Below are 60,948 nucleotides of genomic sequence, written 5' to 3'. Positions count from 1 at the left end.
TTATATTCTGCCTGTTATACAGGAATCTTCCCAGGCTGTCTGCTTTCTCCTGGAAATAGATAGATAATGTTCTAGCGAACTTAAGCAGGGATCAGTCCTGAGTCTTTTGCAGCTGTGCAAGGATGCCAGGCTAATTCTCTGCTTGAGACCTCCCTCCTTGATTGGGTATTTCCCAATATAACCCTACTCGATAAATCTGTTCTCACCAATTTATGGCACTTCCGTCGGCACCAACTATGGGTTTTTGGCCTCTCCTTTTTCAGCAGCCCAGGCGGAACATGCCAGGCAATGGCAAGAGTTTACTCATGGGGAAGTGACAGGCCTCTATCTTGCCAGCTGCTGCAGTATTTTTCTGGTAAGATTTCTGAGAACTTTGAGTATATCCTTATAGTACCCAAGGGAACTTCCAATCATGACTTTGGGTAATTGCCCTGCCTAATTTTACTATTGGGAGGGGAGGAGCAAAATCCCCTTAGGATATGAGAGAGAGGAGAGGGAGAAAGAGAGAGGCAGAAGCAGAGACAGAGAGACACACAGAGAGACAGACAGACAGGCAGAGACAGAGATAGAGGGGGAGCAGAGAGGCACAGAAAGAGAGACCGACAGACAGAGACAGAGACAGACTTACTTTCATTTCCCTTCCTCACTCCATATCCATTCCCCCCTCCCTCCCTTTCTCTTTCTAGACTAGTTATCTGTTCTGGAAATAAAAGATTGTACAGAGGTTTTCCCACAATCCAGACACTTTATTTCCAGCAATTATTGTGCCACATTCTTCAAGCCTAGAAAGAAAAATCCATGCCATTTGGAAGCATGAGATTTTCTGGGCTGTACCTAACAGATTTATGTAGCTGAACATGCTGATGTCCTTTGACCTGCTTAGGAATAAATACAGCTGACCAAATTGTCATTTTTATGGATATTTACAGCCAAGTACTTTTGTAAACCAAAGAACTAATTTCCCCCAAAGGAAATCTGTACTCTATAACCTTGATAAACTGTCAAAAACACGAACCACGACTGGACCTGCCATTTCTCTTGCCAACAATGTGCGCTTCCAAGAAGCTTATGAAGATTCAGTGTGACAAATGGATGAGATGAACATCCTCCCAGATGAGTTGGAAATGGTGTACAACGGGAGGGTCTTTCTAGCTTCTCAGGTCCAGTAGAGAACAGTTATGGCCAGAAGGGCCAATGCACAGACCCCTCTCCTACATCAGGTGCGCCCATTCTCAACCGGAGGCCCCTACTTGCAGATACATTTGGGTTGCCTCCCAATTAGATTAACAACTGCATTAGAGGTGGTATTCAGCCAGTTCTGACAGGTTCTGGAGAGCAGGTAGCAGAAATGTTGAGTAGTTCGGAGGACCGGCAAAGAGGCTGGCCCCGCCCCTGCTGCCTCCCAGCTGATCTTCTGTTATCCTGAACAAGAGAACGGGTCTGGAAAGCAGGTTAGTGGGTTGGGAGGGGGATGGGGATTTTGCAGTATCCTTCCCTTCCATCAGAGGTGGTATTCAGCCAGTTCTGACAGGTTCTGGAGAACTGATAGAGGAAATTTTGAGTAGGTCGGAGAACCGGCAAAGAGGTTGGCCCCGCCCCTGCTGCCTCCCAGCTGATCTTTTGTTGCCCTGAACAGCAAAACAGAGCTGGAAAGCAGGTTAGTGGGGTGGGAGGGAATGGGGGTTTTGCAGTATCCTTCCCCTGCCACACCCACAAAGTCACACCCACAGAACTGGTAGTAAAAATTTTTGAATCCCACCAATGAACTGCATCTCTTAGTAACGGAACCACCAGTTCAAATTTGTGGTCATAAATCAAGGATTACCAGTATATACACTGACAAAAAACTCTGAAGACGTAGGATCATGGCTTCCAGTGCTTTAATTAGGAGAGAAGAGAGAGTAATCGTACCTTTTGGTTGACGATGTTGAATGTTCATGTCACCAGTTAGAAGTCACGGATTCAGGTTCTATTTCTCGGAATGGCATGGGCAAGTGTTTTCTTTTTTATTTTGCCTCTTGTAATAGCTATAACTCTGCCAAGGACACACCTGTAATCTATCTGATCTCAATCATTTGGTAGTTGGAGCAGCAGATTCCCAACTTAAAATACAGGGAAACTTTGCATTTTTACATGCTTCTATGCAGCAAACTTCGGGTGTAACAGACAAAATCGGAGTTCATCCGAAATTTCAGCAAATGTTGTTTATTGGTAACTCAATCTGAAAAATACCTGTACGTTTTATGTACACGAATTACTACAATTTACACAGATAATTTTAAATGTTACCTTTTATTAATGTAAAAGTATATATAAGTATTTTTCCTTCCAATTGGGCTATAAGGCTAAGAGTTTCTTGTTATATGGACCCTGGAATTTTATCAGCTTTCCATGTGATCTACTCTCATAATATTTTCAGAACCATTCTCCCTATATATTTTTCCTCCAGTGTTCCATCTAATACAGGGAGATGAAAATATATTTGTGCTTCACGTGTGCCTTTACTTTTGAATTCAGAAAAAAAAATCCTCTGTCTTAAGTATAAAAAGACTTGGAAAATTGCAAGATAAAAGAGGTGGTACAGTTATGCTTCAATTGTAAACTGACAGCAGAAACGAACAAATTTACACTCTTAGTTTGCCAATATAATCCATAAACTTCTTCACACGATCCAGATCGATGCCATTTGCCCAATGTCCTTCTTTCTTGAAATAGGAACCAATGATCAAGGCATTTGCAGTTAAGTAGTCCTTCACATTATCCAAAGTCACACCAGACCCCACCAGTACTGGAATCTTCACCGCAGATCTGACTTCTGGAGAAAGCAAAGAAGAAAATGCGTAATGGAATTTAGAATAAAACTTGTTTTACTCTCTCCAGCAAAACCACCACCAACAGCCCAATGCTCTGACTCTCCTGCCCTATGACTGGTGCCAAAAACAGCATTACCCATGCTGGAAATGAGATAATATAATCTCACCCCTTTTCAACGCAGCTCTCATAGAGACAAGTGCGAAAATCAAAAAAAAGCCCATCGGTGTAAGCTGCTCAATGGGCTTATTCGGTCAGATGATGAAAGGCACCCAAACAGTCTATGCTTAAGCAGCTGCAGGAATTCCAAAGGGAGAGTCAGGATCAATTTGCTCGCGTAGGACGATTACATGGCCATTTCTTTTCTTTTCTTTTTCCTTTTTCCTGAAGAAAACCCTGCCCACTAAGCCCCCTCTGATCTATTTTCATCGTACAGAACGGCAGCGTTTAGGGTTTCTCTAATCTTGGTTACTTGTGAGATCATTCTTGTCGCTGAAGAAACACTGAATGTCCTCAGGCAGATGTAACTCTCTCTCATTCCCTTTATCTTTTCATCTATCTATCTATCTATCTATCTATCTATCTATCTATCTATCATCTATCTATCTATCATCTATCTATCTACCTTCCTTCCTACCTACCTACAGTATCTATCTATATCTATCTATTATCTAGCTATCTATCTATCATCTAGCTATCTAGCTATCTTTAATATCTATAAATCCATTTTCTCTCTCCACCCATATATCTATATCTCTTTCTGTATCTCTCTAATCTATACATCTATCATCTATCTATCTATCTATCTATCTATCTATCTATCTATCTATCTATCTATCATCTATCTATCTATCATCTATCTATCATCTATCTATCTTTAATATCTATAAATCCATTTTCTCTCTCCATCCATATATCTACTTACCTATCTATATCTCTTTCTGTATCTCTCTCTCTCTAATCTATACATCTATCATTCTCTCTCCATCCGTATCTATCATCTATATATCTATCATCTATCTATCATCTATCTATCAATCTATTTCATCTCTCTTTCTTTGTATCCTCATATCTATCTTCTCCATACATCTCTCCTAGCTACCTAGCTACCTACTTACCTACCTATATCCACCCATCTCCTTTCTCCATCCATCCATCCATCCATCCATCCATCCATCCATCCATCCATGTGTATCTTCCTCCATTTCCATCTCCATCAGTCTGTCTCTATTTCTATCTCTTTCCCTGTCCTGAAACAAGCATTTGCCCTGTATTTCTGTTATCCCTTTCTCAACTATTTCAAAAGAAAAATAAAACACAACGAACCTCCAATTGAACTGTTTGCATTCATGTTTAGACCTTATCGCTGGTGCAACATTTCTGAAGATGTTGTTTTTCCCAACGGAGCATCCATTTCCGAGCTATATATAGTATTTCCCACCTTCTGCACTTTAATATTTTTATTAGTCAAAACCTTTCAAAAGAAGGTTTTGAAAAGATTATAAAGAGCGCCGTTATTAATGCCTTACAGCTATCAGTAATTAGACCTTTCTATTTCCCCCCCTTTTTATTTAATTAAGAAAAATGAGAAATATATACCCTCTATTATACAGTTATATACTTCAAATTAAGTTCAAGCATGTCATATGAAAACCAACATAGCTGCCCTAACTGGTTACGGCCAGAAAAGGTGCTAATAATATTTGCTTTTAAATGAACTACTTAAAGATAACCTATAAAGAACACGCTCAAGAAATATTTTTCATAGTCCACATAAGTAGAACCAATTTTATGTTGCAGCTACCAAAATTTAATTTAAATAGGAGGAAAAGCCTCAGGAGATCCAATAGTGAAATAATCTACCTATAGAGGTTGTAGATTCTCTGTTGCTGAGGGTTTATTTTTATTTATTGATCAGACTTTTAAAACCACCCATCTATCCCCACAGAGAGACTCTTAAGAACATCCTGGATGACTGTCTCCCACAGATGGTTTAATTAGTTTTCCTGCATATTGCAGAGAGGTGGACTAGTGATCCTTATGACGCTTTATACAGTTCTGACATTAAAATGGATCCAAATGAAATCACACAGTGGAAGACTCAAGCAGCTCACTATAGTTTATATTTTGATATTTGGAAATATTTGCTTTTTCAGTAAAGATTGGGAGGGAGGGAGGTAGATGATAGACTGATAGAAGAGATAGATAGATAGATAGATAGATGGATAGATAGATAGATAGATAGATAGATAGATAGATAGATAGATAGATAGATAGATAGATAGATGATAGATAGATAAATAGATAGACAGACAGACGAGATAGACAGACAGACAGATGAGATAGATAGATGAGATAGATAGATAGATAGACAGACAGACAGCAGACAGATCTATCTATGGTATCTATCTCTATCTACAGTATCTACCTACCTACCTACCTACCTACCTACCTATCATCCATCCATCCATCCATCCATCCATCCATCCATCCATCTATCTACCATCATCTATCTATCATCTATCTATCATCCATCTCTATCTATCTCTATCTATCCATCTATCCATCCATCTATCATCTATCTATCTATCTATCTATCTATCTATCTATCATCTATCTATCATCCATCTCTATCTATCTCTATCTATCCATCTATCCATCCATCTATCATCTATCTATCATCTATCTATCATCTATCTCTATCTATCTATCATCTATCTATCTATCTATCTATCTATCTATCTATCTATCTATCTATCTATCTATCCATTCATCCATCCATCTAGACCAGGGGTATCAAACCAAGGCACACAGGCTTGATCCAGCCTATGGGGGTGCTTAGATCTGCCCCCTGGGGCCACCCTGGGAACAGGGATGAACCAGCCCACAGTGCCTCTGCCAGTGGAAACAGAGCTCGGGAGGGCCGTGTGTGCCCCCTGGGCTCCGTTTTCTCTGGCAGAGGGCTGCAGTAGGCTATCATGACCGAAAACAGAGCCTCAATGAGTGAATGTGGAACTAGTCCGGCCCCCAGGCCCCCCAACGTCAAACACAACCCTCAATGAAATTCAGTTTGATGCCCTTGATCTAGACAGACAGACAGATTTCAGCAGATCTGAAGAAGCAGCAACGGGATTTTGAAAAGTAAGGTTTTACAAAGATGACAGGAGCAGAGCGGTGTCTTTTGAGGGAGGTGATGTAGAAATGTCCTCATACATAAATAACCAAGCAAACAAACAACCATTGGAATCCCTCCGTGTGGCCTTTACAGTTCTTGCCTTCTAGTTCTTTGGGATCCGCCTCTGATCCAGTTGCAATCCCAGTCAACACAACCCCATCGGCCAGAAAGAATTCAGCAGCCTTCGCGGTTTCCGCCACCGTGACGTCAGCTGTCAGGGCATGAGCACTGGGGAGAACACGGATACAACCTTTGTAAAGTTATCAGTGGTCACTTTACTCATGAGGTCTCTTCTTATACCAATTCCTTATAATTTCCTTGATTTGATATATCAAGGGCAAGTGCAATGGTATTTCCTGATTAGTCATTGTCAAAACATAAGATTGCCAGAAGGTGCTGGATAAAACCAGGAGTCAGTGAGTTCTAGGCCTCCCTCAGGTATGAAAGCTGGCAAGGTGTCTTGGAGCTCTGTCTCAGTTCAACCGATCTCACAGAGAATCATGAACATAGGAGGTAGAAATATTAGATACTCCTTAGATATGAGGATATGTTTGCCACTTTGAAACACCAGTCTGTCTATATATCTCTAGATCTACATCTATATCTCTTTATCATCCATCCATCCATAACTTCATTTTTATGACCTTGCAATCCCTTAATTCAGGGTAGAGTTAGGTGAATGGATGGAGCTGAGCGTTTACTGGCCAGATGCCCTTCCTGATGCCATGCAGAGTTCACAGCAGATATTTTTTTTCTTTGTGCCCTAGGAAAGAGAAAATCTGTCACTGTCTAGGATTGAACTCTCAACATTCCTAATAGGAAGTGAACATCTTCACTGATAGGCTACTACACCACTCTGTGTCTATCCATTATGTCTCTCTCTCTCTTTCTCTCTCTCTCATCTATCCATCCATCCATCCATCCATCCATCCATCTCTATCCATCTATCTATCTATCTATCTATCTATCTATCTATCTATCTATCTATATCTATCTATCTATCTATCTATCATCTATCCATCCATTCATCCATCCATCTATCTCTATCCAGCTATCATCTATCTATCTACTGTATCTGTCTGTCTGTCTGTCTGTCTGTCTGTCTGTCTATCTATCATCTATCTATCTATCTATCTATCTATCTATCTATCTATCTATCTATCATCTATCCATCTATCATCTCTTCAACATGTCCAGTTTTGGGGGACTGCCTAGATTAGTCTCTGCAGTTTACTAGGTTTTTCAGAAGGGGTTAGGTAACTCTATGTGGGACTAGAACTCATGATCTCCCAGTTTTTAATCTGATGCCTTAGGCACTACACCAGGAGTGGGGAACCTTGGCCCATTTATGACTCGTGGACTTCAACTCCCAGAATCCATGCTGGCTGAAGAATTCTTGGAGTTGAAGTTCACAAGTCATCAAAAGGCCAAAGTTTCCCACCCCTGCACTATACCAAACTGCCCCACATTATTTATCTATCTATAATGGGATAGAATGGTGCTGATGATGACAGCTGGATTTGTGTATTCACAAAGTTGTGGTTCAACTGGCTCAGTTCATATGTTGCACAACATCATCTCGTACTGTGTATATAGTATATCATGACCAGTTCATGCAATACTCCAAGCCAAAATTGAATAGGTTATGCTGCAGCTTAATGCACTGCATAAATACTAAAACAGTTCCCTTTATTGCTAGATTTGTGGCAGCTGTTCAATTTAATCAGCGATGTGGTCAGAAAACAAGGACATTGTTGTATTCACATGTATTCACACATAAGAATGCAAGGGCATTCCACGCTGTTTCAAACTCTTCCAGAGTTTCTTTAACTAATGTCCTTCGCTGCCATATCTCACCTAAAGATTCACTTGGTAAATAGGAACTTTGTCATTTGTGAATGATGTGCATGGAAACAAGAAGGTCACCACAATACACACACACAAAAAGATGTTGAGATCCTAGAAAGAATGCAGAGAAGAGCAACAAAGTTGATAAGGGGCCTGGAGTCTAAACTTTATTATGAACAGTTGAGGGAAGTAGCTAATGTCTAATCTAGTGAAGAGAAGGGTTTGGGATGACTTGATAGCTGTCTTTCAATACTTTGAGGGGCTGACCCAGAGAAGATGGGATCAACCTGTTCTCCAAAGCACCTGAGGGTAGGACAAGAAGTTACAAGTGGGAGGTCTTTAAAGAGAGATCTAACCTTGAACTAAGGAGAAATTTCCTGGCAGGGAGAACGAAGAGTCAATAGAACCCCTTGCTTCCAGAAGTTATTGGGGCTCCATTATTGGGGTTTTCAAGAGATTGGACAACCAATTGTCCAGAATAGCATAAGGTCTCCTGCTTGAGCAGGAAGTTGGTCTAGAAACCCTTCAAGATCCCTTCCAAGCCTATTCCCTGTGCCAGAAGGAGGAGGAGGAGGAAGAGGAGAAGAAGAAGAAGAGGAGGAAGAGGAGGAGAAAGAAGAGGAGGAGGAGGAAGAGGCAGAAGAAAAGGAGAAGTAGTTCTTATCTTAAGTGGCTCCTGTGGCCAAGTAAATATTGATTTATTTATGAAATTAGTTAATATTTTGCTCACCATGATAGTGCCTTACTGTCCATAGCAGACAGTATATGATAAAATAATAAAAAATGAACATTTAAGAGACTTTAGAAATTAAAGCCACACAGGTCGGAATGCAGTTTTCAGGCATATTGTTTTCAGAAGGCATCCCGTTTACCTGTGCTTCTTTTTAATATCAGCAAAAACCTGGATGTGTTCGGCTCCGATTTGCTTGCGGTATCTTAGCAAGTTCCCAGCGCAAGCGTTCAGAATCCCTTCGTCAGCCACCTGAGAGAAAATGAAGCCTTCAACTCGAACAAAATCCGCACCTAGAAATAGCAATAAACAAATAAATAATCAGTGCTGTTGATAAAGCTAATTAATTCTGCTTGGTCCCCAATTATGTCTAATTACGTTTCCCAGATGATGCCCAAAACAAAATAGGTTATGTTAGAAAGACCAAGCAAGCTAAACACAGATAAAGATGTTGTGGGAATAAAATGTCAGTTCAATCTTTCTCTTCTTCCTTCTTCTTTTCTTCTTCTTCATTTTCCTCTCCTCCTCCTCCTCCTCTTTTTCTTCTTCATTTTTCTTCTTCTCCTTCTCCCTCTCCCCCTCCTCCTCCCATCTCTTACCACGTAAAGTTATTTTAAGAATGCATGTGGTAACCTCGCAATTCTGCATATAATTTTAAAAGAACACCCCCCAAAGGAACACCTCTACAAAACAAATGTGACCAGGCTGTGTTTCTAGGATGCAAACTCAAGAATTGTCAATGAAACAAAAGATAAATGTTGTAGCACAAGGAGATTTCTGACATCACCCATTTTAACAAGCCAGTGTCTCCTCTTTCAGCAGCTTGTATGAACAACTTCTTACTGTTTTATTTTGCTAAAAGGTTGCTCTTTAGCGCAACACGTTACACTGTCAGGTTTCAAAGAAAGGGAGACTTTGGTGTATTGTAAGCCCAGCAGTCTCATTTGATTGCTGGAAACTCTCGGATCATCCTAGAGTTCTCCCACCATAGAGTCCCCTCCTAATGCAGCATCCTTTTCCCTCTACCTGTCCTAACCGAAAGCCCTATCAATGGTGGAGGCGACCGGTGACAGGGAGCCACAGCAGAGGGATGAAAGAGCCACATGTGGCTCCAGAGCCGCAGGTTGCTGACCCCTGCTTTAGATGATGATCACAATGCAGGCAACTTTATAAACCAGATTACCAACTGCAGCGCATTAGAAGAGCAGGATACAAGTCATTAACGTTAACGTGGTCTAATTTTTCAATTACAACATCAGATAGGAAAGAAACAAGAGAAGGGAAGGAGGAGAAGAAGAAGTGTTTGTAAGAAATGGGACCGGAGTGCTTTTGAGCATTATCAAGAAGTTAAGCAAAATAATAGCTGCCGAGCAGGAGACATTTATGGTTGCATATCTTTACCGATGCCAGGAACAGTCCGCAAGTCAACAACGCACATTATTCTATGCAGCCTCAAACAGATGTGGTAAATTAAATCAGGAACTCTGTGCAGGAAATTATGCACTGCTGAAAAACACATGGTACACCTGTTAATAATGAAACAGTTGGGAAGACAGCTTGGCAAACGGTTCCAGACCCAGGAGAAACGCTCAGTGTGTTCCCGCTCAGAAACAAGGAAAAAAAAACACCAAGAGGAAACACACTTCCGGATAAGCCAGTGAAATATATTAACACTTGGGGTTAAAGACAAATGATTGTCCTCTATAGGCATCCCTAAAATCAAGAAAGAGATCTGGAGTCCCTCAAACTCCTTGCGAGGGCAGTAATTTTAAGACAACTGCCCATCCTTATGAGCTTCTTTTATTTCTTTATTCCTGTTCCTACTCTTCCTAGCAGTAGGATTGATCACTTTGTTCAGAATCGGAACAGAGCTGGAAGGGACCTTGGTGGTCTTCTAGTCCAACCCCCTGCTCAAGCAGGAGACCCCATGCCATTTCAGACACGTGACAGTCCAGTCTCTTCTTAAAAACCTCCAATGATGAAGCACCCACAACTTCTGAAGGCAAGCTCATCCACTGGTTAATTGTTCTGTTAGGAAATTACTCCTTAATTCCAGGTTGCTTCTCTCCTTGATTAGTTTCCAACCATTGTTTCTTGTCCTGCACTCTGCTGCTTTGGAAAATAAGTTGACCCCCTCCTCTTCATGGCAACCTCTCAAATACTGGAATGCTATCATGTCCGCCCTCGTTCTTCTTTTCTCTAGACTAGTCAAACCCAAATCCTGCAGCCGTTCTTCATACGTATGTTGTCAGATGCTGAAAACAGAAGCTGCACATTTTTGGATTCGGGTGGATTTTATTTTTGGATTCTTGACTTGCATAAAATCAAGAATCCAAATGGCACCAAAAGTTACAGAAATCTTCGTATACTTCACAGCTACAGGTATTCGTTGACGTACGACCACAACTGAACACAAAATTTCTGTTGCTAAGTGAGACATTCGTTCAATGAATTTTACCCCATTTTATGACCTTTCTTGCCACGGTTATTAAGTGAATCAGTGCAGTTCTTAAATTAGTAACACAGTTGTTAAGTTAATCTGGCTTCCTCACTGACTTTGTCAGGAGGTCGTAAAAGGAGACCACATGACCCTGGGACATGTCATAAATATGAGTCAGTTGTCAAGCATCTGAATTTTGGTCATGACCATGGGAATGTTGCAATGGTCATAAGAGTGAAAAACATCACTTTTTTCAGGGCCGTTGTAACTTTGAATGGTCACTGTTCTGACCCCCCTCCGTCCAGTAATGAATGCCGACACAGGCTTAGCTGGATGCCACACTTTAATAACAGGACTACAATCTTGGTGGCTGAAAGTCCAAACACGAACTCACAGATAAGAACCTTGGCAGCAACCCAGACTCCGACCCAATACAGATAACAGCTTCTCCAGCGTGTTACAAACGGAAACAGATCAGGCCAGATGTACTGCAGATTACTTTGAACGGTTGTGTCCTGCAAGAAGTCTCCTCCCAAAATCTCTGTTTATATAAGCTCTTGGGAGGGGCCACGCAACAACCACCTGAGCTTCATTATCTCTTAGGAGCTTGTCTCCGGAGCAACTGTTGCCTTCGTTTCTCTGCCTTTCTTAATCTGGCATCAGAGACAAACTCCCTCCGGTTTTCCCCACTGCTCCATGCCTCAGGCACCTCCTGGTGGCCAACCAGCCTCTCTGGTCCCTGCTCTGCGTCTGAACCCTGCCCAGGGTCCTCCACCTCCTCCATAGCCGACTCATAGGGTTTGTCGCTATCTGAGTCGCTCAGCAGCTGCAAAGGATCCTGCTGGGTCACAACAGGTCACTAAATGAACTCTTGTAATTCGAGGACTGTACTAGAAGTTGCACAAATGTGGAAAAAAATGCTCAGCAGTCACCTTAATTCAGAGTAAATGAATACGAAGAGCCACCCCTAAGTTCTTTTTTAAAAAAGCACATTTGCATTTAAAGTCTTTTTAAAAATTATAAGAAAAATATTAGAGAAAACAAAACAGCCGAGTTATAAAGTGCACTTTAATATGAAGACATATCTGCTGTCTAATCAATTTTGCTTATTGACTGAAGTGCCTAATTGTTTAAGTAAAGCAACCATTGCAATCATCTGCAACGCTAAAGGGGGGAAAATGCCATTATCGTTTCTGAAAACAAAATGTAATAGAAAAAGTAGTGCCAAAGCTAGAGAACAGATGTTAGATATAATAGACAATTCATCTGTCACAGTCAACATCAAGATACTTTTAAAAAACGTATAAAAGTAATATATGTTCTCAATATTAATCATCTTTTATACATACGCCATATACCGTACAAATGAAACGCTTAAATTTTAATTCACCGTGCCAGCCAAGCACAGCCAAGGCTCTGTGGGTAGAATTTTTCGATTATTAATGCTCCAGCCATAAAGTAAGTCAGCTTCGTTAAAATATGCAGTCAACCTTTCTGTCTGAAATGCACCTAAAGCAAATTAAAGTCTAATTATTGCTTTGACAAAGGATGTCTGACTGGCATGGTGCCTTCAAATGCATGTTGTCCAAAGCGCTAAACGTATTTCCATCAGCCCTACAATTTTCACATCTTTCATGTGATAAAATCTTAAATTTTTATAAATATATGGAACTGGATCTTAACCTTTGTTGTTGTTCGTTGCGAACTCATGTCTGACCCATCACGACCCCATGGACAATGTTCCTCCAGGCCTTCCTGTCCTCTAACATCCCCCAGAGCCCATTTAAGCTCACACCGACTGCTTCAGTGACTCCATCCAGCCACCTCATTCTCTGTCATCCCCTTCTTCTTTTGCTCTCCGTCTTTCCCAGCATTAGGCTCTTCTCCAGTGATTCCTTCCTTCTCATTAGGTGGCCAGAATATTTGAGTTTCATCTTCAGGATCTGGCCTTCTAAAGAGCAGTCAGGGTTGATCTCCTCTAGGACTAACCATTTGGATGGACTTGCAGTCCAAGGGACTTGCAGGAGTCTTCTCCAGCACCATGCTTCAAAGGCCTCCAATCTTTGGCGCTCAGCCTTCCTTAGTTCACACCATACTTCACAGCCATCCATTTCAACTGGGAAAACCGTAGCCTTGACTATAACCCTACAATAAACCTGTGAAAAAGGTTGGTGATTTATTGTTCCCCTTTTGCAAAGACTAAAAAGTCTATCCGTACCAAAGTCCACCTCACTGAACAGGTTATATCAGGTTATAATGAAACGCAGTCATATCATCCTGGTGTGTGTTTGTGTGTGTGTGCGTGTGCGTGCAGGCATCAGAGCTCCGGAACAGGGTCATCGGTAGCTTTCAGGGGAATCTTTATAGCTTGGAATAACAATAAGCACTTAGATGTATTAGTCCTATATACTACTTCACGGTGCTTTACAGTCCTCCATAAGTGGTTTACAGAGTCAGCCTATTGCCCCCCAAAAATTTGGGTCCTCATTTTCCCACCTCAGAAAGGATGGAAAGCTAAGTCAACCTTGAGCCGGTCAGAATCGAACTCCTGGCTGTGGGCAGAGTCAGTCGGCAATACTACATTCTAACCCCTGTTCCACAATGGAAAGAAGGAAGGAAGGAAGGAAGGAAGGAAGGAAGGAAGGAAGGAAGGAAGGAAGGAAGGAAGGAAGGAAAATAGCTTTAGACTTATATACCACTTCACTGTGCTTTATTGCCCTCTCTAAGCGGTTTACAGAGTCAGCATATTGCCTCCAAACAATCTGGGTCCTCATTTTACCCATCGTGGAAGGATGGAAGGCTGAGTCACTAAGCAACTGATTGCAAGTCAAGGACTACCAAGATCAGTAAACTGAGGATCCAGATTGTTTGGAGGCAATAGGCTGACTCTGTAAACTGCTTAGAGAGGGCTGTAAAGTGGTGTATAAGTCTAAGGGCTATTGCTACCTGTACATGCAAAATACAAGTAGTTCTTGACTTACAACAGTACAACAGTGACCCTTCAAAGTTACAACGGCACTGAAAATAGTGATTTAAGACCGCTGTCTCACCCTTATGACCATTGCAACATCCCCAATGGTCATGTCATTTGACATTCAGATGCTTGACAACGGACTCACGACGGTTGCACTGTTCAGGAGTCATTTTGCGACCTTCCGACCAGCAAAGTCAATGGGGAAGCCGGATTCACTTAACAACCATGTGACTCATTTAACAATGGCAGCGATTCAACTTAACTGGGGCAAGAAAAGTCGTAAGATGGGACAAATCCGCTCAATTATTTTTTTTCACTTCACGTGATTAATTTTAGGGTCCGTTGTGGTCTTAAGTTGAGGACTTACTTGTAATGCCTTCGGTTCCCCTAATTATTTTCCATCCTCAAATGAAGAACTGAGCTCCATTGCACCACTAGTACCGGTAACACTCATGTTAATATTATCCGCAGTCAGCTGTGAAATGCACCAAGAAGAAAGTCACTTTGATGTCCCGATAAGACGTATTTACACTGAGTTTTCAATCTGCTACTAATAAAACTCTGCACCAACAAAAGTTGTGCAAAGGGTGTGCAGGACGGAAGGAGGAGGAGTAGGGATCAGAAAGCTTACGGCACAATCCAGGCCTTTGAACTGTGTTCTCCTAGAGCTGATTTTTGTTTTCTTTTTTTGTAAAGTTAGGAATTATGCCAACATCAGGAGAATACAGAGGCCGGGAGAACGAGCATTAAATAATCACAAAGAGAAAGTCGCAGCTCTCAAGTTGGTGCTATAACGTAATTTATTTCATGAAAAGACAGCAAAATGTGTTGCAACTTGTGTCTTTCTCGGGACAAAGTTGATATATTATTTTAAGTGAATTGCTTTTGTTGTGCTGAAAAATAGGAAGGGCTGCCGGAGAAGACGGGAGGGTAGAAACACGACAAACGACAATCATAAATACAACTTTGCAGCTATTCCATCTGTCACTCCTTAATGGATTTTTTTTTTTGCTGGAAATAATAATAATAAAAAAAGAGACCACAGTGGTAGAAAAACAAAGGTTAGGAAATGAAAAACGACCCTGCTCGCATCCCTCTTGTGTACCATGCTTGAAGCAAGCAACTACTCCATAAAAGCCATAACGAGAAGCATTTGAGTCATATGAAGCACTTGCTCCTCTAAGGAAACCTACAGTAATGTGTGTGTGTGTGTGTGTGTGTGTGTGTGTGTGTGTTGTATTTGTGCTGATAAATAAATAAAGGCAACATTAAAAATATGGTTTTCTGCCTGGATGGTCTCCTGCAGTGAGCCGAAAGGGGGAGTAGTGAGTTCCCTCCCATATAGTGAGGAGGTTGGGGAGGAACATGGGCCAGTCCTGAGGTCTGGGGAAGGCTCTGATGAGGGCTCTGTATCAGAGGCAGAGAGGGAGCCAGAGCAGTGTGCCAGTTATCAGCTGCCTTCAGAGTCAGACATCAGGGAGGGAGACGAACAGCTGTTGGGTTTTACCAATTAGATAGGTTTGCTGTTGATAAAAATAGGATCACCAACATCTGATGTCAGATATGGTAAAAGGAGGAGGAGGAAGAGGAGGAGAAGAAGAAAAGAAGAGGAGGAGGATAAGTAGAAGAAGAGGAGAAGGAGAAGAAGAGGAGGAGGAGAAGGAAGTTCCTTCATTTACCTGACGCAAGGGCAACAGCTAAAGCTTGCTGATTTGCAGCAGAAAGTATCTGAACCCCAACAGGGAGGGTGGGACACGCCCGTTTTACCGAGGCACAAATCACCGCCATAGCTGCTGTAACCTCTGCACCAACGTCGAATGTGTAAGGCCGGTCGTGCATATTTTCAACAATCAAGCCGTCCTGTGGGAATAAATGCAGAAGACGCTATTTCAAGTCAGAAGAACTTCGGAAAACGGCTCGAGAAAAAGGAATCAGAACTACTACGAAGCAGATAGACAGGAAAGGTACTTCCTGACTTATGACCGTAATGAAGCCTGCTTGTTATGCCACAGTCTTTAAGCGAAGCAATTGTTCGCTATGGGGCAAAACTGGGAATCCAATACTGGTTTTTGGCAAAAACGTAATAAATTGTAGCCATGGGACCCCCGATGCTGTAAACTGTTGTAAATGCAAGCTGGTTGCCGAGGGTCAAAAATGCAGGTATGTGTTAAAGTTATGGAGGTTTGGGGATGAAACCACAGAGTCAGGTAGAGCATTCCAGGCGTTGACCACTCTGTTGCTGAAGTCATATTTTCTGCAATCGAGTTTGGAGCAGTTTGTGTTAAATTTGTATCTATTGTTTGTCCATGTATTAATGCGGTTGAAGCTGAAGTAGTCATTGATAGATAGGATGTTGTAGCAGACAATTTTGTGTACTACACTTAGGTCAGATCTTAGTCGGTGTAGTTCTAAATTGTCCAAGCCCAAAATTTCAAGCCTGGTGGCATAAGGGTTTCTGTTGCGAGCAGAGGAGTGGAGGACTCTTCTCGTGAAATATCTCTGGACCCGTTCAATCGCATTAATGTCCGATGTACAGTGTGGATTCCAGGCAGATGAGCTGTATTCGAGAATTGGTCTGGCAAAGGTTTTTATATGCCCTAGTTAGCAATACAATGTTACCGGAGAAGAAGCTTCTCAAAATTAGGTTAACAACTCTTAATGCTTTTTGGGCAATGCTGCTGTTGCAGTGGGCTTCTCACCGTTGCTTCTTGCTGGCGTGAAAATAAAAGACTTCTAGTTCTCTATGTAGAAGACTTCGCAGAAGTGAACAGCAAAAGCTTAGAAGATGATGGAGAAAGATATTTTCCCAATATCTTTCAAAGCAGCTTGCTAAAGTGAAAACAGGCACTGGGCTCCCTATTCAGCCTTCCTTCCACCATCTCATGTATCCTATATATCTCATATATTTTGCTGGCTGGGTTGGAAAGATCACATCCTGACTTAATAGGGTCTTAATAAAGACTTAATGTGAACGGGTTTTTTTTTTGTGGGGGGGGGGGACACTGGTGTACTTTGATTTTTCTCATTCCTCCTTTCGAGCATGTAATAATTAACCTCTGAAGTTCTCAATTAGCTAAACTTCTTCGTGATGTATGAACTGGGAAATGGTGGTTGCTGGTTTCAGAGAAAAAGTAAAAAGATTTTGGACTCTTCATCTACCTTCCCTGGTTTAAAATCCTTTTTTTCCCCCCAAAGAATTTTTTTATTTTTTAATTCTCTTACATACCATTTTAAGTATACATTCACATAATTGTTATTCTTCTTTACATTTATCATTCTTATACATTTATTATTTCATTTAATAAGTTATAATGTGACATTTTGGGTTGCGTTATTTACCATCCCTTCCTTCTTTTGTAACACCTCCTTGTTTTCTCTTTCTTTTCTCCCTCCTTTCCTTCTCTAGTTTCATCTTTCCTCTTCTCCTTCCCCTTCCCCTTCCTTCTTCCCTTAACTTTCTCCTACTTCTAGCTCCTCCTCTTCCTCCCCTCTCTTTCTCTCATTTTCATTAATAGTAATCCCTTCTCTTCACACTATGGGTAAATTTTGAAGGAAGAATTAGGACTGAGTAAAGATACTTGGGGATAATACATCACCAACATCTGAAGTTATGGCTTCTCCGGTAACATTAATGATGAGTTACAGATATTTTACAGACAAATATTAGCAATTCTATAAAAACGCCACTGTGTTTCCTCCCCACCACTACCAAAATTCTTTTAGGACCACGATATCAGAAGCTGGCAAGACTAAGAGAGCTCTAAACTCCTTGGGATCTGTCACCGCATATAATCTTGTCACGGCAATTTTGATTGTGTTTGGCAAAACAAGCACAGAGCAGCTATAATTTTTCAGCACAGATGGCATCATGTCTGAGCATTCACTTGTTTTCATTTATGCGCTCCAACATTATAAATCTTCCATATTTATTACGTTCTTTTTAAAAAGAATCACTAATGCATCAAACGAGGCACCTTAAAAAAAAAGAAAACTGAAGATGTGCTTTCATCAGTCATGTCTGCACGCTCTTAAAAAAAAAGCATGATGCACATGTGATTTATTTGGGGTGTGTGTGTGTGGATTTAGTTATTTTTCTATTTCAGTTTCAGCACTCCTTATCCCAAATCGGGGCTTAGGAAAAAGCTCGGGACAGCTGCGAAAAGAAATAGTTACCAACTAAAATGTGATAAAATTAGAGGCAAGCTTTTCAATTCTCCAGAAAGCCTATAAAGTTAAATGTTAACCAGAACAGAGTTGGGGAAAATATTAAGAATTATGGACTTGCATCCCAAGTCTGCAAATTACAGGTGTGTTATACTGAAATACAGGCATGCGGTGGCTCAGTGGCTAAGATGCTGAGCTTGTCGATCAGAAAGGTCGGCAGTTCGGTGGTTCGAATCCCTAGCGCCACATAATGGAGTGAGCTCCCGTTACTTTTCTCAGCTTCTGCCAATCGAGCAGTTCGAAAGCATGTAAAAATGTAAGTAGAAAAATAGGGACCACCTTTGGTGGGAAGATAACACTGTTCCGTGCACCTTCGGCATTTAGTCATATGACATGTAAGATGTTCATGCATATTGTTAGCGGCACGGCAAACATGGTTTGCCAATGTCTTTTTCTAGAATGATTTTTAAACATTCAACTGTTGAATCTCAAGATATGTTGATAATTGTCCAATCGCGATCATGATGCTAGCTACGCCTGGCCTTGCATAGCTTCCAAACCCACTCAAGATGAGTCAGGCCTTGCTATCTTGAATGCTTTGCACTCACATCTATAGAAGAAGTAAGATTAAGAATGAAGAACATTCAAAAACAGGAAAGAAAGGACTTACGACACCAGCAGCCCTGTACATTTCAGCCTCTCCACAGGCTTCTTCAATGATCTGAGCCAAAGGCAAGGTGCCACAGGGTGATCCTGCAAAGATGAAGATGCCACTTCAGATATACATCAGCACACTCATTAAACTTTGCCGTACTCAAAGACAAGTCTTTCAAAAAGGAAGCAAACAATCACCAAACCTTTTCTTTAAATCACTTGCATGCTGATTATTATGGTTTCCCCACTTGCAATGGATGGCTGTGAAAGTTGGACCATAAGAAAGGCTGAGTGCCAAAGAATGGAGGCCTTTGAACGATGGTGCTGGAGAAGATTCCTGCAAGTCCCTTGGACTGCAAGGTGATCTTTGGACTGCAAGGTGGTCAGTCCCACAGGAGATCAACCCTGACTGCTCTTTAGAAGGCCAGATCCTGAAGAGGAAACTCAAATCCTTTGGCCACCTAATGAGAAGGAAGGACTCACTGGAGAAGAGCCTGATGCTGGGAAAGATGGAGGGCAAAAGAAGAAGGGGACGACAGAGAAGGAGGTGGTGGGTGGAGTCACTGAAGCAGTGGGCGTGAGCTTAAATGGGCTCCAGAGGATGGTAGAGGACAGGAAGGCCTGGAGGAACGTTGTCCATGAGGTCGCAACTAACAACAACAACACTGATTACTTCCTCTGGCATTAAAGAACCATATTTTTATTTATTTATTTGGCCAAGTGTGGTGAGACAGACAAGGAATTTGTCTCTAACAAAAGCACTCAAGTGTATTACTGAACTGAGTTAATTTGATAGCCCTATTTCACATTACATAGACTGCCTTCAGAAATAAACGCAAAGTGCTGGCCATCCTATTTATGAATTTCCTTTCCTTCAAGACTAGATCATATAAGTTGATACAGCTTTGGGAGTAGGTTTTAAGGTAGACTTGGTCTGTAAACACAGTGGAAGAAGAAAATGGGGAGAAACTGAGGCAGACCAACCTAATGGGCACAGTCCAATATAATGCAAGGACCCACTGGTATTGTCCATACTTTGCAAACAAAAGTTCCCCAATTTGAACTCCTGGTCAGTTGGGAGAGATGTTAGACATAAATGTATTAGAGATTTACTTTACATCTACCAAGGTGGGTGGATCAATTGGTCTACGGAGCCAGGGTGGTGAAGTGGTTAGAATGCACCATTGCAGGTTAACTCTGCCAACTGCCAGCAGTTCGATTCTCACTGACTCAAAGTTGACTCAGCCTTCCATCTTTCCGAGGTTGGTAAAATGAGGATCCAGATTGTTGGCGGCAACATGCTGACTCACTTAGAGAGGGCTGTGAAGCACTCTGAAGCGGTATATAAGTGCTAATGCTACTGAATAGGAGGAAAACTATATTTTACCTTCCCATTGCTCCTTGTTAATGTCCTAATTTTTCCTATGTCTTTTAAACAACAAACAGAAGGCATTTACCTGGCAGTGCTCTGACATGGACCATGCCAAGGACAACCGATTTCAGTCGCCGGAAAAGCTGCAGAAACTTCTGCATCTGGAGAGAAGAGAAAAACATTGACATCAACTCCTGTCCAGCCAGCTGTCTTTAAAGGGTCTGTATACCATATTCTTCGGAGTATAAGACACACCTTTTTCCCTCAAAAAAAGAGGGTGAAAATTTGGGTACGTCTTATACACTGAATACAGCATTTTTGGCCTCCCGAAACACCGCCCCCTTTGCAAAAATGGCCATGCATAGCCTTTAGGAGGCTTGTAGAGTGCTCCTGGGGGCCAGGGAGGGCACAAATGTGTGAAAAATGGGCTGGGTTTTGCTCGTTTTTGCCCCCCCCCCGCCTCCAGGAGCACTCTATAAGCCTCCTAAAGGCTATGCATGCCCATTTTTTTGACAAAAAACGGGCCATTTTTGGAAGGTCTGCAGAGTGCAAAAACTTTTTTTAAAATTTACCTCTTCAAAATCTTGGTGCGTCTTATACTCCAACGCATCTTATACTCTGAAAAATACAGTAATCCTTTGGACAAAGCTCTTAGGATGATATGCATCCAGACAAAATGAAAGGTAATAAAAATGAAGGACGGTTAAATGTAATTTAACAAAGAGCGGTCATGGACAGAATTTAGTACAGCTAATCCTCGACTTACAACAGTTCATTTAGTGACTGTTCAAAGCTACAACGGCAATGGAAGAAACCAACCTATGACCTATTTCCACATACCACCCTGAGGTCATGTGATCCAAATCCAGACCCTTGGCAACGGTTTCATATTTATGACGCTTGCAGTATTCCTGTGGTCATGTAGTCACCCTAACCTTTTGTGACCTTTTGACAAGCAAAGTCAACGAGGAAGCTACGTTTGCTTACAACTCGGCTACTAACTTACGGACTGCAGCGATTTGCTTACCAACTGGGGGAAGAAAGGTCATAACATGGGGGGCAACACTCACTTAACAAATGTCACACTTAACCATAGAAAGTTGGGGTTCAATTGTGCTCGTAAGTCAAGTATTGCTGTATAGTAAACATTTGCATTTTAAAACTAACTCAGGCCAGGGGAGAACCTGTCTCCTAACATATATACCAGCTGCAGCCTTTTCAACATGCAGGGGGCAATTAATTCCAACACTGAAAAAGGAACCGGAGCCGCTGGTCTATTTTGGGAAAATGATGAGATGCCACGATGATTGGCATCTCCTGCCAGCAGATGGGAGGGGGGGGGGTGCAATTCCTAAGCCCAGTTCAGGGGTCTGCAACCCGCAGCTCTGGAAGCCACATGTGGCTTTCATCCCTCTGCTGCGGCTCCCAGTCGCTCAAAATATGCGTCACAACTGCCAATGTGCAATACATGCCAGCACTTATTGAGGTTTCTGACTCATCTTTTTTTTCCCCTTCCGAGTTCAAAATGTTTTTGTGGCATGCAGAAATAAACATTTGTTTTCTCTGTAGCAGTTCATTGATTTCATAAAGACAACACGCTAGAGTTTTTTATTATTATTATTATACATAGCATAAAGGTAAAACAATAATACTATATGCAGTGCTATCTTCATTTTTGATGTCAAAAAGAGTTTTGTGGTTCCCGGTGATTTTTTTTCTTCTTCTGTGGGAGAGGGGTCCAAGTGGCACTGAGTGTTTAAGGTCGCCCACCACAGATTTGCAAGGGAGCGCTTGGGCTCTCTCCAAAGTCTGCGCCCAGGAATGCACTTTGGCAGCCCCCCTTTTTTCTCTTCCATGGGATTCCCCCCCCCCAACTGGGGGACCGAGTTTCCTCCCACCCACCTTCGGGGATTCCCCCACCTCCTTCGTTCCCACGCGCGCTCGCCAAGGCGGGAGGACCCTCCCCGCTGCCGTCTCCACCGCTTATTCGCGTTCAGCCCGAACTTTACGCACTGGGTCCTCCGCGCCCCGCCTCCGCAGGAGCCCCGCCTCTCCCGGGGGGTTCCCTCCGCCTTCTCCACCCCCCCTCCGAAGCCCTGCTGGCCGGTTCCCCGCGCTCACCTGGATGGGGGTCCCTCCGCCCCCCACCTGCCGGACCCCCGGCGCGGAGAGGAGGAAGAGGCGTCGTTGCGCGCGGCTGGATCCCCTTGGAGAGACCCGCGCAGGCTGCGGGCGCTGCGTAAATGCTCTCGCTCGGGGCCTGGGCCCGCCCTGTAAAAAGCCGCGCTTGCGAGCCGCGCAGGGGACCCGCCGCGCTGCGAGGAGGTGCCCAACGCAGGCCCAGACGAGCCCGCCTTCCTGCCCGCCCGCCAGCCAGCCCGCCAACGCCTCAGGGGCGCACGCCAGCGCCGGCAGCCAGAAGGGGCCTCCTTCCCTCCTTGCGAATTTGGGGAAGGGGCTTCTCTGGGGCTGTTTGCAGAGGTATCTTTAAAAGAGGGAATGGGGGGGGGGACGGCAGTTAGCCTATCCTAGCCATCCCCTCCCTTAAATTATTGCATTTATATGTTAAATATAATATGCTTGAATAGTTGAGGAGGGGGGCTTCCTATCTACCGTCAGTCGCGGGCACATGTTGACTGAGCCATATTTAGGGAGAAGGGGCTTCTGGGGGCTGTTTGCAGAGGTATCTTTAAAAGGGGGGAAGTGGGGGATGGCAGTTAGCCTGCTCTAGTCATCCCCTCCCTTAAATTATTGTATTTATGTATTAAATATATTATGCTTGAATAATTGGTGGGGGGGGCTTCCTATCTACCGTCAGTCACAGGCACATGTTGGTTGAGCCATATTTGGGCTTCTTGGGGTGTTTGTAGAGATGTCTTTAAAGAGAGGAAGGGGGAAGTTGGATGGTTAGGGCCTATCCTAATCTCCCCCCCCCCTAACCATTGCATTTATTTGTTCTGTCTGTTACATGGTTTTGATTAAATGCTGTGGGGGGAAGTCTTCCTAGACACCATCGGTGCCGGCACATGTTGGGAAAATTGTGGCTGAGCCAATATTGGTGGGGGGGGGAGAAGGGGTTTCTGGGGTTGTTTGCAAAGGTATCTTTCAAAGAGGAGAAGGGGGGGCTGTCCTAGTCTCCCTCCTCTTATAACCATTGCATTTATTATGTCTATGATATGCTTGAAGGCTGGGGAGGGGGCTTCCTGTCCCCATCAGTCATGGGCACATGTTGGGAGAGTTGTGGCTAAGCCATATTTGGGGGGGGGGGCTTATCCAGGGTGCCTAATGGTTCCTATGAGATTTTGATTGCTTTGGAGGGTGGGTGAATTTACATGATTCTTGGGGCTTGCTGATACTTTAAAAAAATACCTATATGAATAAGTAACATTTTAAATATAGATACACGGTTTCTGAATAGTTTCCTTGTTTTTCCTTTTCTCTGCTCTTGTGGAGCTTCTCTAGTTAGGCCAGCAATTTTTTTTCTCTTTTGCTTTCCTAATAATTTTCCCTCCTCTGGCCATGCTAAGAGTCACTTCAGTGGTTTCTTTTTTTTAAAAAAAGCAATCCCTATTTAGGCTTTGCATCTAGGAATAATCGTTCTTTCTCTTCCCTTTTTTCTTTTTTAAAAAATCAAGTGGCCTTAATAGCTTGCAATACTTTTTACAACTGATTTAGTGAAGAAGAAAAAAAAAACTGTAACCTTTTTCTTTCTCTCTTTCAGTTTCTGGTTGGGCCTTATCTTGATTTCTCCAAACCACCATGCCTGGTGAGAGGTGAGTTGCATATTTGTCTATGCTCCACCCTTCTGAAACTTGGTTTCTGAAACTAGGCCCTTTGCTGTCTTCAGTAAATTAGAAAGACATTTTCTGACTCCAATTCAATAATGAAGATTCAGCTTATTGCTAAGTGTGGTTCCTCCCTTTCCTCCTCCCTTGTTTTATTTCACTTTTATCCCACCTTGATTACTTTGTAAGTAACTCAAGGCAGTAGTAGTCTCTCCTCCTCCTATTTTCCCCACAGCAACCCTGTGAGGTGAGTTAGGCTGAGAAGGTGATGGGCCCAAGGTCACCCAGCGGACTTTTATGACTAAGGTGGGGCTAAAACTCACCATCTCCTGGTGATTGTCCCAAAGTCACCCCTCTGGCTTCCATACATAAGTTAGGACTTGGAATCACATCTCCTAGTTTCTAGGCTAGCCCCTTAACCCACCACACCAACTATGCTGAGATTAAGTAAACTCTATTTATTTATAAATAAATAAATTATCCAGTTGGCTCAATGGCTAAGATGCTGAGCTTGTCGATCAGAAAGGTCGGCAGTTTGGCGGTTGGGTTTGAATCCCTAGTGCTGTGTAATGGAGTGAACTCCCATTACTTGTCCCAGCTTCTGCCAACCCAGCAGTTGAAAAGCATGTAAAAGTGCAAGTAGAAAAATAGGAACCACCTTTGTTAGGAAGGTAACAGCGTTCTATGTGCCTTCAACGTTTAGTCATGCCGGCCACATGACCATGGAGACATCTTTGGACAACACTGGCTCTTCGGCTTTGAAATGGAGATGAGCACCTTGAATTATACTTGGGAGCCAATGTAGCTTGCAGAAGTTAATGACATTATGAAAAATGCCCAAGACTGCTTATTGCAACATTCTGGAACAACTGCAGCTTCTGAGTGTCTTCAAGGGCAGCCCCATGTCAATTGTGTCACAGTAATCCAAATGTCTCTTGTAGTGACTGCAAGGACGGGGAACTTGAGAAAACCAAGAAGGATGGTGCTCCTGAGTTTGTTGTTCGGACCCGCAAAAGAAAAGCGGACGTCGTCGTAGTAAGTACCCAATTGTAAGGGATTGTTTTTTGTTGTAAAATAAGCACGTAGCTGTCTGAGTTGAGTAAGATGGTGGTATGATCCAAGACAACTGGAGGATGCAGGTTGATGGAAATGGGAGGGAGGGAGGGAGAGAGAGAGAGAGAGAGGGAGGGAGGGAGAGAAGGATTTATTGGCCACTAACCATACTGTATCAAGGGACATGGTAGCTGTTTTCTATCTCCTCTGTTGATCTCTGTGAAGGATTTGATTCCGGTCTAGAAATATTAACTTCTTAACAGTTAATGTTGTTGCTGGAGGCCATTGAGTTTGTTTTTGTACTTAAGAGAAAGTAGCAAATCATCTGAAGTAGGCAATACATACCAAAGTAGTAACAATTGAAGTAACTACTTTTTAACTATGTTAATAAGTGGTGTTTCAAAGTCAGCTGAAGGGACTTGTATATCTTTTAAAGTATATGAAGTATATACTTTTAAAAAGTGTATCTTTTCACTTGACAACACTGAAGAAATGACACTAGGCTACAATGTAAAGTAGTGAGTATACAGCTTGTATAACAGTGTAAATGTGCTGTCCCCTCAAAATAATGCAACATACAGCCGTTCATGTCTAAACCGCTGGCAAGAGATATTTAAATATTTACAAAATGTGAGAGGGTGTACTCACTTCTGTGATATACTGTAGGTCAAGTAGAATAAAATCTAATTTCAGTAGTACATCTCTCCTATTTTTTACACTGCAAATCTTAGGCCTGAATTACACTCTTCTTTCAGTTTTTACAAGATCCAGATGAAGATACTTCTGGCATAAATACAACCAACAGGAAATCAACTGAAAATCAGGTAACTTTAGCACTTTAACATTGCCATATACATTATGATGAAGTTTTCATGAATGGGAAGTTATTTCATAGGCATGAAACCTTATTCTTTCTCTCTGCATAAATCTGCGAAATAATATTTTTGTTCAATGTTTGTGTCCACCACAAAATTTCTTACATCTGATTGTTTGGGTTGGCATGATGCTAATGTTATCCTAATTGTTTTTAATCCACATTTTCTTTTGTTGGTGGTAAGCTGCCTAGAATCTGCCACGAATTAGGTAGCATGTGCTGCTGTGGAAAATGAATTAATAAAATGCTCTTGGCAGCAAAAAAAAAAACATGCTCTTGGTTATGGATTGACTTTGATCAGAATAAACTGGTCTAATTGTCAATCAGCCTTTAAAACATTAACCTTTTGAGCATTCTCAAATGAAAAGAACACTTGCCGATGCTCAGCATCAGGTAATATAGATTTAATTCTATTTGGAAAGAGGTTGTGAGATATCTTTCATCTGCTCCTTTCCTCCATCTGGCTTAATTTGCTACTCCTAAAACAGGCATCCTTGTTTCAGTGAATATAATCAACTTGTGTCTTGGTATTACATATTGCTGTGTATCTCAATATTGCAATACTGAAACACGTTGCTCATTTCTTATTCCTTAAAAAAGGCAATTTATAAGTGTGTATGCACGTATCTATAGGTAAAGGTTCCCCTCGCATATATGTGCTAGTTGTTCCTGACTCTAGGGGGCGGTGCTCATCTCCGTTTCAAAGCCGAATAGCCAGCACTGTCTGAAGACGTCTCTGTGATCATGTGGCCAGCATGATTAATTTCAAAGGAGCATGGAACACTTACCTTCCTACCAAAGTGGTCCCTGTTTTTCTACTTGCATTTTTTACGTGCTTTTGAACTGCTAGGTTGGCAGAAGCTGGGACAAGTAACGGGAGCTCACTCTGTTAGGCGGCGCTCGGGATTCGAACCACCAAACCACCGACCTTTCTGATCGACAAGCTCAGTGTCTTAGCCACTGAGTCATGCATCTATACATATGTACAATATATGTATAAGGAACTTGTATTTTAAAAATAGCGCTATTTGGGCAGCCAAGTTCTTTGGCGATTACAGCCAATGAATGTTTGCTGCAATGCGTTATTTCACAGCTTCTTTCAAGTATGTGCCCTTTTAATGATGCTGTCATGTATCAAGGAGAACAGTCATTTTGTGTCTGGCTTTTACATGCATTGAATGAAAACAATCTTTAAAAAAAAGAGAGGAGAGATTGCTGTTCTTATTCTCAAAGTTTATTTACCATTAAAAAATATCAGAAGTAGCAGTTTGGAACTTTCCTATGATTTCTTCTCACCCAAATCCCTCTGTATCTTATTTTCCTCACATCACAACAGAGTTTTGCCATCAGATGGAAGATAAACAGATGAGATTCTAAAACAAAAGTCCCATTTTCCTGCTGCAGAATATCTTTTTGTCTGGTGAAGCAACTCCAGCATGACAAGTTCTCTTAGCTACTGTATTTTTCGGAGTATAAGATGCACCAGAGTATAAGACGCACCAAGGTTTTGAAGAGGCAAATTTTTTAAAAAAGTTTTTGCACTCTGCAAACCTCCCCAAAACAACCCCTTTTTCGCAAAAACGGGCTGGGTTTTTTTTTCAAAAAAAGGCATGAATATCCTTTAGGAGACTTGCAGAGTGTTTGGGGGGGGGGGAACAGCCCATTTTTTGTGAAAATGGGCCTGTTTTTTGTCCAAAAAAGGGCATTAGGAAGCCTATAGAGTGCTCCTGGGAGTTGGGGGGGGGCAAAATTGAGCAAAAAATGGGCTGTCTTTCTCATTTCTCCCCTCCCCAGCCCCCAGGAGCTCTCTGAAAGCCTCCTAAAGGCTATGCACGGCCATTTTGGTGAAGGGGGCAGGGTTTCAGGAGGCAAAAATGCTGTATTCTGTGTATAAGGTGCACCCAGGTTTTCAACCTCTTTTCTGAGGGAAAAAGGTGCATCTTATACTCCAAAAATATGGTGTATTATCTGCTGCTTATAAACCATTTACGGTTCTCTTAAAGTCATCAAAGTTTTTGTGATGGGAACGTAAGCAGAATAAACTCCCGTTGTAAACAATCATGTTGGAGAAGCAGTTAAAGAGTAAAGAGGGGGTGGGGGTGGGGAATCCCAATCTTTTAACTTGCAAACCTGTTGGAACTTGTAATTGTTGGAAAACTAATCTGTAGTTCAGTAAACCGCTGTGGAACTTTGAACTTTGACACTCTGCCATGGCTTTTCTTTTGATAGTCAAATTATGCTGCGTGTCCTTATTCACACTTGCTGATCCCGACACCAGAGAAAGATGAAGAACTGGAGAATGCAAACTTCACAACTTCTAAGCATCAAAGGCTGGTTTTGGCTAAGGAGACACCATTGCCTGTTTTGGGGTAAGTTTCTCATCATTTTGGCATCAGCTGTTTTTTTCTTGTTAGTTATTAAACCACTTAATTCAGGCGATGAGCAACTGAGCATTTTTACTTTTCATTTTGGAGTAGCATTACGAGAGTAAGCCAGAAGTAAATTGTCACAAGGCTTGGGGGATCTTAAGCTTTTAAATTACCGTATTTTTCAGAGTATAACATGCACTTTTCCCGCCAAAAAAGAGAGTGAAAATCTGGGTGCATCTTATACACTGAGTACAGCATTTTTGGCCCCCTAAAACCCTGTTTCCTTCACAAAAATGGACATGCAGAGGGTTTGGGCGTCCTGCAAACTGCTCCTCAGGGTCGGGGAGGGCAAAAACGAGTGAAAAATGGGCCGTTTTTTGCTCATTCCCCCCCCCCCCCAACCCCCAAGAGCACTCTATAAGCCTCCCACAAAAAACGAGGTGTGAAGAGGATTTGGGAGGCTTGCAGAGTGCAAAACATTTTTTTTTAATTTACCTCTTCAAAATCTTGGTGCGTCTTATACTCCAGTGCGTCTTATAGTCCAAAAAATATGGTACTTGGTCACTTGTTAACCAACTTTGTTTGCCTCTGAGAATCCATGGCAAATTTTGATTCCATTCAGCAATTGGCTGCAGAACAGGGATGAAATTCAGCAGGTTCTGATAGGTTCTGGAGAACTGGTAGCAGAAATTTTGAGTAGTTCAGAGAACCGGCAAATACCACTTCTGGTTGGCCCCAGAGTGGAGTGGGAATGGAGATTTTGCAATATCCTTCACCTAGGAGTGGGGAGGGAATGGGGATTTTGCAGTATCCTTCCCCTGCCACACCCAACCAGCCACGCCCATAGAACCAGTAGTAAAAAAAAATTGAATTTCACCACTGCTGCAGAGTCTCAAATTTCTATGAGATGCCGAAGGGGAGATTCAGAAAGGGTGGGAAGTTTAATCCAGCTCTGTTTTAATGTTCTTTCTTTTTGGTAGTTGGGCAAACAGAGATGAACTATGGCAAAACATGCTCAATAAAGAACAGAAGTACGCAAGAGATAAACTTTACATGGAAAAGCATCCACTCTTGGAACCTAAAATGCGAGTGATTCTCCTAGATTGGCTGATGGAGGTGAGATATGGTATTTGTTCATGCAAACATACAAGACTGATTTGATTATCTATTTTGAGCTATTTTCAAGGTCTGTCATTCTCACCGTGTAGTTTAATCTGTGGGTTTGCTACCTTGTTTAGTTCCCCTTGGTTTGAAAGGTGCATCTAATCGAACCCTTCAGCTGATCAACCTTTTGAGGTTGTTCATTGATCCACAAGCATTTCTTATATGAAAATAATCTATCTTTCTCTCTCTTTTTCTCCTCCTCCTCCTCCTCTTCTTCTCCTTCTCCTCCTCTAAAAATGGCTGTGTGTATGTATGCATGTTCCAGCATAACTCTGGAACGCCTTGAACAATTTCAACCAAACTTGATACACAGATGACTTACTCTCTGGGAAAAAATACTGTTGGGGGTAAGACACCCCTCAGGGTTTGTGTTCTGTTAAGAAACAGTCTGTTGTGCCTTAAAATGGCTTCTACTGTACTGCCATAAAATGGCTTCTACTGTACAGCTCTGTGGAGTTGCCATGGTAACAGCTTCACAGTACTCCACAAGGGGGTTCCCTCTGGTAAGGGGAAAAATCCAACATTGGAAATTACGTTTGGTCTGGACATTTTCCCCTTATAAATAAATACCCGGGCAGCGCCTGTTTATCAACTAGTAACACTATAAATCAGGCATGTTCACTTTGACAATTTTTAAGACCTGCGGACTTCAACGGCAAGAATTCTCCAGCAAGCCATGGGGATCTGAGAGTTGAAGTGTCCCATTCTTAAAATGGCAAAGTTGGACACCCCTGCTATAAATGATGACCTCAACAATAACATCATACTCAAGAGCGCTTTTTGCTGGTGGCTAACATTTCAGGACTTGTAGCTGGTGTGGAGTTCTCAGAAGCCCCCAAAGATTAATTGACCTCAATTGACCTTCCATCATTTATTGACTCTCAACTCCTTGGATAGTCCCATTAAACGAAGGGTCCGATATTGGCCATTTTGAGGAACCCTGATCTCATGGTTGGTTGACAAAGGAAATAAGAAGTTGGAGTAAGATTCTTGATGGTCTCACTGCCATTGCAAAAACCCCACCAAAATGTATTCTTTCTCCAAGAACAAATCTGTGTTCCACTCTACTCTGGACTTCTGCAGCCGTCTTATGGGTCGGAGAACACCTTAAGTGTAACACGATACGGTTCATGTTATTTCTGCATACACAAAATGTTGCAATACAGCTAGCCTACAGTTACTGACTGCCTTGTTTAGCAACCACTCACAGTTAACAACTTTGTGTTCAATCCTTACGTGGATGACTGCTGTAGCATCCCATGGTCACGATTTGCATCCCACTATTTGCATCAAGGAGAATTAACAGAGAAACACAGTAAAAAAAAATATCACAATTTGCAGTCGCGTGATTTTTCTCTTAACGACTGTGATTCTGGGTGGTGAAGCTGCCCGTTCCAATTGTCGCTAAGCAAGGACTACCTGTATTTCTTTATTGAACTTTGAAAAAAAGGTCAGCAAGGAACTTTCCCGTAAAGAATAAAATAGCTGTTGGGTTGCAAGAATGCATTTGTGTTACAGAGAAGGCAATTGTAGATCTAATTTGATGTCTTGACATGTGGATTTCTTACAAGGTCAGAGTCGTGTTTATGTAAAGGAGCATTGTTCATTTGTTGTGTTGCAGGTTTGTGAGGTCCACAGGCTTCACAGAGAGACGTTTTATTTGGCTCAGGATTTCTTTGATCGGTTTATGTCAACACAACAGAACGTCGTTAAGACGCTCCTTCAGCTGATTGGGATATCGTCTTTATTTATCGCTGCTAAATTGGAGGTAAAATCTCGCTCTGCGGTACTTGAGCCAAGCTGTAGAGGCACTGTTTCTCAAATTGGCAAAGCTAAAGACTTCAGTGGTGGGTTCCAAGTTTTTTAACAACCAGTTCTCTGCCGGGGGTGGTGGGCTGGTGGGAGGGGTGTTATGTGACTGAATGGGCGTGGCCAACTCTACGTCACTTGTGCGGGTGGTACCTGTGTGGGACAGGCATGGTTGGGGAGGGAATCCAAGGGTCTCCAATGGGGGGGAGGAAGGAAAGAAAGATCCAACCTCTGTGTGTGAGAGAGGGGGGGGGGAGGAGAGGGAAAGCTGGCTGCAAAAGGAAGAGAAGTTGGGTAAGCTGTTTTGTGGGCATTTTTCAGGCTGTTTTCGGGCCTTTTTGGAGGGGCTGTTTCCAGGCCATTTTCCAGGCCAATTTTGGCAGGAAAAACGGCCTGTTTTGTGGGCATTTTTAGGGCTGTTTTCAGGTCATCTTTCAGACCTTTGGGGGGCTGTTTTCAGGTTTGGCAGGAAAAATGGCCTGAAAACAGTCTGAAAAATTGGCTGTTTTTTGGCCATTTTCTGGGTCATTCTCAGGTCGTTTTCCGGTCCAATTTTTGCAGGAAAAAGCTGAAAAACGGCCTGTTTTGGGGGCATTTTCAAGGTCATTTTCAGGCCGTTTTGGGGCTGTTTTCAGGCTGATTTTTGGCCCGAAAAACAGGCAGGGGCGGGGCCAGCTGGTAGTCTAATTCAGTGTTTTTCAACCTTGGCAACTTGAAGATGTCTGGACTTCAACTCCCAGAATTCCCCAGCCAGCATTCGCTGGCTGGGGAATTCTGGGAGTTGAAGTCCAGACATCTTCAAGTTGCCAAGGTTGAAAAACACTGGTCTAATTTGCCTGTTTTCCGAACCGCACAGAATCGGAACTACCAGTTCGGGGGAACTGACATAAACTGGCAGCATCCCACCTCTGGTGGACTTCCACTCCCAGAATTCCCCAAGGTAGAAAATACAACCAGTTGAAGAAACTGCAGGAAAAAAACAGCAGTTGCTGTTTTGGTTTGATGGATTGTTTAACAAAAAATGATGTATCTTGGCTGGCCTTAAGACGTTTTTATATCTGGCAAGATCCAGGTTATATAAAGCTGCTCTTCCGTGTTATTTGTCATTAACGGTTGGCTTCAATTGATGAAGGCTCCGAAAAAGTCCCCTTCCTGTTAAAATTAGTTTTATTATCCAAAATGTAAACCCATGTGAGATAACCACCTGGCTTTGCCAGTTTGCCACCTTTTCAGGCAACAGAATAGGGCCAGTATATTGATTCTCTTCTTTATTGCAGGAGATCTATCCACCAAAGCTTCATCAGTTTGCCTATGTCACCGATGGTGCTTGCACAGAAGATGACATTATTAGCATGGAACTCATTATTATGAAGGTTGGTAGGACACTCTGTATGCTTTTGAAACAAATGAAGAAAAGCAACTGTTGTTTGTTGCTAGTTGCGAAGTCGTGTCCGACCCATCGTGACCCCATGGACAACGTTCCCCCAGGCCTTCCTGTCCTCTACCATCCTCTGGAGTCCATTTAAGCTCATGCCTACTGCTTCAGTGACTCCATCCAGCCACCTCATTCTCTGTCGTCCCATTCTTCTTTTGCCCTCAATCGTTCCCAGCATGAGGCTCTTCTCCAGGGAGTCCTTCCTTCTCATTAGGTGGCCAAAGAGTTTGAGTTTCCTCTTCAGGATCTGGCCTTCTAAAGAGCAGTCAGGGTTGATCTTCTCTAGGACTGACCGGTTGGATCACTTTGCAGTCCAAGGGACTCACAGGAGTCTTCTCCAGCACCAGAGTTCAAAGGCTTCCATTCTTTGGCCCTCCTGAGCTCTGTTTTTTCTGGCAGTGGGTTGCAGGAGGCAGGTCTAGCAGAAAACGGAGCTCGGGAGCCTGTTTTCTCTGGCAGACCACTCTGCCCACTACAGGCACCCTCAACACAAGTGACACCAAGGTGGCCACACCCACCCCAGCTCCCCAAGTTCAAACACAACCCTGATGCAGCCCCCAATGAAATCGAGTTTGACACCCCTGATATAGAGCATGTCCACCTTTTCCCAGCATATTTTTTCTTTCCTCTTTCCAGGCGCTGAATTGGAACCTGAGTCCCCTGACGATCGTGTCCTGGCTAAATATATACATGCAGGTCGCATATCTAGATGAGATTTGTGAGATGCTGCTGCCCCAGTATTCTCAAGAGATATTCGTGCAAGTTGCAGAGGTAACGATAGAACCTACTGCAAAACGTTTTCCTCTCTCAGCCTGAAAATGGTCTTGTTCTGACCGACGCTTCCCAAGAGCATGAAGCAAACTCCTTGTCCCAACAAAAACCTCTTGTATTAATTTACTGTGAATTCTGCTCATTTACATCCAGCAAAGTCTTTCCAGGGAGGATTTACAGTCACAGACCTTATCTGGCTTGGAGAGATGCCAGGCCGATACCTGCAAAACTTGGCAAGGAGTCTCAGAGATTGCGAACCAATTAAGCGAACTAATTGTCTCCTGCAAACTCCACTCCCCTTTCGCCCCTCTTTTATTCCCTCTGGGAGGGGCCATTCATCGTCCACCTGTGGCCTTACTCCCAAGTCGACCTTTGTTCTTTAGATGTTCCCTTCATTTGGCAACTCTGCGCATGCACAGACTGAGAACAGGCGCCAGCTGTTCGTCTGCCTCACTGACGTCTGAGACTGAAGGCAGCTGATAAGTGGCATACAGCTCTGGCCCCTGCTCTGCCTCCAACACAGAGCCCTTATCAGAGCCTTCCCCAGATTCCAGGACTGGCCCATATTCCTCCCCAACCTCCTTAGGGTCCAAATCTGTTGTCAGCTCCGCTGGCGGGCCACAACAGGTCTTCTGATCGCTGACTTTCTTCTTTTCTCAGCTTTTGGACCTGTGTGTCCTTGATGTGGGCTGTTTGGAGTACACATATGGTGTCCTGGCTGCTTCGGCGTTGTATCATTTCTCCTCTCGCGAATTGATGCAGCGGGTTTCGGGTAAGGCGTCGTGTTAAGACGATGTACATTCAGGACTGGGAAGTAAAAGCAGTATAGAAGATGCAGGAATTTTGTTTCTGGGTTGTTGTTTTCCCAGGATACGAACTGAGCGACATTGAGAAGTGTGTGAAATGGATGGTCCCCTTTGCGATGGCTATCAAGGAAGTGGGGAGTTCGGTGCTGAAGCACTTTAGAGGAGTCCCTGCTGAAGATTTGCACAATATACAAACGCACATAAACACATTCGACTTGCTGGTGAGTTAACAAGCAACCAGAAAAGGTTGTTAACCTTGTTAATTACTGGTAGTCCCTGACTTATTAACCGTTTAGCGACCGTTGGAAGTTACAACGGGGCTTACAACTGGTACTCGCACTTAAAACCATCACAGCATCCCACAATCATCATCATCTTTTTAATGATCCTATAATGCCTTGCAAGGTGGAATCTGGGCAACTGAATGGAGCTAGCAAAGTGTTTACTGGCCGGATGCTCTACCTGTCGCCAATGCGGAGTTTTGTACAGCAGATATATTCTCATTGTGCCCAAAGAAAGAAATACCTACCTCTAGCTAGGATCGAACTCATTGCCTCCTGATTGTGAGGCGAGAGCTCCACCTCTAGGCCACTGCACCACTCCACAGCATCCCCACGATCACGCGATCAAAATTTGGGAGCTTGGCAACCAGCACAGATGGTTGCAGTGTCCAAGGGTTGCTATTTCTGAGCTCAGTTGGCTTCTGAAAAGCAGAGACAATGGGTGGAAGTCGGATTCACTTAATGACTGCATGATTCACTTAATGACTAGTGATTCTCTTAATGACCATAGCAAAAATGGGTAAAATCAGGGTCAACTCACTTAACAAAGTGCTTCGTCTAGCAACAAAAAATTCCGGTCCCAGATGTGATCTTAAGTTGAAGACTACCTATATATAAATTGCAGTTTCCATTTGCAACTTTATTCCTAATGGAGCAATAGTGTATTTCCAATGTACAGCACACTAAGCCATAATGTACTTTATGCACTTTTGCTATTGAGTCTCTCCTTGTTCAGTTTCCATCCATTCTTCCTTGTCTGGCCTTCGGGTGCTTTGGAAAATAGGTTGGCCCCCTCCTCTTTGTTGCAGCCCCTCAAATATTGGAAGACTGCTATCATGTCTCCTCTGGTCCCTCTCTTCACCACACTGGTCAATGCCCAGTTCCTATATCCATTCATCGTATGCTTTAATCCCTAATAATCTTGGCTGCTCTTCTCTGCACTCTTTCTAGAGTCCCAACATATTTTTAAAGTGTGGTGACTAAAACTGGATGCAATATTCTAGGTGTGGTCTTACTAAGGCTTTCTAGAGTGGTATCAGTACCACCCTTGATCTTGAGTGTATCCCTCTGTTAATGTAATTTAGGATTGTGTTGGCTTTTTTTGGCTGCCGCCACATGGTTGACTCATATTTAATTGGTTGTCCACTAAGATCCCTCTCACAGTTACTGCTTCTGTAAGCTGCTTGGATGAGAAGCAAAATGTCATCAAGGAAAAAGTCCAGTTGCCTCTTGAAAAAGCAAATCACCTTTGGGGCTACCTTTTCATTTGTATATATCTGCTTTGCAAATCTCATAGCTGTACTATCAATCAGTGCATTTGAATGAGTGAGTAATAATGGTTCCTTTTTGGCATTCTTCTTTCCCAGGACAAAGCTCGAGCCAAACAAGCTATGTTAGCTGAGAAAAACAGGTGTTCGCCTTTGCCCACAGGTGTGCTCACCCCACCTCAGAGTAGCAAGAAACTCTCTCGGACCTCAAAATAGCTAAAGCTGCTAACGGAAGCTGCTCCTTCTCCTGATCGGCTGCTTTTTTTTTTTTTAAAGAAAAACACAACTCCCTCGTCCTGTGTTTTTATTTTCACAATTCTGCATTATTATTATTTTTTGCCTGATGCTGCCAATGACTCCCGATGAATGCTAGAATGGGGAAGGGGAAAAGAAATCTTTTATGTATTTTTATGGAAGAAACCGACCAGATTTGAAAGCTGGATTTTCTTTCCTTTTTTAACGGAATGTCTGTCTTGAAATGAACTCTTCGTATATACCAGGCACCTCAAAACAGGGACGTGCTTGGGTTGCTGCTACGGGAAGAGTTATTTTGGATGTGCTGATCTGAAAAATAAAAAGAGGTTTTGCCCCCACTGGTACTGGGAAGACCCTACAATGCGCTGGTTGCAATTAGCCATGGAAGGCAAACCTCTTCGTAGATTTGAGTTTACAGCCTGGTTTTTTTTTTAAAAAAAATCCTTTGTAAATGCTCGTATGTATCTCTTTTTTTTTTTTTAAATAAAGTGCAGTCTTTGGAAATGGCACTTTGAATTAATGTCAGAACGGCTGAAGGTTGAGAACGGAGCGGATTTATTCAACTGCCAGAAAGAAACACTTTATTATAGTGTTAGCGGCATTAACAGGTGGTAAAATGGGACAAAACTCACTTAATAACAGAAACGTGGGGCTTCATTGAGGACCACCTGTATAATTCCTCGGGCCCCCCAGAGGACAATATTTTTTTTTATAGCTGTGCAACTTCTCAACTTTCTAGGGGATGTCAAGTTAAGAGAATTTGTAGGTTTGGTTCGTGTTGTGCAGGGAAGCAGCTGGAGTTTCTGATCTGCGAAAACGGCGATGGTGGTGGAACTAAGTATAGCCTTGGCTGAGAATCGAACTGCTTGCTCTCCGCTGTGAACGTAAGGAGCGGCAGAAGCCAAAGCCCTTCCGTGTCTTTTGAAAACTTGACAGGCCGCTTCCAGCTGCTTTCTAGAAAAGCCTTGCGGAGCGATGGGTTGTCTCCCAGTTGAGCAACTCTGCATCGTGTCAACAGTTCCGCCCATTATTTCAAGCCCTAAGTGTTAGGGGGGGCTTTAAAGGTTTCTACCCCGCGTTGTTACATTGATGTTAACTTCCAGCAGTTTTTAAGGGAGGGCAGAATGAAGGTTATTTTTATAGATTCCATGCAAAACTCTTTATTATAAAGAGAAGGCAGGGGGCTGTGGCCTAGAAGTGGAGCTCTCACCTCACAATCAGGAGATGGGAGTTTGATCCCAAGTACAACCCCATTCCCTGCCTGGTATAAATACACCTCCGCTTATGGGGATCGGTGGCCGTCAGCCAGCATTTGTAAATATTCTTCCGAAAAGTACCCTTCTGAAGAATTGTGGTTAGTTAGTTTGTTTGTTTTATTGGATTTATATGCCGCCCTTCTCCCAAAGGACTCAGGGCGGCGTACAACATTAAAAAACACACATCCCGAAAGTTAAAAAGAAATTAAATACATATCCAAAAAACAAACCCAATTTATAGGACAATACATTTAAAGTTAGTTAGTACCCAGACAATCCAGTAGTAGGTAGTGGACTCCAGTAGTAGGTAGTAGACTACTACTCAGACAATCCAGTGGTAGGTAGTACTCTCTGCACTCTTCCTACAGTCTCCACATCTTTTCTACATCGTGGCGACCAGAACTGAACGCAGTATTCCAAGTGTGGCCTTACCAAAGCATTATAAAGTGGTATTAACACTTCACGTGATCTTGATTCTATCCCTCTGTTGATGCAGCCTAGGACTGTGTTGGCTTATTTGGCAGCTGCTGCACATGGCTGGCTCCTATTTAAATGGTTGTCCACTAGGACTCCAAGATCCCTCTCACAGTTACTACTATTGAGCAAGGTACCACCTATACTGTACCTGTGCATTTCGTTTCTCTTGCCTAAATGTAGAACCTTACTCTTTTCACCATTGAATTTCAGTTACTTCTGCATGCCTATATACATGCATAGACATGCTGGAAGGGTATCCAGTGTAAATGGCTGGATCAATTCAAGGAAGATCATTGGTTTTGATGGGACATGTGACTGACATGGGAAGGCCATCTGCTGGTGGGTTTGTCAGCTTCCTAGGTGGTTGGTTGGCCATTGTGAAAACAGTTTGCTGAATTAAATGGACAGCGAGTCCATCCACTCAGGTTCTGCTTATGGTCTTCCATGATGTCGCCTCGCATATCCCTATAATGTAAATACTTGATTTATGACTGATTTCCGTGGCCCTCCCAAGCTCCATTTTCGCTGGCAGAGGGACCACGGTCCGGTCCCCAGGTTGGCCCCCGCGGGCCGGATCTAAGCACCCCATGGGCCAGATACGGCCCGCGGGCCTTAAGTTTGACACCCCTGCTTTAGAATGCAATGAATTCATCTGCTTTTCCAGATTAATTAAAGGACAGCAGAGAAAACGAGAAACAGCAGAAGGAGATTGACTGAGTGCTTCATTTGTTACCCGTCGTAAGATTCGGATTCCATCTCTGCCCTCCCCGCACCGTGAATGCTCGCACAAGCTAGCTTCTTGCCATACATTCACAAGGATTTCACTAAAATATTTCTTGTTTTCTCAAGTTTACATCTCCCAGCCTTTCACGGTTGCTATGAGGCAGTCTGCCCGAGAGATGAAAATAAATCTGTGTCATTTTTATTTTCTCCCCCCCCTCCCTTATGTGTGAAGTTCATTTCCGCTTATTTCTCCCACACATATATGCGGGTTGTGCTGGCTTTGTAAACGGATTGCGTTCCTCTCGCGCTCTTTCAGTGAACGGATACATATGCACGAAAACTGTTCTTGGAAGACCATATGCTCAGGTCTGTCAGCTTAAAATACCCACAGCCAAGCGATGCTTTTATTCCAAGATGCTTCGCCTTTGTTCACCATCTATCTTGCGAGGTTAATTAATCAGCCTTAAAATATTTAAAAGTGATAGGCAGGAGCGAGAGCTTCCAACTTGTCCACGTTTCTGGCTCCTTAAATGCTTTTACTTTGCTTCCAACTCCCAAGACGAGGCTGCCCGATTTGACGGCTGTTTTTACTTTGATACTAAAGGACTGAAAATCAATTTTCAGCCGGGCGGATATAAAAACAGGCAGGGTTCATGGATGGCGGGCAGGCATGGATCACTGCTGAGGGGGGGGGGGGGGCGCCTCCTTCACTAGCCTCGTTTTGGTGAGGCCAGAAGTCTCCTGGAGTGGTGCTTTTGTCTATTTTTGGGGGGAGAAATGGAAGATTCAGAGTAAGTTTGTACTTGAAGTACAGATAGAATAGAATAAGAGAGTTGGAAGGGACCTTGAAGGTCTTCTAGTCCAACCCCCTGCCTAGGCAGGAAACACTATAGCATTTCAGAGAAATGGTTATCCAATCTCTTCTTAAAAATTTCCAGTGTTGGAGCATTCACAACTTCTGGAGGCAACTTCTGTTCCACTGATTAATTGTTCTAACTGTCAGGAAATTTCTCCTTAGTTCTAAGTTGCTTCTCTCCTTGGTTAGTTTCCACCCATTGCTTCTTATTCTACCCTCAGGTGCTTTGGAGAATAGCTTGACTCCCTCTTCTCTGTGGCAGCCCCTCACATATTAGAAGACTGCTATCATGTTTCCCCATGTCCTTTTTTCATTAAACTAGACATACCCAGTTCCTGCCACCATTCTTTATATGTTTTAGCCTCCAGTCCCCTAAACCTCTTTGTTGCTCTTCTCTGCACTCTTTCTAGAGACAGTGATGTGTTCTGTCTATTAACTGACTCTTCCTCTGGAACAGGTTAGGGTTAGGTGAGCTGAGAGAAAGTGACTAGCCTAAAGTCACTCAAAAAGCTTTCATACCTAGGTGGGACTAGAACTCACAGCCTCCTGGTTTCTAGTCTGGTGCCTTAACCACTGCAGAACACCCCACTCTTATGGCTTTCCAGAGGTTGCTGAACAACTGGCTTTTTCTGAAAGTCTTTGCGTATTGCTTGCGTAGTCTTCAGTCTCAGTGTTAGTGAACTGCCGTTATTGCATTCTTCCTTAATATTATAGTAAAGGCAAAGGTTTCCCTAGCACATATGTGCTAGTCATTCCCAACTCTAGGGGGCGGTGCTCATCTCCGTTTTAAAGCCAAAGAGCCAGCAGCGCTATCCAAAGATGTCTCCGTGGTCATGTGGCCGGCATGACGGAACGCTGTTACCTTCCCACCAAAGGTGGTTCCTATTTTTCTACTTGCATTTTTTTACATGCTTTTGAACTGCTAGGTTGGCAGAAGCTGGGACAAGTAACGGGAGCTTACTCCGTTATGCAGTGCAGGGATTCGAACCGCCAAATTGCCAACCTTTCTGATCGACAAGCTCAGCGTCTTAGCCACTGAGCTGCTGCGTCCCTCTTAATTATTATCATAGGATTGTTTTATTTTATACTGAATATCCGTTCCCTTCCTGCAATCTGTTAGGCATGAGGGCATACAGCCTCATCAACTAATGTAGCTTGTGGAAGTGTGAACCTCATCTGTTTCTCCTTATCTTATTTCCGCACCTACCAGGAAATATTTGCATTTTTGCCTAATATTAAGGGTAAATTTGAATAATGCCTGGATTGTATGTTTTCCACCAGGATTGATTGACACACTGCACTAATCCTAGCACAGTTGGGTACCAGCACCTATTGTGTGAAAGCAATCATTGAGTGATTTCCCACCCCCTACCCCTCAACAATACAAGAATACTTGAAGTTTTCCCAATATTTAGCAATACCTAATACAGCTTGTCCCCTCTGGTAACTTCTAGGTGTGGCATTACAATGTCCATATTTCGCAACGTTTCTTCCCCATCCCTTCTTTTTTTTAAAATTTGGCAACCAACTACAGTTTTGAAAAGAAATGAGTGGAAGATTGAAATCTGGTATTTAAAATCCATTCCTGGGATAAAAGCTTGTAGATCGTTTTTGTGGCTTAGTTCTACACCTTTTGGAATATGGCTCTTAAGCTAAGTTTCATGGGCTGACCCCTTGGATTTGGGGGTCTTTTTTGTTGCAGAAGATGGTTTAATACTGGGGTCTCCAAACTTGGCACCTTTAAGCCTCATGGAGTACAACTCCCAGAATTCATCAGCCTGCCATTTTGTTGAAGTCAGCAAATTTGGAGCACTCTGGTTTTAAGATTTTTGTGGGGCTGTTTCCCCCCCCCCTAAAAATAAGATGTTTTGCGCTTCAGGAAATCTTTTGTGATTCGTTTACCCTTCGGGTTTGCATCCCTCAAAAGAAACCTCCTTGTTATGTATACAGAAACATCTACAATACAATCATGTAGGCAAGGCATTGGCATCCTTCGGTCTCAAAAGACGATGGTATCGTGCTTTGGAAAGAGGTCCTAACGCAGCATCTGGTGTGGCTAAAAAGTCCAATTCGGGACTCGCAATCCCTCCCACACTGAGGGCAGATACATTCTGTCACCTGCCCAGCCCTCAGATTTTGCTGGTTCCGGGACTGCCTCTTTGCCTCTGCCTGCTGAACGAGTGTCTCTGCAAATTGGAGAAAGCCATGCTGCATCTTTAGCCTCCAAGCTGAACGATCAGAGGTCAAGGTTTCCCAGCTGTTAATGTCCATTCCCGAGGCCTTTAGATCCCTCTTGCAGATATCCTTATATCGCAGCTGTGGTCTCCCACTACGGCGCTTTCCCTGCACTAATTCTCCATACAGGAGATCTTTCGAAATCCGACCACCAGCCATTCTCACGACATGCCCAAGCCAGCGTAGACATCGCTGTTTCGACAGTGTATGCATGCTAGAGATTCCAACACTTTCCAAGACTGCGCTATTCGGAACTTTTGTCATACCAGGTGATGCCAAGAATACGTCGGAGACAGCGCATGTGAAACCTGTTCAACTTTCCCTCCTGCCGTGCGCAAAGGGTCCAAGACTCACTTCAGTACGAGAGTGTGCTCAGGACACAGGCTTTATAGAGCTGGATCTTTGTATGTTCCGTTAGCTTCTTATTAAGCCATACTCTCTTTGTAAGTCTGGCAAGATAAGATTATCTGCTGTAAGAGCAGATAATCTCTGGGTCTCCCTAATCTTTTCTCCCAATCTTCTTGTTCCTCAGTTTTACCATTCTTTTATCTCTTAACTGGATTTGCATCAGAGAGCGTTTAAGTAACAGGATTACCCGCAGAGGACTTTCGAACTGAGAACTATCTGTAAAGAAAGGACGCATTTCACTTAGAATCTGGCTCAACATTCTGCTGCATCCTTTAAAACTGTTCTCTTTTTTTTTTGCCAGCGGAAAAGAAATTGCTTCTATTCTTCCGCCAACACACCAAAGGAAAGCTAGCCTCAGGGATGCTGTGTATATTCATTGGCAGGTGGTTGTCCTTACTAGTTTTACTTATTTATGTATATTTATTAATTAGACTTGTATGCCACCCGTCTCACCTAGTTCCTATCATCAAATATCCTATGGCCACATTCCTATCAAACAGGCAACAAGTAGCCAAAATAGGGAGTGCCCTATCAAATCCAGCACGTTGCCCCCCAAAGCAGTGTTCTAGGACCTACATTCTTTCTGCTTTACATTTAACGACCTATGCAATCATATTATAAGCAGCTGCATCCTCTTCGCTGATGACGTAAAATTATTCAACCCCACTGACAATACCACTACCGTACAAAGCCACCTTGACCAACTGAAGGGTCGTGCAATGGGCAACTCCAAATCTCGACTAATAAATGCTCTGTCCTACACATTGGCCAAAAATAATAATAATGAGAACACCAAATACAAGCTGGGCGGATACGACCTCATAGACGACCCTCACTCTGTCAAGGACCAAAGGGTACTTGTCTTAAACGATCCAAGCCCCAGAGCATCTCTCCCCCCCTGGTTTTTTTTTTGCCCAGGACTTCAAACTGTGTGATCCTGTCCATTAAACCATCTTTCCAAGCAGCCTCCATGTCTTTCTTCCCACTTGGAACTGAACCCAGAAGGGCATTTCTTCCTACCCTATAATGTTTAAGGTACTGGGAAAGACGCAAAAAAGCTGGAGCATCTTTCCAAGCAGGGGGTTGGGGTGGAAAAGTTTTCAGGAGAGTAGAAGACAAGATTTTGGCACGCTGCTAAACCTAGCAGGGAACAGAAAATTGGCTGCCTAACTTTTCAACGACGGGGGCACACCAATTCATCTTGTGTCCATCTCATCAACTGTCTGGATCGGAGAGACTCGCGTCCATTGGAGGGACATAAACATTTCCGTTAATAGGACTAAGCCTAGTCCATGCTGAGCCTCAATCCAGCTTTGGTTACTTATTAATGAGGCTGAAAAGTGCCTCCACTTTAGACTTCGCTTAGCTGGGGGGTGGGGGTGTCTTCCGCACATCAATTTGACTTCTATTAAATGACTAATGGCCACCGAGGCAAAATGCCCTTGCAGCAGAGATCACGTCCTATTTAGGATTTAATGTTTAAATATTTAATTAATTTAAACACTGCCAAATATTTAATTAAATGCCATCAAAGCCATCCTGACATTTCTGCTGGGTGAAAGGGGGAGTGAGGAAGGGAGAGAAAGAGGGAGAGAGAGAGAGGAGGGGAGGGAAATGAGCTCTCTAGCAGAATCGGGGAATCTTAATTTGTCATAAGGGCACATCTGGAAAACACCAGGCAGGGGAAGATTGCAGGGAGCACAGAGCAATGGAAGGAGTTACGGGGTTCTTTTTAAGCCACGTTCCCCAAAAAGATGGGGTGGAGGCAGGAAAAAGAACCCCTTAAATTTAATTCAGTTTAATTTACGTTGAAATATAATGAATATTATTACATATACGGTACCATTGACACATTTAGTTTCGAGCTATGTTTTTTAACCATTGGTGTCGGCCCTTGGAAATCAAGGGAAAGTCGTAAATCAAACTAAACTTTCTAACTAGGACACTTATGCATAGAGTGATTTGTCAATGCTTTTCTTCAGGATGTTTTATCCACGTCTCAATCTGTGCAAAAGAGACCATGAAAGGCTGTTTAGAACAGGGGTCCCCAACCTTTTGGACCTCAGGGACCAGTAAAGCCATAATTTTAAACCCCACGGACCACTAATATGATCTGCCTAATGACTGGGTGGGTGGGCATGGCTAGGTGGTCATGTGACTGGGTGGCCAACTCGCTGTCACGCACGTGGAGGGGTGCCTCGCCGGCTTCTACTCACCATTCCCCTCCCAGCCACTCTTCACTTGCCTGCCCGGGCTCCTTAGGGCCTCAGCAGGAAGCCGTTGCTGGAGCTAAGCAGCCCCCAGGAGAAAGAGTTGGCAAAACAGCTCAATTCAAATTGGATCTGACCGAGAAGGAGGCTCAGCAGAAGCACCTCACTGAGGACTACGAGCATAGGCTTTCCAAGCAGAGGGAAGACCTGCGGGAGTGCAAGGCCAGGTACTGGCTCCTGGAGGCTCAGCGGGATGAGATGGTCAGCCAGTTCCAGGCCAAGATGCAGTCCCACTGGAACGAGGCCCTTCGGCTCTTCGGCCAAAGCCCCGCACCAGGAGACTGAAGCAGACCCCAAGTCGGAATTTCTCTCCCCTCCCTCCGACCTGCACAAAAAGACCCCGAAGGGGGAGAGTCTCTGCAGCAACACAAGCATTCATTGCACATATCTGTCCTAGGGGGCGTAGTTTGAGGACCCCTAATTTAGTGCAATATAACAAATGCAAATATTTTTTTTGCGGAGCACCAACATTTTCTCACGGACCACCAGTTGGTGATTTAGAAGATGGTTCTATGTGGGTGGGGAATGGTTAAAATCAGAGGAACGCCTTGCTGCTCTGTGCTGTGAATTGAGGTCCAAATAAGCATGTAGCCTAGCGGTAGGCATTCAGTCCTGCCTGGGAAGGAAGGAGGCCCTTTGGCAGAATATGGGCTTTTAAATATTTAAAAGCAAATGAGTGCTCCTTGCTAGAGGAGACCTGCCAAGAGTTTATGCCAGTCTCACTTAAATATTTACTTTGCTGTTTGTTAAAATACAAAGTGAAATATTTACTTTGCTGTTTAATTAAAAATGGATTTGTTAAGGGAATAGGTGGAAGACACACTGTAAGACCATGGAGTGGCCTGAATCCTCCGGAAGGTTGTTTTTTTTGGGGGGGGGGGTGATGATGTTGGTGAAGTGAGCGAATGCTAGATGAGTGCATCTTTTCTGTTAATGTGGTAGGCCTTCTTGGCTTAATGCTGGTTTATTTAACAAACCACAGTTGGATGGGTACATTCACACAAAGCCACAAACTGCATTTGGGGCGTGTAATGGTTGGATTCTACCGTGATCAATTTAGGGCAGGGGAATGCACAGCCCCCTGCCTGTCATCTTTCTGGTAGACCTGATATATGATAAAAAGCATCGACAATGGGTTTGTCCTTGATTGTGTAAGAAGGGACCATGTATTTTTCATATTTGAATCTCTTTCTCTCTCTCTCTCTCTCTCTCCCCCTCCCTCCCTCCCCCCCTCTCTCTCTTTCTTTTACAAATCACTTCTGAATGCTGAGTTCCCTAAATCCTGGGAACTGATTGGTTTCACCTACTTTATTAAGCCAAAATACAGTTTCCTTCTTTATGGCTGAACAGAATAATTCAACTAATGTGGTTTGTAAACTACATTTTATGGGTGAACAGGTGAATCAGAGGTTTGTTATTTCATGAAACCATGGTTAAACAATCCACAGTCTATTATATTGGGTTTATGGACCTATTGGATGACATCTGTCGGTAAATAGGTCTCTGAGCTTCCTAAATGGGATAACAACCCATAACAATATGAAATTTCACCAATTAGATTGATAAACATGACAGTTGGCTTTTCCTGCTTTCACAACCTCCGTGTCCCCTCCTTCTCTCCTAAATTAATGGTTATTCAGCTGTAGTGCAAACAGGGTTTGTGTTCCCAATGAAGAGGCTCGACATACAGACATACATACTCAAGCGTTACTTATACCATAACTGAAATAGGAATTTACACTCTCTTCCTTTTCTAGAAGCCTTTTGGAGAGATACTGTTGATTATCCAAATAGAGCATTTCAAAGATTCTACTGCCACCTTGTGGACATTTACACCTTATATTTATTTAGTCTACCTATGAATGAAATGTCCTTAAAAAAAAAAAACAATGAGAATTGAAAAATTATGGATGAGCTTTCAGGAAAGATCTTCACCATAAGCCCAGGAGTAGATTTTGGATGTCATCTCAAAGGTTATGGAAACAGGTAAGGCTCAATGACACATAATTTTTAAAAAACCCAATAATAATTATAATGTAAGAATACATTACAATTAATGTAATAATTAACTGTAATAATAGAGCTCCTCTGATATATTTATTATATGACGGCTGGTATATGGATCCACTTTTTGTCACTAGAGGTTCTAGTCTAACCAAGACTTGGTTCATACATCACACAAAGTCAAATCTAATAAACCGTTGTTAATTGTATAAATCATCATTGGCTGGATTCACATAACACGCTACTCCCTAAAACTAGGAATTCTCTATCCCATTAGGAACTATGGTGCGGGCACACTCACAAAATGGTTGTTGAGTCCTGCCCACTCACAAATAGCTCCCACCAAGATAGTGGCAACCTAGGCGCCCCCCCCCCCGCCCCATCACTATACCATCCTATTTAGCCACATTTTATAAGCCACGTGCAATACAATACAATACAATACCTTGGAGGTCTTCTAGTCCAACCCCCTGCCCAGGCAGGAAACCCTATACCGTTTCAGACAAATGGCTATCCAGCATCTTCTTAAAGACTTCCAGTGTTGAGGCATTCACAACTTCTGGAGGCAACTTCTGTTCCATTGATTAATTATTCTAACTGTCAGGAAGTTTCTCCTCAGTTCTAAGTTGCTTCTCTCCTTGATTAGTTTCCACCCATTGCTTCTTGTTCTACCCTAAGGGGCCTTGGAGAATAGTTTGACTCCCTTTTCTTTGTGGCAGCCCCTGAGATATTGGAAGGCTGCTATCATGTCTCCCCATGTCCTTCCTTTCATTAAACTAGACATACCCAGTTCCTGCAACCCTTCCTCATACGTTTTAGTCTCCAGTCCCCTAATCATCTTTGTTGCTCTTCTCTGCACTCTTTCTAAGGTCTCCACATCTTTTCTACATCATGGCGGCCAAAACTGGATGCCATATTCCAAGTGTGGCCTTAACAAGGCATTATAAAGTGATATTAACACTTCACGGGATCTTGATTCTATCCCTCTGTTTATGTAGCCTAGAACTGCAAGCCGCGTGCATGAGTGCAAGCATGCACGGAAGGCCATGCGCGTGTGTGGAAGGCACAGCTCACATTTTTGGCGTGTGGCGAACCGGTGGTAAAAATATGTGAAACCCACCTCTGGACTTCATGGATAAACCTGGTGAATTAAATATCTAACAAGGTTAAGGCACCAATAAGGGCTCTTCAAAGCACTCCAACTGCAAAAAAAACAGACTTCCCTGGGTTCTACTCAAGAGAATCGGGAAGGCAGATGAAACAGAGGCACTTTTTATAACTCTGTTATCCATCTTTGAAGTTCGTTGGACATTTGTGGGCCATGCAAGATCACTCTACGCACTGGTCTAAGCAGAAGGATTAGCTGATAATTGACCCCTCCTCCCTTACAGTTGGGATGCGGTGGCTCAAGTGGCTAAGACGCTGAGCTTGTCGATCAGAAAGGTCGGCAGTTCAGGGGTTCGAATCCCTAGCGCCGCATAACAGTGTGAGCTCCCGTTACTTGTCCCAGCTTCTGCCAACCTAGAAGTTCAAAAGCACGTAAAAATGGAAGTAGAAAAATAGAAGCCACTTTTGGTGGGAAGGTAACAGCGTTCTGTGTGCCTTTGGCGTTTAGTCATGCCGTCCACATGACCACAGAGACATCTTCGGATGGAGCTGGCTCTTCGGCTTTGAAACGGAGATGAGCACCGGCCCCTAGAGTCGGGAACGACTAGCACATATGTGCAAGGGGAACCTTTACCCTTACCTTACAGTGGCTCCCGTGTTTTAATTGCTGGGAAAACATCAGAAATTCAGGAACAGATTTCTCCACTCCAATAACGCACCTGCCTGAAAAGAAATTCTTCTCTCATTTATATGAAAGGCACCTCCTGAATCTTGAAATGTTGGCAAGTAGGAACCTAGGGTTTTTTTTTTTTTGAATGGGCTGTATTTTTCTGTTCTATTATGGATGAACATATTTTTTTTTTAATAGAGGGAAGCGACGAGAAAGGATCAGGATTCGGCAGTGCAAATTGATGTTTTGGCAAGTACAACAGAGGTTTTTTTTTTACTGGAAATGGTAGAATGGCTTAAGAATCCACACAATTCTGTTGTTATTTCCGATGGAAATAGTAAATTACTTGGTTGGTTTTTTTTTTTAACTGGGTGTTTTTTTTTTCATCTGTAGTAATGCATGCATCTCGGTTAAGAGATATGCAAAAATCGAGGCAGAATGCCAGATTTTCAATAAAACAGTCATATAATGTTGTTCAAGCGAACTGCCAGCTTCCTAATACAGACGTGCGTCAATAGTCATCTCCCAAAAACAGCACAGCTGTAGTGAGGTGGCTAAAGAGAGCAACTACCAAAAAAATATTGTTGGTTCTGGTGACTTTGGAGTAAAATAATGTTTGGACTAGAAGACCTCCAAGGTCCCTTCCAACTCTGATTTTCTTCTCTTCTCTTCTCTTCTCTTCTCTTCTCTTCTCTTCTCTTCTCTTCTCTTCTCTTCTCTTCTCTTCCCTTCCCTTCCCTTCCCTTCCCTTCCTTTCCTTTCCCTTCCCTTCCACTCCATTTCGCTCCACTCCACTCCATTCCGTGGTGGGTTTCCATTTTTTTTTACTACTGGTTTGCTCATGCGCAATGCTTTTGTGCATGAGCAGAAGTATCCGGTCGGGTGGGTGGAGCATCCTACTGCTGCTACTACTGGTTCACCCAATCTGGGCCAAACCAGGAGCCACCCACCTCTGATTCCACTCCACTCCACTCCACTCCACTCCACTCCACTCCACTCCATTCCATTCCATTCCATTCCATTCTATTCTATTCTATTCTATTCTATTCTATTCTATTCTATTCTATTCTGTTCTATTCTATTTGACTCTGGTGGGTAATGCTAGTAAAGATAAAGGTTTCCCTGTCCAGTCATGTCTGACTCTAGTGCTCACCTCCGAAGCCAGCGTTGTCTAAAGACATTTTCCGGGGTCATGTGGCGAGCATGCCTATATGCCAAAGGCACATGGAACACGGCTACTTTCCCAACAAAGTGTTACCTATTAATCTACTTGAATTTGCATGCTTTCAGACTGCTATGTGGGCAGGAGCTGGAGCAAGAACGGGAGCTCACCTGTTCCACAGTGCTCGGGTCTTGAACCTGGGATGACAGCTCTTCAGCTGACAAGTTCAGGGTCTTTAACCACTGAGTCTGACCCTAACTGTAGAGTAAAATAATGGACTCTGGTGGCTGATGCTAGAGAGTGAATATTTTCCTTTCATTCTTGACCATTCCTGTATCTTTGGGGTAGAGTTGGGTTTGTTATGCTCAATCATCCTTCAGAGACATCTCCAAAATGTAGGTGACCTCAGAGAGGTTCAAAAGATGTCACCAAGTCGTAGGAAATCATGAAGTATATGACTAACAACAATGTGATTCACTAAATTTAATATTGAATACAAAGGGCATAACATTAGGGCTGGTCCCATAATATAATGGGATACAATAATAATGTTATTGTATAATAACATTAATAATGTTGGGGTTGGTCCCATTGCGTGAACCAGAAATGGAATACATCAGGGGTGAAATTCAGCAGGTTCTGACAGGTTCTGGAGAACCGGTAGTGAAAATTTTGAGTAGTTCGGAGAACTGGCAAATGCCACCTCTGGCTGGCCCCAGAGTGGGGTGGGAATGGGGATTTTGCAGTATCCTTCCTCTGCCACGCCCACCAAGCCACACTCACAGAACAGGTAGTAAAAAAAAATTGAATTTCACTACTGAGATACATCCATGAATTTAATTCTTTTAAGCAGCCACAGCTGGAATGGCAACTGGTGAAAGATTCTGGATGATGTAGTTTGACAGCATCTGGAGAGTAACAGTGCTTTGGGATAAAGTTTGGTTTCTAAATATTTTCTTACTGAATTACAGTCCACAAAGTTTCAGGCAGTGGGTAATAAATCATCAGCGTCATTTTATAGGATTCCCCCTTCTTCTATTTTTGTCACCCAAGTGATAACATTGACAAAGCTAAATGGGAAATATTAGTGGCTTAACACAGTTGTTATCGCTTTATCCTTTTCTAAATTATACCGAGGTTAAAAACCTCTCTCTCTCTCCCTCTCTCTCTCTGTATAAAGCTGGAGAGGAGATTTTTTTAAAAAAACCACAGCAAGCAAAAACCCATTTTCCAGTCAGTTTCCTGGATGCAGCAAAGATCAAACTATTTGATCTCTAGTTGAAGAAAGATCTCAGCCTTATAACACAACACTGAGTGCTCCGGTTAATTCCTACCAAAAGGGGGTGAAAAAGAGAAGGGGAAATTTACATGTGAGCTCTTGAAGTAATGAGACAAAAGTAACATTGATTGGCCTCATTTATTGCAGTTCAAAAGCTGGTTATCACTGCTGCAATGACGAGGGGCCAAGCGGTGATCGTTCTGTATCGCCAAGAAATTAGTGCTACCTCCACAAAGCGCGTTCAAGAGGGTTTCCCTCCCCCCCATTTAATCTGAAGGCATTGGAAACTAAATCCACTCCCAGTTTAGATGCTGTTAGACCACGGGTGTCAAACTCAAGGCCCGCGGGCTGGATCTGGTCCAGGATGTGGTCGGATTTGGTAGATCCTCATCTACCTAATGCAAAGAGGAAAGATCAAGCCAGAGTGGCTTTGGCCTGGTCTACCCAATGCGAAGAGGAAACATGCCAGCAGTTTGGGTAATGGCACCAAGCTGGCCATGCCCATCCAGTTGGCCACACCCACACACGCACAGTCAGCCACGCCCATGCCCCCCAGAGGTCAACCACAGCCCTGATGCGGCCCTCAATGCAATTGAGTTTGACACCCCTATGTTAGACCAAAGGGCTAAGACCCTGAGCTTCTCGATCATAAATGTCGGCAGTTCGAATCCCTAGTGCCGCGTAAAGGAATGAGCTCCCGTTACTTGTCCCAGATTCTGCCAACCTAGCAGTTCAAAAAGACGTAAAAATCCAAGTAGAAAAATGGGAACCAACTTTGGTGGGAAGGGAACAGCGTTCTGTGCGCCTTCGGTGTTTAGCCATGCCGGCCACATGACCAGAGAGAACGTCTTTGGACAGTGCTGGCTCTTCGGCTTTAAAACGGAGATGAGCACCGCCCCCTAGAGTCGGGAACGACTAGCACATATGTGCAAAGGAAACCTTTATCTTTTACCTATGTTAGACCAACAATCAAATGCATATAATAATGATCACTTCTTCGTCTCAGAAAAATAGGGAACATTTTGTTTGTGAGCTTGGAAGTTAGGAAGTTAGAAACCTTTGGCTAATGGCAACTTGGTAGTTAATTTTGTTGTAAAGGATTACTCAATATGGTAAACTATGGTTATAAAGCTGAATCTGGATCCACATCGAACCTTGTTGCAAAATCAAACAAACCATTGTGGGTAATGTGTGAACCAGTCATATTCTTCACATAAATGTTGTATGTACGTTCTTCTGTAACACAGTTCAGCCACCGATTAGGACATGCCCGTCAATCAAGCCTCACACTGACGTTTGAAAATTTCCAAATTGAAAGCTGTTTTTTTTTTTTTTGTCAGCTGCATTTAAAAAACAAATGATCAACGAAATGATGTTGATAGAATTAAGAGTTTGGCTTGTTGCTTTTGTCTGTAGAGTGAAGGAAGGAAATAAAGGCATGGATAACTCTATAAAATATTCTTCCTAGAACTGTGCATGAGTTCCATCAAATTCTCGTTGCTTTAACAAAATTATTCCAAAGTGAACGTTTGGATCAAAGATAAATTCAGCTGCAGGGAAAGTTTATAAGTAAACAAAAAAAAAAAAGACTCCTTTCAATAAAATTGACTTTAAAAAACAATAAAAATCAATTTCATTGTCCTGTTTTCTTGCATTATGTTCAGAAATAAATAGCACAAAAATGTTAGTAGCCTTGAACCTTAAGTGACTGTTTTGTATTATTAGTATTATTTTTAAACGTTGGATTTGCAAACCTTTCTTCGCGAATCTATCAAAAGAAAAGATTTCTGGGCGTCTGTTTCACTGGATCTTTGTTATTTGTGAGCTATTGTGTTGCAAATCACAATCCTAAACATTTTTAGGCATTCTATTCTTAACTCCGGGGTTTTTGATCCACTCCATTTTCTAAGAAACTGTCAATCACGGAACAACAGTTTGGTACTTTTATTTATTCTTGCATATCTTACAGGGGAAATATATTGTCTGCTTAGCATCGCACTGAAGCACTCCTTCGCTATTATTTATCTAAAATCTAAACCCATCTAAAACGTATTATTTGGGGGCGGCTAACCATACAGGTAGTCCTCGACTTACAACAGTTTGTTTTATGACTTATGACCATTTTCCACACTTACGACCATGGCAACATCCCCATGGCTCCATGATCAAAATTCAGATCCTTGGCAACTGGTTCATACTTATGACCATTGCTGTGTCCCAAGGTCATGTGATCTCCTTTTGGGACCTACTCACAAACAAAGTCAAGGGGGGAGGGGGGGAAGAGCCAGATTCACTTAACAACCGGGTTGCTAACTGATCAGCTGTAGTGATTCACTTAATGGCTGTGGTAGGAAAGGTTTTAAAATGGGGCAAAACTCTCATTGAGACATTAACAAATGTTAATTTGTTAATTAACATTTAATTAATGTTTATTTTTTTTTAATACAAGTAGTATTACTTGTATTAAGTAATGCTGAAAATTATTGGGTTGGGTATCAGTTGTAGTCATAAGCTGAGGACTACTTGTATTAAAAAAAATAAACCCATGTACAAAAGGTCACATAAGAACACATAGCATCCATAGTTAAAAAACAACAGAGATTCATGATATGATCAATGCAACCAGAAAATGGGCTTGATACACAGATGACTTACCCTCTGGAAGCAAATACTGTGGGGGCAACACATCCCTATCACCCCTCGGGGTGTGTGTTCTGTTAAGATACTTCTCCTCCTCCTTCTCCTCCCTCCTCTTCCTCTTCTTCCTCTTCTTCTCCTCCCTCCGTTTGAATCCCACTGTGTTTAATAGCTGGAGGGGGTTCTGATAAAATGCAAACTGTGGCATAACGCAACCCAAAATAATATCCATCAAATAAAACAGTATAATGCACCTCTCCCTTTCTGTAGCTTAATTCCTGTGTTTTTAAGCGTCTTGCTTAAATTCTCAATGTACACTTGTATTCCCAGGCTTATGCTGTAGTCTGGGTTTAATATACTATTTGCTTAATGGCCCATTGACATAATCATTTGATATAGATCCTAGTCATACCACATTACCAGGTTGTGATATATTAATATAGCTACTTATTAATGTTGGATGAGAAACCTATTACATCATTATCCATGAGCAATTAGTTGCTATCTATCGCAGGTATATACATTTAGCAGAAGTCATTAGGAGCTTGGCGGCTTCAAACTGCTGGAATTTCTCAGTTAAGATGGAAATCAACTGGAAATCTTTCCAGTTCCATCACTGAGATGTAGGTGGAAAACAGCCCTTGCTGCGATTTTACCATAACTGCTTCCCAAAAGAGCTACAGTCCTTGACTTTTGACCCCAATTGAGCCCAAAGTTTCTGTTGTTAAGCTTTGCCTCACTTTACGACTTTTCTCGCCTCTGTTGTTAAAGGCATCACTGCAGTTGATAAGTTTGGAGCCCGGTTGTTAAATGAATTTGGTTTCCCCATTCTTGACCATTTGCATGTCAGAAAGTCACACAAAACGGGTTCCAGAGGTGGGTTGCTCCCAGCATTATTGCCGGTTCGGTGTTAGCAAACATTTTGAAAACAATGGGGAAAAAAAATCTGAGGCAAGATCACAGAGGATTTTGAATTGATCTAGAAGTATGCTGGATTCCATAAGTGGTTGCTCAGATGATATCTTGTAAATCGGGTTTTCAAAAAAGGAGAACAACATTTGGGTGCCGTTTCTTGGAAGCAGTAGACCAAGAAAGTATTAATTCCACTCATTGAAAAGTCAGCAGAGTTTGCTCGTGCTACCTTTGAGGGGCACAAACAGAGGTGGCATTCAGGAGGTTCTGACCAGTTCTGGAGAACCGGTAGCGGAAATTTTGAGTAGTTCGGAGAACCGGTAAATAACGACCTCTGGCTGGCCCTGCCCCCATCTATTCTCTGCCTCCCGAATCCCAGCTGATCGGGAGGGAATGGGGATTTTTGCAGTATCCTTCTCCTGGAGTGGGGAGGGAATGAAGAATATACACTATCTTTCCCCTGCCATGCCCACCAAGCCGCACCCACCAAACCATGCCACGCCCACCATGCCACGCCCACAGAATCGTTAGCAAAAAAAATTTGAATCCCACCACTGGGCACGAAGTTTAGTGGTTAAAGATGCTGAGCTTGTTAGTTGGAAAGCTGACAGCCCAGGTTCGAGACCCGGGCACCGGGCGAGAGGGTGAACTACCTTTACCTGCCCCAGCTCCTGCCATGCTGAGCTTGTTAGTTGGAAAGCTGACAGCCCAGGTTCGAGACCCGGGCACCGGGCGAGAGGGTGAACTACCTTTACCTGCCCCAGCTCCTGCCCACCTAGCAGTTCGAAAATCATGCAAATGTGAGTAGATAAATAGGTACCATTTCCGTGGGGAGGTAAGAGCGTTCCATGTGCCTAGACGTATAGTCTACATAGCCACAGAAGCATCTTCCGACAATGTTTGTTCCCTCATCTAGGAAATCAAGATGAGCATCTCCCTCTAGTGTCTGGCACAACTGGACAGGGCAAACCTTTTACCTTTACCGTACTATACTTCCTTTAAATGAAACTGATGTTTGAAAGCTGTACACTGTGGTTCTTTCAATGGATGTTCTTATGCATGACAAGACACGCAGCCACCAAGAAATGAAGACTTCAGCTCAAAAGGAAATGCCAATTAGTTATTGTATAAGAGCTATTTTGCTTATTAGCCCAAGAGGAGTAACACATTTTGAAATGGCTTTTAGCAAAAAATAAAAAATTATAGTCCCACAAACCACGTCCTGAATAATTCCTTGTTATTGGAATGTAGTCCTGTTTTCATCTGGTTTCGGTAATCGTATTTTTTTCTTTTTGGTTTGAACTCCCTCCCCTCTGCCTCTCTATTGTTTCTTAAGTTCGTTATGACTCAATTGCTTTTGATTTAATTAGTTGATTTTTTTAAACAAATTGTTAAGATATTTTGCAGGCTCTTTTGGATTGTAGAATGGGATAAACATGTGTAAAATAAATCCACGGCTTTGCTTAAAAAGGAAGGAGAGGGGCCAGGAATTCAAAGTTCAAATTGTTCTAAAACCATAATAAAAAACATCTCTGAGCAAACCATGTTATATGAAATTATTACAGATTGCATTATCCAAAATGAGAATCATATTAGTACATAATCCAGTACTGTACTAAATGTGACATTTTCACATCATAATTGTTTGGAAGATTGAAATTTCCCAGTTCTCCTGGAAGGATGACCATATCCCTGCTTTTAGCTTTGGAACTGAAAAGATGAACAAGGATAATCCAAAAATGCTCCATTTTGGGGAGTTCTCTGGCTTGAAGGTGAATATAACTGTCTTCTCCAACCTGATGTTCTGCAGCTAAACTGGATTACAATTTCCATTACCCCAACTGGTGGGCTTTGCTTTCATTTCAGAATTGCTGGAAAAATCCAGGCTGAAAAATGCTGGACTAAAAAGTATTCAAATCATTGGGTTATCTGACTACACCAAACCATAATGTAGTTTGCTCAGTTTGACATATTGTGGTTTGTAAACAAAATAACTGTGCCTCGTAAACCATGATTTATGAGCGTCCTGCAAACCAGTTGTTCCGTAGTAAATAAGATATAGTTCAAGCGAGCACTGAGTTAGTTCTGCTTGTAAACCAAGTCTATATGTTGACTTGCTAACAGCTAGAAAACTTGAATATGGTCCATCTGTCAATTACCAAGTCGCAGAACAAAGAGGGTTATGTTTTTAAAAAGATAGGAGTGGTATCTTGCATATAGAATGTAAGAAAAATGTTAATGATTTGTCCATTTATGTCAACTGTTCCACTTTAAGCATTATGGTGATCATATTAGCGTGATAAAAGATGAGTGTCAGACAAGGTGCTTTTGAAATGTGCCCACTGACCTCTCTATCAGCAAATCTTACAGTGTTATGGGAACAACACACAATTCTAGATCTTTCTATTTGTGGCAACTTCGCTGACCTCAACAGAGCTGCTTGACAGATATGTGCAGAACTGAAGCCGTGTCTTGGCTACAGCAAACATACGTATATCTTCTATATCTATGCTGGTCAAAGATAGATCAACTAATACCCTGTTTCTCCAAAAATAAGACCTCCCCGGATAATAAGCCCAATCAGGCTTTTGAGTGCATGTGCTAAAATAAGCCCTCCCATGAAAATAAGCCCTCCCCAAAAATATTTAAACACATGGTTTAAAGCTGGTCCCTGCCATTTCCTGGGTGTGGGTGAAAGGGGGGGGACATGCCCCACGCGCCCTGCATGCACCTGCCATCCATGCAGAATGGCTTCCCGGAGGCCACTCCCACAAACCCTAACAAACCACGCCTCTTCTCTTAGTGGCGGCCGCAAGAAGAGCGGCAGGCACAGTGACGCAAGGGCTGGCAAGAGTGTGCCAGAAACAAAGCAGACCTTCTCTCTCTGGATCAGCTCGAGGTTAAGGGGCCTCCTGTATCTCAAAAAGAATAAGACCTCCCCGAAAATAAGGCCAAGCGCTTATTTCAGGGGTCAAAAGAAAATAAGAGCCTGTCTGTTCTGTTCTGTCCTCATTGTATCTACTTATTTTAGTTTGAGCTAATATAAATTAATATTTAAAGAGAGCTTCCTCTTAAAGCCAGTTAAAGATTCACTTCAGGAAAGGACGACGGTATTCCCAACAGCTCAATAGAACACACTTATCTCTGCTTCCAGGTGATTTCCTTTGGAAGCACTCCCATAATCCAACAGCATTTGGGTCATTCAAATACAGTCTCCAGCCATATGGGGTTTAATTGTAGAACAATGATGCTCACACGGTCAGGATTACGTTTAAAGGTCATTAAAGGCAGGATAGAAAAGGGTTTTTTTTAAAAAAAAGACCAACAATTTTTCTGGGCGCCAAATGTAGATTAAAAACAGTTGTCTCTTTTGCCTGAACTTAAACCACTGGCAGCCATATGTGTAAGCAAATAAAGTTTTTCTACTCTGCTGTTATAAAGATTGTTCACTGATCTTTATTTCTTTGCCAGTTGGCTGTGGAATGAGAGAGAACAATAGATTCAAGATAAAGTTATTTTGCATTTGTGATGAACGCAAGTGCGGTACTATCTACCTTGCATTATACTAAAATGCACACACACACACACACACACACCGGAAAAAAAAAGGAGGAAAAATTAAACCACATTTTTAATTAACTGATAAACTATTAATCAAATTTTTGCAATGTTAGGTGACACATTATTCATTTAGATAGAATGACTGTGAACTTAACTAATCAAATCTGATTTGCTCACATATGCTTGATTGAAATACATTTTAACTAGCATATACAAAGAGAAAAATCTTGGATTTCTTACCTAATCTTCAGAGTAGGCTGCTGAGTTAATAAGGGCAGTATTTTTTTTTTCAGATGAGACCACCATTTCTTAATCTGCATATCAAAATCAAGGGCAACTTAATTGCAAAACACATATTCCTGAAATCTAATCATTATACTGCTTTAGGGTATTTTATTGAAGCATGTTAAATTATGGACAGAATATTAATGATGAAGCTAATCAAACCCAATTAGTCACTTCTAACAATAGTCACATAAATATACAAGTCAGGTACTAAAATACCATAGATGAGGTTTTAATTTTTTTTTACATGAAATTCATGGGGTATTTATGAATTGCATACTTGTTATTTTTAATCTAAAATCCAAGATGGGTCATTTCAAAGAAAATGAGGTCTTGAAGACAAATGGCTGGCTTTTATAGTTCTTGTATTGATATTTTCGATTTGTGTGTGTGTGTGATATATGATATAAGTGTTAAATTTGCTTTACTGTTACATTTATGGGGAAGTGAACTAATGGGCGACACGTTGAAAGATTAGTAAGCAAAAACACATTTCGGATTTTCGGGTAGAAATACAGTTTCCCTGTCACCATATCAGCCTAGGTGAAGTGGTTTGATTTTTAAGGTTTAATATAGTGATCAATAAAAAGCGAATATAAGACCAGAGTTGTGTTCCCATTATTAGCAGTTACTTACTAGTATTGGAAACTCTCATGTCTAAGCATTGTTGCCTTGTGTGCTAATTTATCTAGGTCTTAAGTTGGAGTATTTTTATGGACTGTGTTAGATACTTGTTCTAACTACAGTGGTTTCCACTAAGGTCCTCTGTCCTGGCGGGAACAGAGGCTTAATCCTATTGGTCGAAGGGTCTGACAGCTCCCTATAAAAGGGCTGCAGTCAGACTCAACCTTCGCTGGATTGTTCTCACTTGTTGTACTTAATAAAGAGCTGTTGTTACCGTTAAGTCTGTGTATGCCTATTACCCGATCTAACAGACTGTGTAGACTTTTTCCTCAGGTACCAGTAGAAGAGAATATTTGTAGCTCAGGGTTGAACTGTGGGGTCCTTGGTGCTCTCTGAGCTGGCCTTTTTTCTTGCAGACGTTTCACTACCCAGCTAGGTAACTTCATCAGTGCTAGATGGGGAGTAGGGTTTGCTTTCGGTTTATATACTATGGCTTGCCTGTCAGTCTTGGTGTGATGGTTGTTTTCTTTTTGATGGCCGCCTTGAGGTAAATGGGTGGACTAATTTTTTTATAAATAAATAGTTCCTTGATTAGGATGTTGTGTAGCCTGTTCAATCAAATACTAAACAACAGCCTAACCAAGAAGAAAACAAGAGTTCCACCAACACTGACAGGGCAAGTCACTGTATATAAACAGAGAGCAAATCCCATTCCTTTGAAACACTGAAGATACTACCTAGTTGGGTAATGAAACGTCTGCAAGAAAACAGTGAAGTTCAGAGAGCACCAAGGACTCCACTGTTTTTCCTTGGGCTTTCCTCTCCCGATGATTGGTCCTACTGTTAGGCAAAGTGAGACAGTTACCTGAGATGGTAGAACTTGTTGGAAGAGAGATCACGTAAGTATTACACACAGAAAGCATCACAAGCTTGCTGTCTATCCTAAAGTAGCCTGTTGCCAAGAGATATATTCAAACACATTGCTCTATCACTAGTACTAATTAAGATTTAATCACCTTCTGAATATATATTTAAGAGCATCGCTCACAACTGAGCAACCCAACACAAAGAGGGAGCAAATCACCTACAGAAGACTTTGTAGATCTGATTACCAACTTTACTGGTCTATTTTGAATTTTTTTTTTGAACTTCTGGACAGTTTTCAAAGGCAGCTGTGTGCACAACGCAGTCATCTTAATAAGAGTGTAGCAGGATACGTAAAATCCCTCTCTTTCACTCTGGAAATCCTCAAGTGAGCAACTGGGATGTAACAGAAACACTCCTGAAGTATTAAAAACCAGCCAGAAAGTTCTGCTCCCAGAGCAATCAAGCTGACCTCATCACCTAAACAGTTCTGCCATATTGATGGACAATGCAGGAAGCTAACTTCAGTTTACTTTCTTCCAATTCTGACTTTGGCCAAAGCTGGATACCCTGTTTCCCAGAAAATAAGACCTCCCTGGATAATAAGCCCAGTCGGGCTTCTGAGCACATGTGCCAAAATAAGCCCTCCCCCGAAAATAAGCCCTCCCCTAAATATTTAAACACATGTGTAGCCGGTCCTCGCCATTTCCTGGGGGGGGATATGCCCCATGCACCCCCCACGCACCTGCCATCCACGCAGAACGGCCTCGTGGAAGCCGCTCCTGCAAACTCTAGCTACCACGTGCCTTCTCTTAGTGGCGGCCGCAAAAACAGCGACACGACCAGCTAGGGCTGGCAAGGGTGTGCCAGAAATAGGGACAGAACTTCCGACTCTCTCCAGATCAGCTGATCCACAGGCCGAAGTTAAGGGGCCTCCTGCACCTCAAAAACAATAAGACCTCCCCGAAAATACGGCCAAGCGCTTATTTTGGGGTGAAAAGAAAATAAGATCCTGTCTCATTTTTGGGGAAAACGTGTTAATAGCATAAAGCCAACCATCAACCTGGTTTTGCAAGCGAGATAGTCAAAGGCCTTCAGGGTGAAACGAAAATAACATTTGCTTGAATTCTCGGAGCTCTCTGCAGAGAAATCTCAGGCAAGTTTGCACATACAATGTTATTTATATATTAGCATCGCCAAACAACATTTGCAGAGGGTTTTATTTTTTTGTCGCCCAAAGTTCGTTGAAGAACAAAAAAACAAACAAACAAACAAAGCTGAAAGGAGTCATGTGCTCTTGAACCCTTTCCTAGCTCTCTTTTAAAGCCATGGATACCACCCACGAGACCGATTTTGGTTTTGGCATAAAGAGGAACAGAAATCTGTGGTTTCTCTCAATTTGTTTCACAGCCTCGCTTACAATTTCTGTTTTTAATAAAGATTAATGCAATGCTCAGTAGCGTTTGGAAGTTGACTGGGAAGAATTAAACAAAACTGGTAGGGAGTCGGTAAATAGATGCCTTGGGCAAGAGAATACGGCTTGGTAGAACAGAGCAGATGGTAAGGAACAATGCGAAAGG

The 60,948-nt window shown here is 42.6% G+C and overlaps 2 protein-coding genes across 5 annotated transcripts; one reads left to right on the top strand and one right to left on the bottom strand.

Annotated features, from left to right (window-relative positions):
* Positions 1-1,865: 1,865 nt before the first annotated feature.
* LOC309397323 (uncharacterized protein F13E9.13, mitochondrial-like) lies at positions 1,866-22,406 on the bottom strand. Of its 3 annotated transcripts, none has more exons than XM_081963243.1 (7): positions 22,290-22,406; positions 20,254-20,329; positions 18,813-18,895; positions 15,658-15,838; positions 8,707-8,857; positions 6,087-6,214; positions 1,866-2,815 (listed from the first exon to the last, which is right to left on the bottom strand). In XM_081963243.1, the coding sequence occupies exons 2-7, from the start codon at positions 20,327-20,329 to the stop codon at positions 2,625-2,627; spliced, it is 810 nt and encodes a 269-aa protein (XP_081819369.1). In that variant the 5' UTR covers positions 22,290-22,406; the 3' UTR covers positions 1,866-2,624. The 3 variants fall into 3 exon arrangements, with proteins under 3 accessions (XP_081819369.1, XP_081819370.1, XP_081819371.1); XM_081963244.1 differs by lacking the exon at positions 22,290-22,406 and adding an exon at positions 22,071-22,151; XM_081963245.1 differs by lacking the exon at positions 22,290-22,406 and adding an exon at positions 22,089-22,149.
* Positions 22,407-22,491: 85 nt separating this feature from the next.
* Positions 22,492-36,542, top strand: CCNE1 (cyclin E1). 2 transcript variants are annotated; one of them, XM_081963232.1, is made up of 12 exons: positions 22,492-22,649; positions 23,890-23,941; positions 24,895-24,988; positions 25,762-25,830; positions 28,110-28,249; positions 29,230-29,365; positions 31,035-31,181; positions 32,500-32,595; positions 33,294-33,428; positions 34,089-34,200; positions 34,298-34,455; positions 35,883-36,542. In XM_081963232.1, the coding sequence occupies exons 2-12, from the start codon at positions 23,928-23,930 to the stop codon at positions 35,997-35,999; spliced, it is 1,218 nt and encodes a 405-aa protein (XP_081819358.1). In that variant the 5' UTR covers positions 22,492-22,649; positions 23,890-23,927; the 3' UTR covers positions 36,000-36,542. The 2 variants fall into 2 exon arrangements, with proteins under 2 accessions (XP_081819358.1, XP_081819359.1); XM_081963233.1 differs by lacking the exon at positions 22,492-22,649 and adding an exon at positions 22,833-22,851.
* Positions 36,543-60,948: the final 24,406 nt, after the last annotated feature.

This window comes from Natrix helvetica, assembly GCF_964273705.1.
Source record: "Natrix helvetica genome assembly, chromosome: 10".
In the NCBI taxonomy this organism is placed as follows: Eukaryota; Metazoa; Chordata; class Lepidosauria; order Squamata; family Natricidae; genus Natrix; species Natrix helvetica.
The sequence above is the reverse complement of the archived record's forward strand: the minus strand, read 5'-3'. Positions and strand labels throughout refer to the sequence as shown.

Excerpts from the sequence above, each read along its gene's own strand:
- CCNE1 (XM_081963232.1), top strand. Across the intron at positions 31,182-32,499 it reads TTATCGCTGCTAAATTGGAG|GAGATCTATCCACCAAAGCT; the intron begins GTAAAATCTCGC and ends TCTTTATTGCAG. Across the intron at positions 32,596-33,293 it reads TGGAACTCATTATTATGAAG|GCGCTGAATTGGAACCTGAG; the intron begins GTTGGTAGGACA and ends TCCTCTTTCCAG.
- LOC309397323 (XM_081963243.1), bottom strand. The coding sequence starts at position 20,329 with ATGCAGAAGTTTCTGCAGCTTTTCCGGCGACTGAAATCGGTTGTCCTT. Across the intron at positions 15,839-18,812 it reads TGTACAGGGCTGCTGGTGTC|GACGGCTTGATTGTTGAAAA; the intron begins GTAAGTCCTTTC and ends TTATTCCCACAG. Across the intron at positions 8,858-15,657 it reads AGCTGTTGCCCTTGCGTCAG|GTGCGGATTTTGTTCGAGTT; the intron begins GTAAATGAAGGA and ends TGCTATTTCTAG.